The sequence below is a fragment of the Brienomyrus brachyistius genome, chromosome 22 (assembly GCF_023856365.1).
Source record: "Brienomyrus brachyistius isolate T26 chromosome 22, BBRACH_0.4, whole genome shotgun sequence".
Classification (NCBI taxonomy): domain Eukaryota; kingdom Metazoa; phylum Chordata; class Actinopteri; order Osteoglossiformes; family Mormyridae; genus Brienomyrus; species Brienomyrus brachyistius.
In genome coordinates this window covers 2,894,496-2,954,637 of record NC_064554.1, presented here as the reverse complement: position 1 = coordinate 2,954,637, position 60,142 = coordinate 2,894,496, and the positions used below count along the sequence as shown (strand labels likewise).

At 46.1% G+C, this 60,142-nt stretch overlaps 7 protein-coding genes across 21 annotated transcripts; 5 read left to right on the top strand and 2 right to left on the bottom strand.

Moving 5' to 3' along the window:
- The first annotated feature begins 1,961 nt into the window (after positions 1–1,961).
- Positions 1,962–6,546, top strand: LOC125718310 (ER lumen protein-retaining receptor 3-like). Its single transcript, XM_048992078.1, has 5 exons — positions 1,962–2,673; positions 3,274–3,374; positions 5,173–5,331; positions 5,485–5,737; positions 5,860–6,546. Exons 1-5 carry the CDS (start codon positions 2,583–2,585, stop codon positions 5,901–5,903), a joined length of 648 nt encoding a protein of 215 aa, XP_048848035.1. The 5' UTR covers positions 1,962–2,582; the 3' UTR covers positions 5,904–6,546.
- A 960-nt stretch (positions 6,547–7,506) lies between these two features.
- Positions 7,507–9,393, bottom strand: LOC125718305 (GTPase IMAP family member 7-like). The gene is made up of 2 exons (XM_048992067.1): positions 8,924–9,393; positions 7,507–8,752 (listed from the first exon to the last, which is right to left on the bottom strand). The coding sequence occupies exons 1-2, from the start codon at positions 8,955–8,957 to the stop codon at positions 7,776–7,778; spliced, it is 1,011 nt and encodes a 336-aa protein (XP_048848024.1). The 5' UTR covers positions 8,958–9,393; the 3' UTR covers positions 7,507–7,775.
- Positions 9,394–9,565: 172 nt separating this feature from the next.
- LOC125718281 (ankyrin repeat and fibronectin type-III domain-containing protein 1-like) lies at positions 9,566–21,297 on the bottom strand. 4 transcript variants are annotated; one of them, XM_048992006.1, is made up of 19 exons: positions 21,179–21,297; positions 20,666–20,838; positions 18,705–18,973; positions 18,092–18,344; positions 17,344–17,538; positions 16,509–16,622; positions 15,971–16,068; positions 15,789–15,879; positions 15,578–15,685; positions 15,081–15,180; positions 14,757–14,886; positions 14,470–14,589; positions 14,170–14,385; positions 13,685–13,851; positions 12,767–12,944; positions 12,235–12,397; positions 11,798–11,964; positions 11,215–11,401; positions 9,566–10,872 (listed from the first exon to the last, which is right to left on the bottom strand). In XM_048992006.1, the coding sequence occupies exons 3-19, from the start codon at positions 18,852–18,854 to the stop codon at positions 10,220–10,222; spliced, it is 3,090 nt and encodes a 1,029-aa protein (XP_048847963.1). In that variant the 5' UTR covers positions 18,855–18,973; positions 20,666–20,838; positions 21,179–21,297; the 3' UTR covers positions 9,566–10,219. The 4 variants fall into 4 exon arrangements, with proteins under 4 accessions (XP_048847963.1, XP_048847964.1, XP_048847962.1 ...); XM_048992007.1 differs by having other exon boundaries at positions 20,666–20,805; positions 21,179–21,289; XM_048992005.1 differs by lacking the exon at positions 21,179–21,297 and having other exon boundaries at positions 20,666–20,895.
- A 1,690-nt stretch (positions 21,298–22,987) lies between these two features.
- LOC125718278 (meiosis inhibitor protein 1) lies at positions 22,988–37,365 on the top strand. Of its 6 annotated transcripts, XM_048991997.1 has the most exons (31): positions 23,006–23,541; positions 23,761–23,884; positions 24,039–24,089; positions 24,274–24,347; positions 24,920–25,025; positions 25,681–25,884; positions 26,706–26,824; positions 26,940–27,054; positions 27,412–27,528; positions 27,717–27,816; positions 28,238–28,372; positions 28,583–28,697; positions 28,833–28,918; positions 29,013–29,157; positions 30,129–30,240; positions 30,427–30,487; positions 30,965–31,062; positions 31,248–31,398; positions 31,580–31,730; positions 31,932–32,204; positions 32,464–32,632; positions 32,772–32,876; positions 32,980–33,090; positions 33,281–33,420; positions 33,592–33,676; positions 34,228–34,406; positions 34,839–34,920; positions 35,007–35,113; positions 35,364–35,495; positions 36,593–36,705; positions 37,134–37,365. In XM_048991997.1, exons 1-31 carry the CDS (start codon positions 23,398–23,400, stop codon positions 37,192–37,194), a joined length of 3,765 nt encoding a protein of 1,254 aa, XP_048847954.1. In that variant the 5' UTR covers positions 23,006–23,397; the 3' UTR covers positions 37,195–37,365. The 6 variants fall into 6 exon arrangements, 4 of the variants coding, with proteins under 4 accessions (XP_048847955.1, XP_048847956.1, XP_048847957.1 ...); XM_048991998.1 differs by lacking the exons at positions 36,593–36,705; positions 37,134–37,365 and having other exon boundaries at positions 22,988–23,060; positions 23,350–23,541; positions 35,260–35,457; XM_048991999.1 differs by lacking the exons at positions 34,839–34,920; positions 36,593–36,705; positions 37,134–37,365 and having other exon boundaries at positions 22,988–23,060; positions 23,350–23,541; positions 35,364–35,500.
- Positions 35,525–43,551, top strand: LOC125718307 (coiled-coil domain-containing protein 134-like). 5 transcript variants are annotated; one of them, XM_048992069.1, is made up of 8 exons: positions 35,525–35,981; positions 36,048–36,157; positions 40,236–40,350; positions 40,512–40,633; positions 41,274–41,358; positions 41,803–41,984; positions 42,215–42,286; positions 42,395–43,551. In XM_048992069.1, the coding sequence occupies exons 2-8, from the start codon at positions 36,056–36,058 to the stop codon at positions 42,518–42,520; spliced, it is 804 nt and encodes a 267-aa protein (XP_048848026.1). In that variant the 5' UTR covers positions 35,525–35,981; positions 36,048–36,055; the 3' UTR covers positions 42,521–43,551. The 5 variants fall into 5 exon arrangements, with proteins under 5 accessions (XP_048848026.1, XP_048848029.1, XP_048848030.1 ...); XM_048992074.1 differs by lacking the exons at positions 35,525–35,981; positions 36,048–36,157 and adding exons at positions 37,620–37,666; positions 37,764–37,800; XM_048992072.1 differs by lacking the exons at positions 35,525–35,981; positions 36,048–36,157 and adding an exon at positions 37,567–37,666.
- Positions 43,552–44,397: 846 nt separating this feature from the next.
- LOC125718292 (uncharacterized) lies at positions 44,398–47,940 on the top strand. Its single transcript, XM_048992049.1, has 2 exons — positions 44,398–44,529; positions 45,693–47,940. Exons 1-2 carry the CDS (start codon positions 44,466–44,468, stop codon positions 47,399–47,401), a joined length of 1,773 nt encoding a protein of 590 aa, XP_048848006.1. The 5' UTR covers positions 44,398–44,465; the 3' UTR covers positions 47,402–47,940.
- Positions 47,941–48,058: 118 nt separating this feature from the next.
- srebf2 (sterol regulatory element binding transcription factor 2) lies at positions 48,059–59,498 on the top strand. 3 transcript variants are annotated; one of them, XM_048992004.1, is made up of 19 exons: positions 48,059–48,589; positions 50,587–51,111; positions 51,578–51,729; positions 52,177–52,323; positions 52,825–53,100; positions 53,331–53,445; positions 53,580–53,731; positions 53,855–54,068; positions 54,226–54,401; positions 54,518–54,767; positions 54,908–55,077; positions 55,199–55,370; positions 55,580–55,697; positions 56,020–56,129; positions 56,288–56,423; positions 56,564–56,735; positions 57,371–57,547; positions 57,778–57,892; positions 57,961–59,498. In XM_048992004.1, the coding sequence occupies exons 1-19, from the start codon at positions 48,499–48,501 to the stop codon at positions 58,176–58,178; spliced, it is 3,486 nt and encodes a 1,161-aa protein (XP_048847961.1). In that variant the 5' UTR covers positions 48,059–48,498; the 3' UTR covers positions 58,179–59,498. The 3 variants fall into 3 exon arrangements, with proteins under 3 accessions (XP_048847961.1, XP_048847960.1, XP_048847958.1); XM_048992003.1 differs by having other exon boundaries at positions 52,177–52,329; positions 56,291–56,423; XM_048992001.1 differs by having other exon boundaries at positions 52,177–52,329.
- Positions 59,499–60,142: the final 644 nt, after the last annotated feature.

The following is a 60,142-nucleotide window of genomic DNA, read 5'->3' as shown; positions in this document are numbered from 1 at the left end:
ATGGATACGGCTTTGCTATGTTGAACGGGAAACGTAGGCCTATTGAAAAATATTTCAAAATACAGTTTAAAAGAGTCACTTTGAATTATTGAAGCATTACTGAAAGGTTAATATATAGTTTTGGATATTTTCATACTACTTATTGTGCTCATGCAGTTCGCGCTTGAATGTTCATATTTGCCTCGTCATTGGAAAGTCACGCTCGTTACTCATTATATAGTCGGATTCATTATTAGTTCAACTTGTTCAATAGTAGTTTTGAATCTTAAATATAACATGGAAGATATAGTATTAAAATGAATGACTTGGACAGTAGAATACTCAGTTTGGCATTTTGCTTGAAAGTTGAACAATCCACAATTCAAAATAATTATTTTAAAAAATGTACCCAAAGATTTACCCAAAATAATAATATCTGAAATGCTTTCACAAAACAAAAATAGGCCTCATGAATAGGCCCAAATGAAATTGATATAGTAAATGAGTTTAATGATTATTTTACACGGGTGTTCACAGTAGAGAACACAAGTAACACCACCATTTAGTGTAAATACAGTGCCGTCTATGAGCAGTATATGTATAACTGAGGCTGATGTGGTTCAAAGTTTAAAATAAATAAATCGCAGGGCCCTGATGACATCTTACCTATAACTTTAAAAGAGATGAGGGATATTATTAGCCAACCTTTAACTTTACTATTTCAGAAATCGTTATCTGCTGGTGTGGTACCTTCTGATTGGAAGCGTGCTAATATAACACCCATATTCAAAAAAGGGGATCAAAGTAATTCCGCAAACTATAGGCCAATCAGTTTAAATTGCATAACTGGAAAAGTCATGGAAGCTATAATCCAAGTGAAAATGGTAGATTACCTGAATTCAAATAACATTCTGAGGGAAAGCCAACGTGGATTTAGGAGAGGTAGGTCCTGTTTAACTAATTAATCTACTTGAGTTCTTTGAGGAAGCTACAAGAGAAATTGATCACAAAAAGGCCTACGATGTGATCTACTTAGTTATGTTGTCCCCCACAAATGGCTCAAAGCTGCAGGGGTATTAGGAACTGTAGCAGCTTAGACCGAAAACTGGTTAACAGACAGGAAGCAATTAGAGGCACAATGTCACAGTGGGCCTGCGTTCATAGTGGGGTACCGCAGGGTGCAATTTTAGGACCAGTGCTGTTCCTAATTTACATTAAATATACAGTAATCCCCCGTGACCCAATAGGATAAGCGGTTTGGAAAATGGATGGATATACAGTAAACTAAATAAAAAATTTAAACAGTTAAATTTGCAGATGGCACCAAGGTGGGTGGTGTAGCAGATACTAAATTAGCAGCACAGAAGCTACAATGGGATTTGGATTTAATTAGCGATACCTGGCAGACGAAATTTAACATAGATAAATGTAAGGTCATCCATGAAGGGAACAGAAATATAAAGTACAGATATTTTATGGGGTCCGCTGAAATAAAGGTAGCTGTTTACAAGAAAGATGCTTCCATGTCCCACTCTGGCCAGTTTGAGGAAGCAATAAAAAAGGCCATTAGGATGTTGGGTTATATCTGTAGGTGTGTGGAGATTAAGTCAAGGGAGGTCATGCTATGATTATATAATTCCTTGGTAAGACCCCACCTAGAATATTGTGTGCATGTTTGGTCACCATTCCTTGAAAAGGACATTGCCGCCTTGGAAAAGGTGCAGCGTAGGGCTACAAGAATGATTCCTGGTCTTAGAGGAATGTCTTATGAGGAGAGGTTAGCTGAGCTGAATCTGTTCAGCCTTGAGCAAAAGAGACTAAGGGGGGACATGATCCAGGTATATAAGATTCTAACAGGTCTGGATGCTGTTCAGCCAAATGGCTACTTTAGTATTAGTTTAAATACTAGAATTCGTGACCAAAGGTGGAAATTAGCCGGAGAACATTTTAAACTGAATTTGAGAAAATACTTTTTTACACAGCATGTAGTTAGAGTATGGAATAGTCTTCCTGTTCAAGTAGTGCAAACTAAACCCCCCCCCTGGGTTCCTTTTAATCAGAGCTAGATAAGATTTTAACAACTCTGAGCTATTAGTTAAGTTCTCCCCAAATGAGCGTGATGGGCCGAATGGCCTCCTGTCGTTCGTGAATTTCTTATTTTCTTATTACTGCCCTCGCAGCACAATAGGTGGCGCTGTGCACCTTTTCGCCTCACGAAAGTTACTAGTCAATCCGTAGAAGAAGACAAAATGCAGAGCTCGCTGTAGCTGTAAGGTATCCTTGTGGAGCTGGGCATCTAAAGAACTCGTAGACGCGAGATCAACATCTCATAGCAAGAAATAACAACTGCCTTTAAAAAGGACTCCTGAATTTGAAGGCAACCATTGTGCTCACAGAATCAGAAGGTGGAGTTAGTTCAGTTTTGCGAAGCAGGCCTTTTGATTCGGTACAGAACTTACGGACAATGCAAATTATTATTTCAGTTATTTAAACTTCATAGCAGTTTAGAAATCCGTGTGTCAGCCTGCGGTTTGTTTTTTGCTGCCGAAAACAATACGATTACGTGTTTTTCGCTCTCATTTTGTTGAACAGAGATAGTCGAAATGAACATTTTTCGCATTTTGGGTGATGTGTCACATCTTGTGGCCATGGTAATTTTGTTTGTCAAGATCTGGAGGTCAAAATCCTGCGCTGGTATGTACAATAGTGCTTATAGTTGCATTCTAATAAGATAAAAGTCTGTTTAGAAGTAAAACATAACAAATGACATTCATAAATAATATCCGGTGAGCATTGCCATTTGATAAGGAGTTTTGAAATGAATTAAAAATCCTATTAATTATTGTGATTTTGCCTAGTATAAAATAAATGCATTTCAGTTGGCCTGTATATTTCTTTGGGTGATTGGGTCTGTACAGGAATCAAATAGTAGAATTCAATTTGTGAATGTAGGTAATGTAACATAGTGGTATTACATAATAATAAAATAAGCTTTCTCTCCGTCTCCTGGGAACCGAGGTGTGACGTGGCAGCTGCAGCGTGGCTGAACCGCCCGTTACTCCATGCGCTTAACATCCTTGTCTTTCTTGTCGCTGCCTGTATGTTATTGTACTTTTGAGGTTGTTTTTCATAACGAGTTTGCCGGTCCCTACTGTTTAAATTAAAAAAGAAATCAGTCTGGTGTTTCTCTTTTGACCGGAAGCGGAATAACTTCAACACTGTTTTAAGGAACCGCAGATTTGCAATTAATACATGCACATTAATAAAAAACGAATAACAATCTTCTCTCGACAGGTATCTCTGGGAAGAGCCAAGTCCTGTTTGCCCTAGTTTTCACCACCAGATACCTGGACCTGTTCACTTCTTTTATCTCAATCTACAACACTGTCATGAAGGTGCTTTCTTTCAAAGTTTTGGAGTCTGCTCTTTGAAATCTCCTCCTGTTTCGTTTGTTAGGCCACTTAAAAAAAAAAATTGGTTCTCGTCCCCTCCCGACCCGCCGAAATGCCTCCGACCCGATTTTTTTTTTTTTTTAATTTCGTAAAAATCGCATGGAAAACGCCCAAGAATGACGAAATTTGATTTCCCATTCCAATACGTGGGTCAAAGGGCTTGAATCAGACGTGAATCGTTGTAGTGTGTATATGTTCAGACTTTCTCAAAGACTTTTGAAGGAATAGTTTATGGACAGTGTGTTTGAATAGAACAGGGTTTCGTGATGTGATTTGGGCCAGTGCAGTTAAATTCCTATAGTCTTGAAAATACTAGCTTCAATCTAGTTTTCTCAAAATTGTGTAATCCTAGTCTTGGAATGGTTTCATGAACCTAAATTTGTCTCTACCTGAGATGGGCTGGTGCAAAGATTTAAATCTGGGGAAGTGATGTGGTACATGTACTTGTTTGTAGAGTTGCATTTCCTTGTTCAACCATTCAGGTTCCTGTATTTTGTAAATTCCTCGTGTTTTAACATGTTTTAATACACTTTCTTTCTAGATATATATTTTAAAATCTTGGTTGTTCATTTAGAATGGGAATGACAAACAGAATATTGGTTTCAAATAGTATCATTTTTATATTCACGAATGAAACATCAGCATAAAGTATCCAAATCCATAGTTGGGAAGGCATTTATGAGATACACATGGATCAAGGAATTTACATTCTTGTATTTTCTTACATTTAATATATTTGAAACGCAACAAACTGGAAGAACTGAGGAGGCGTACTAAGTAGGTCTGCTCTCTTCGGTAGGTATTTTCAAATATGTATTTTCTTACATATTTGAAAGTCCAAACAGTCAATCAAAATTTGTAAAAAAAAAAAAAAAAAAAAATTAAAAAAACCCTCCCCCCCTACCCACCCCCTCCAAAAAAAAAGGACGAGAACCAATTTTTTTTTAAGTGGCCTTATGGACGTTGAACTAATTTTTAAAAAGCCAGGGAATTGTTTGAGAATCCTGTTTATTTTTGGTTTGTCATATTGACATAGCTCTTTATAAGGAAGCCTGAGTTTGTTCACACAGCCAAACCAGTTTTTGCTTAGCAGACACATTTATTTCAGGCTACATTCCTTAGTATAAATTTATACAGCTCAATATTTACTATAGTAATTCAGATTAAGTTCAAGAAACTAAAGCAGGGTCCTTGCTGATAGTCAAAATGGCAATCTTGTTGCTGTTGTGACTTTTTCAATGATCATTACACGTCATCAGAGGTAATTCTAGCAACTCTGGGGGCCCTAGACAAGAAAACACCTTTTGGGCTCCCCCAGCATGTATTACCATTATTTTAACATGACATCTAAATTAATAAAATCAACAAATACAATTTAATAAACACAAGTCCGTCATTTTCACAGTCCAGAAAGTAAAAATCCAGACTAATATTTTGTTTCAGCCACCCAGTTGAGTATAAAGAGTCACAGAGTTCTCAGCTGGTTGGTTAAAACAAAATCTGTATTTTAACTTTCTGGACCAGAACTACCCACCTCTGCAGTTTTGTGAAAAACATAAAACACAAATAAAGCAAATTTGTCGTTGCAATGTGCCGTGCAATCGACCGCCTTCGGGAGCCCCCTACCAGCTCAGGACCCCCAGGCATTGCTTGCCCCGTCTGCCCTGTCACTACGACTCTGAGCCTCATGTAGCATATTGTTGCACTATGTAAATCGTATGTCTCCCTTCCACTAATTCAGGTTGTGTTCCTGGTTCTGGCCTATGCCACAGTCGAGCTGATCTACCATCGCTTTCGAAACACTTACAGCTCTGAGAGCGACACCTTCCGGGTGGAGTTTGTCCTTGTTCCCGTCGCTGGGTTAGCCTTCATCGAGAACTATGACTTCACCCCGCTGGAGGTGAGTGACCCGCTTGAGTTCGGATCTGGGCTACAACAGTGTGGCTTCTGTTCCGACACCATGTTCAGAATACGGATGGTTGGGTGTATCTGTGTGAATGTCGTGCTTGGCTTCCTCTGGTCTTCTATACCCATTTACATGTTTCTTGGTCAGGTTCTCTGGGCATTCTCCATCTACCTGGAGTCTGTGGCTATTTTGCCGCAGCTCTTCATGATTATCAAGACAGGTGAGGCGGAGTCCATCACCACACACTATCTGTTCTTCCTGGGCCTTTATCGAGCCCTCTACCTGGCCAACTGGGTGTGGCGTTACCAAACGGAGGAGTTCTTCGACCAGATCTCCGTCGTCTCCGGTGTGGTGCAGACCATATTCTACTGTGACTTCTTCTACCTTTACGTCACTAGAGGTTAGTTGCAGCATTAGTGTCTATTCTGTGAAATATCAATTAGCTGAATGTCCCTAAAATGCTAATGGAATGCATGTGAGCATATGTATCTAATGGATTTGTTCATCTCTGTCTTGCTACAGTACTGATGGGCAGTGGAAAGATGGCCTTGCCGATACATGTATGAGCAACCACTACGTCCTCCTTTAAACAGGACTCTCCTATTCAGATCCTTCCCATACTCCTGACTCTCTACATGGATTCAAATCGCAGCTCATCCACTCTTTCATTTGTTTGTGTTCGTTTGTAAACAAGAATTCTGTTTAAATATATACTGAATAAAAAAGGTTTCCGTATCCCGCATATACATTTCGGCACAGTTGAGTTAAATATTCAGTTGCTTTAACCACTGCTTTAAAAATTTTACACAGATAACAGTAAAATAATTTAAACTGATATAATCTCCTTTATTATTGTTGAAATGGTTTGATCCACTGGAGAAGAGTTTATATATTTGGGTGTTCATACATCTGTTGTGTATGCATGTGTGTTTTTATACTGGTGTAATTCTGTGTACAATATGTATAAACATAAGTATCAGAATATTTTAGCATATAAAACTGTATTCTGATCTTTTTTTATCTGAGCATTTGTTGTATTATAACTAACATTTTGGGAACATTTAGGGTCTTTTCCAAGACACTAAGCTTTGATAATTTTGGATATATGGCTGACTGGTAGGGATTGATTGTGTATCAACCATGTTACTATGTAGCACTCTGAATGAGCAAGTTGTTTATGCAAATTAATAAATTACAGACTGAAAATAACTGTTTTATATGGTAAATTCTTACTGTAAGATGTGATGGTTTTTGGTAGCTTGTTATACTTGTAAATTACTTAGTCCATTGTGAGCTAGTGAAAATTTATTTGGGCTAGTACGTTTTATTACAGAAACCGCCGCTAGCAAAAATGTTCACGTTCCACCCCAATACCCACATAAACATTTCACGCAATGTTTGGCTCATCAAACACGAATGACTTGCGCACTTTCTGTGTGTTGCCAACATCAACTGATCTCAATTTTTGTTTCTTGTGCTGGAAATAGTTCTGGCATGTTAGATCAGCATCTTCATGTTGACGTGGAATTTGCACATTTTTGTTTGGTGACGCTGAAGTTGATATCAGATGCGTAGTCATTCAAAGCCATCATACCGAATATGTCGTTTACAGTAGATGTACAAAGCAGTACCAGTCAGCCCATTGTGGGAAATATGAGGCAGCCTAGAGTGCCATCTTATCGGGGGGTACTGACTTTTTTGTTTGGGGTGGGGGGAAGCTGTGGCCACTGTCTTTCAAAATTGAAGTATGATTTCATGCACTAACATTACGTGTACATGTTCAGCCTACATACTAAACACAAAGAAACACTTGTCTAAATGTAGCCTTTTGATTTTAGAAAAAAAATTAATCCCGAAACAACATATTTTTATGTTCTTTTTCTACCCGTTAGTAAAAACATTTGCACGTTGGACTGTCAAAGTTAACGCATTAGCATTAATTTTAAAGTCATTACACATTATAATTCTTTGTGTTACCGCATGTTTTAATTTTGATGCCCCAATGGGAGAATAGTATGACCAAAGACCTGTGGTATCAGCAAGACGGATCATGTTTCGGTAGGTCCCCATTAGGATGAAATGTGTTCAGTAGGTTTTCAACTGGCTTGTGAGACACTGTTTTGGTTGCAATCTTTTCCTACGTTTAAAAATGAAATATCACTAATGCAGTGATTTTGGTAGGACTTTTATTATGAAACATAGGGAATATTCTTTTGACCATGTCTTCCTGTACAGAAGCCCAGCAATGGTGTGTGAAAATTTCAGTCTTTCTACCTCCTCAAACCTTATAATCCTGCATATTTCTATCGGCCAAAAACCATCACCTCTTACCCTCTCCCCTTTGCTGAGGATTCCCACCACCTCTTACCCATAGTATCACTCAATTAGCAAAATGCAGACCACATGGACCCCACTACCGACGTGAGCGTCCCGGTTAATCAGTGCAAGAAAGTCTTGCGGTGCTTGTACAGCACCTTGCTGCCTTCCCTCACGGCGCCCCCTAGTGCCTTGGCTGCTGATGTCAGGGACAGTGGGCTGGAGGCCAGTTGCACCGCCTTTTTCGCCACCTTCCCTCTCTTTGGACTCTCCCCTTTGCTGAGGATTCCCACCCCCTCAGCCGCCCCCTTGCCAACGGCAGTGATCATTTCGCACCAGAAGAGCCTCTCCGCTTGCTTCCTGGCTTTCTCCTCCATCCTCTCGTCCAGCTCCCCCTTACTCTCTGGTCCTTCCCCATCCACCTCTGACCTTCTATCCACCATTAATTGCTCCTGCACCTCCCTTATTGCCCTCTCTGCCTCCTGAAATATCTCGTTGGTGTAAAAGCTGCCCCCATTTGCTTCCACCATCTTTTCTATCTTCTCCAGCAGCGTGGAGACTTGGTCCCGGTTTCCTGGTGCAGTGTTGTTGAAGACATGACACCCTCCCCGGCAACGCTGGACGAACTCCTGAAGCTCCTCGCTCTCCGCCATGTACTTCTCAATGGGCTTGTCCCTCAGCTGGTCCCCCCAGGTGAAGAGGACCATGGTGAATTCCAAAGCCCTCTCCCCGTAGGTCACCTCAATCCACTGCAGGGCATCTTTCTCCTCCTGAGTGAGCCTCCCCACCTGGAGCACTACCAGAAAGGCATGGGGGCCTGGCAAAGACAGGAGGATGCATCGGGCCATCTCCCCTGCCACCTGCTGATTGGATCGCCGGGTGTCAAAAAAGCCCGGCGTGTCAATGACCGTGACGCACCTCCCGGACACACAGCTGCTCCTCCGTTCGCATTGGCTTGTTACGGACCTGGGAGACACCTCAGCCTTGAACAATTCACTTCCCAGGATGGAATTTCCAGAAGAACTTTTCCCAGCGCCGGTTTTTCCCAGCAGCACCATCCTGAGCTCCGGGTCGCTTGGTGCTGCTTGCGCATCAGATTCTGTGAAAGGAGAGTCCGGTTCGTTATTACTGTTAATTATCACCGAACACATGCACACATAAACAGCAATACTATTTTGAGCATTGTTAATTATGTAAACGTTCTTATCTCCCGAGAATCTTAGAGCTGAAAACGATGATAAATATCGCATTTAAGAGTCAAATCGCTCACCCGGACCCGTTGCCGCGCCTCCAGATGACGCCATAAATTTCTTTTCAGCCGCACGACTGCAGCTTTGTGTCGATGTCGTTCATTTAAACCGCTGTGTATTTACAGTAGCTTCGGTCTCCCAAATATCTCATTTCAGTGGTCGCCGTGAAACCGAAGGCGATCCGCAGCCCGCATGGGGCTCGGACTGAGCATGCCCACTGCGGACCGACTGCGCCACTGCGCTGTAGCTGCTCTGCCGGACCTTGTTTCCAGCACATTCCGTATACTCAAGTGCCGCAAGTCAGTCAAAAGAAGATGATTGATTTAAAGAATTCATCATACTACATTATAGATACCTTCATAATGCATTCATAAAGTATTATAAACACGGCTATGACTTTTTACAAAAAGCATAACATATTATAGCCATGCTTATTATGCATTATGAATGCTCTAAGAAGCTCTCATCTATAATGCATTATAGAAATATTATTACCAAAGAGCTTTTTGGAGCTTTTTGGCATAGCCTGTCTCTTTATATATAATTTTCTTGAGGACAGCAGACTTAAATTAGAAGTTGTGGTAAACTCTGCCAATCAATAATTTTTATTCCCAAAAGGTTGCTTAAAATAAATTTTAAGAAACAAAGCAAGGAAGCTGAGGGAAATTGTCCGACAGATTTGTCTGGAAATGCATTAATAGCACTTTTATTATTTGGAATATTTTCTTATTTCGGTCTTTGTGAATGGAATATTTTTGCCACGCGTGTGATTCTTGTCAAACAGTGGAATATTTACCATCCAGTCATGGAAATTTAATATGAATAATACAAAATGTATTTATTATGGAATACTTGGATGTTACCTAACCTGCGATATAACATTTTATATTGTTAAACCGAGAAAAGGAGAATACAATACACAGATTCTGTTTTCATATCCTTATCACCCAGTCACGAGATGCCTTATAGTGGTTAAACTATCAAACTTAGAATTTCTGTTTATTTTAATAAACTAAATGGATTAGATTTATATACACTAACATTTTTACAAGGCATCCAGCATTTCTGTGAATTCAGAAAAAAAATGTACAGCAGGAAATAACTTGTTTTCCAAGCATGCTATATGATTAAGATATGTCATTAAATGATAAAGATATGTCGTTAAAATTAGACTTGAATAGCTGTGCTTAGAATGTGCATCTCTTCACATTGTATGAAGTTCCTCTTGTAACAGGGAGACACGGACTGACAGAATAAGGGACCGTTGTAATGCATTTGCATTCATGTTGGCGCGCTCCTCTGTCAGAAACTTGCCGTCAGGATTGCGGTGTGCTAGTGCTGACCCACTCTACCAGACTCCGTGCCGGGGGCTTCTTCCTCGGGGCCACTTCGTCCAACAGAAAATCCCCAGGAATGCTGCTTGAGGCCAGGTCACCGAAGCAATCCCACATCCCACCATCCTCACCGAACTCCGGAATCTCTCTAGGGTTCGGCTCATCACCCAGAGCCTGGTGCTCAGACATTTTGTTCACGGGCTGATGGTGATAACCAATGTACCTGCACGGATCTTTATTATGTCCTGATTTTGGCTGACAACTGTGTTCCTGAAGTCCAGATTCTCCAAGACGGTATGAGACGTCACCCATGTTATTATCCAGACCGAGTCCATCGTAAGTGTCGGTCATCCCGCAGTTTTTATTTGCCTCTAGCTGCAAGGCGGCATCAGACTGTGCTGCGAACGGGCTACTGCAACCGTCAGTGGAAAGATGGCGTTGACATCCACCATTGTGGACTGCTGACTGAGTCCTGCCCTGAGCTTGGAGCGCACGATAAGGTTGTCGACCTCCGTCTGCCAAGTACACCTCTTCAGGCTTCTCCGTAATGCCATCCTCTCTGGAGGCGGCGTCCTGTACTGCTTCAGCGCCCTCTACTGGCACAGGTCCAGATCCTTGACGTTCCCTCTTCGATTCTGAAGGGTCGATAGTGGAAAAGGATCAATCGATGGTCACTAATACACACAAGCGCATAGAAGGGGCAGAATGTGTGTTTGAGAGGCCTGATCTGCCATGCAGATATTGGGTCCTCTGAACAGCGAAAAAGGAACTGAATAGAGAGAAATGTGGAGGGAGGCGCTTCAGAGTTCAGAGATTTTAATTTACATTCACATTTACATCTATTTAGCAAATGCTTTTTTCCCCCCAAAGTGAGGATCCATGCCGATTAGGAAACCATGTATGAAGATATAAATACCAGCAAAGAGAAGCAGTGAGGTAGCAGAATGATTAATGCTTTGCTCAGTCTCAGTGCCAACCTGGTGTTGCTAGCCTTGGGTGGCATGTGCCCTCCTTATTATGGGCCTCGCGCTGAACGGCTGGCTGGACGTGCAGCTTGCCCCCCATGACCGAGGCCAGGGGCACCATGCCCAGGCTATGCTTAGAGCGGACGCACTGCAAGGCGTCTGTGATCCAGCGCATCTCACGCCACGCCATGTCCAGGCTCTGAAGAAGAAGTGGGAGGTAGGAGATTTAGCAGGGTGATCCGGTCATGTGCGTCATGGCCCTGGCTAGTGGCATATTCCTGTGTTCTGTGATCCTGGCAGAGATGTATCTTTCTCTGTATGTTCATGCGGTCGCACAGATATGCCAGCCGACTCTGACTCACACACATACAGCGGTGGGTAGTTCAGGCCCTGAGAGTTTAAGTCCAGACCAAGATTTTGTTCCAACCATCCAGCCGAGTATAAAGAGTCATAATCACACAGTACTCAGCTGGTTGGTTGAAACAAAATCATGGACTGGACTTTTCCTCTCTTGCCCCGAACTACACATCTGCATACATATATAACCTCAATGGGGGAATGCATCATAGATTGTTCGTGGGCAGCAGTGTCTCACCTGTGAGAGGCGAGTGATGTGGCTGAGGCGATCCTTAGCCTCCTGTATCTCCTTGCTGTCCAACGCCTCTCGCAAGGCCTGCTGGGAAAGATGGGCGTCCAGTTCCAGTCTCACCCAAGCCTGGCAGTACTCAGACAAGAATTCCTTTTCATAAGTCCAGAAATGCACTGAAAGGAAAGCGAGTGTGTGTGGGGGGTGTGAAAGAGAGAGAGAGAGGGAGAAATAGGTAGACATTAATATTTTTGCTGCCTTTATAATACAAATAAATAGAGGCTTATTCAGAACACTAGTGCTTGTAAAATACAACCCTGCATAGTAATGGCCATAAATAAGATAAATAACCCAGCTATTAGAGCACTGGTACTACACTATTACTATAACATTACTCAAATTAATACTCAGCTGATGTTTTTGTTACTAGCCGGCACAGTTTTTACCCAGCTCAAAGATCTGCAGGGGCAAAGTGAGGCCCGGTTTCTGCGAGTCCTCTGGCAGCCTGGGGGTGGCGCTGAACTCCTCACTGGGTGGTAGCAGTAGCAGCATGGAAATACCCTCCCCAAATTGCAGCAGCTCCTGAGTGTATATGCGGTACTCGCGTGCCTGTGGAGCACGGAGGGGAGGGAGAGGACAGGAAGGTGAGAGGAGGGGTCAGGGTGGGCCCAGATGGACGTCGCGGAGATGCCCACATCCCTACACTTTTCTGTTATTGGTAGATGTACAATACTGTGCAAAAGTCTTAGGCAGTCAAATTCATGTTCATTTTTTATTGTGTTACTATTAATGTGTATGTTGTAATGTTTTATTTCCTTTTTTCAGAGCAAATATACACTTATTACATAGATGAATAAACTTAAACACTTTCTTTGACTGCCTAAGACTTTTACACAGTACTGTGGCTGAAATCTGTAATAGTGCACCATTTTACAGCTTGCCAGTGACGCCCCCTGCAGGCCAGGCCAGCGATCGTACCCTGTGGAGCGGGACGCACAGCTTGTTTAGCAGTTGGGTGACGGCGGCCCTCAGCGATTTCGCAAAGTCCCTGGGCACAGTGCTCTCGAGTCTGTCCAGCTCCTGATTCGCTGAGATGGACTGACCTCTTCCGTCATCACCAATCACCGGCAGGCTCTGCAGCCACGCCCACTCTTCCCTTTCCAAGTACAAAACCAGAAACTTATTATTATTATTATTATTACAGACAAATCAGTTAAAATAAGGGTAGCATTATCCCGCTGTGGCGATGAATCCCACACAGCACAAATCAGTTCACACTCCATCAACTGTGTTAAAACACCCCCCCCCCCACCCCCGCAGCAGTAGCCCCTCCAAGCCTGATATGTTATTAGAGGAAACCCATTTGGGCAATGTGTGCCTGACAGGCGCGTGATGCTATTCTAAGACTGTGGGCTGTGACGAGGACGAGCTATTCAGCCTGAAACCCTCCAGCTGAAAAAAGCGGAGGGGGGGGGTTAGGATGCAAGACAGAATATGCTCATAGATCACAATGCTCTGAGCCACTGCATAGCCCATAATAATATCCAACCATCCATCCATCCTTCTACCAGCTGCTCATGTACAGAGCTTCAGGGGGATGTGGAGCCTTTCCAAAAGCTGCGTATAGCGCAACGTGAGCCCCCCCCCCCCCCCAGTGGGGTGCCAGCCCATCAGAGGGCACACAGTCACACACCCACAATGACACACTGTGGGCAATGAGAAGGTACCACCATGTACTGGCGAGGCAGGAGTTGAACCCACAAGCCTGACGACTGTGGCTCCCACTGAGCCACGCTGATAGTATTTCATTACAGTATCACACATAACAGCATGAGACAGTCCAACAAAAGGCGCCTCTCTAGGGATGTGGGATTTAAGTCCATGTCGCTGCGATACCGTGAGACGTGGGCGTTGTGCCGGACCCTGGCGTGGCACAGGAGGTTGGGCAGCTTCTGAGGAACCAGGACTCGGATCTGCTCCACTAGGCTGCGCAGCTTGAGCACGCCCACGTAGAGGCCTGGGCTGGCCCTCTGAAAGCTCTGCCTGTGGTAGACAAGTTTCTCCTGGGGCAGGGGGGTAAAGATGGGGTGGGGGTGTCAGAAAGGTATCTCGGACCTCAGAGGAAGTACCGGCACACTGAGGCAAGAAAATACGAGAGACCTGTTTGGAGCTAAAACTCACATCAGAAGGAGAAGGCAACACCGAGGATAAGGTGCTGGGAGGTTACTGTTTCAAACCAACAGCCAGGAGCTGTTGTTGGACTCTTGAACCAGTAGGTTTGAGTGCTATAGTGGTCGGTAAAAGCTATTCAGTTGCTTGCAGCTAAAAATAATGGCATCCAACACGCCGCGATAACGCCGTCTGTGGGGTCATGTGATCACCTTCAGGCGCTCGGTCAGCGCGTCCATGGCGGTGGGGGTGGGCGTCAGCATGGGCCTGCTCCTGTCCAGGCAGGAGAGGGAGGCCCAGTGGAGCAGGTGCTCAGGACATTGGGCCTCCGGAAAGCATTCCTTGAAGGTCACCAGCAAGACGTTGCCATGGTTATCCTTCAGAGGCTCGTAGTATACCTGACCCAAATCCTCGGTGCCGAGGGAGGACTAAGAAGAGGGAGAGAGGGATCAGGGACAGGGGTGGATGGGCAGAGGGACCTGCCCTTTGTCCTATCTTTTGTTTTTTTTTACCTGCAGCTGTGCGACAGCTTGTAGGATGTTGCGCCTGCTCTGAAGGAGGGATGAGGAGGAAGACAATGATGAAGAGAGGGCTTGTTGCAGGCAAGGAACCTGCTGCCAAGCACAAGAAAGCTGAGGCAGAGGGAGAGAATTAAATTAAGTAGAGTAAATAGAGCTCCTGTAGCAATTAAGGCAGTTCAGTCAGTGTTTGAAAGTCACATTACAGGTGGAGAATTGCATGTCACCATGAAGCTGCACGTTGAGCATAAAACGATCATGTATGTTGAGAGAATGAGCACCTTGGCAAACCACAGGAAGTCCTGAGTTACAGAGGTGGGGCAGCTTTGGATCTCCAACAATGGGAGCTGGTTGTTTGAGGTCAGCAGGATCTTCTCCTTGTGGTAGAAGACAGCGGCCAGATACACACCCCTAGGGAGGAGAAAAGGTGAAATGAAAAATCGAAAGAAATAAGCAATAATGAGCCTGATTCTACTCAATGTTGTAGTTACAAGTGTAAGTCTGACCTGCCAGGCTGTTGGTATTGACAATTCCCCTGTTTCTGCAAAAACACAACCTTAATCTCTGGTGCTGGAACAGTAAAGAAAGAGGGCCAAGGCTCGTACCTCTGCAGGAGGCTGACGAACTTCGTGGCAGAGTGGAAGAGCTGCTTGAGGCCACGGGAAAGGGACTGACGCATACTGGTCCCCGGCCGCCTGGAGGCTTCTGTGGAGAACAGGGCGAAGGTGAGCAAAACAGGCAAGGGGAAGATGGCTGGGCGAGCAGTGAAGATGGACGAAGGAACTAGTGGGAACCAAAAGTAGACAATCAGATTTAAATAGGGTCTGGAAGCTTTTTCCTTAAATATTGGTATATCTTATTCTAAAGCATTATATCAAGAAGTGCATACAAAATGGACAGTTCCTGGAACCTACTATACTATATTTTATACAATGCTGTCATTCACTATACCATACTATGGTATTCTATGCTAAGCTTTGCTATACTACACTATACTTTACTATACTATACTATGTTGTGCTGTGTTATGCTATGCTATACTACACTGTCCTTATACTATATGAATGTGCCCCATTCTCCACACTGTGCTCTCTGTGTATACCTGTGCAGTACCCTCCATACTCCGGATCTCTGATCTGCTCTAATAGCCTCTTCACCTCGTCAGCCTGACTCCTGACCCGCTGCTTGACACCACTGCACTCCCGCCAGCCTGCAGGGGGAGACGTGGCTCAAGAAAAGAGACTTTGCAGAATCCATTGAAGCGTTCAGAGGATAAAAGGCTGCGGAGATGAGCCGCAGTCACACGCACTCACTGGAGGGGGCGGCGCTGGCCGGCTTGGAGCCCTGGGCTGAGCCCCATCCCTTTATGTTGCAGGCACTTACTCTCACGAAGTAGCGCATTCCCTGCGGAGAAATGCACGCGACGCAGGACTCTTAGCACTGGTGCATGTACACGTGTGGTGGGTGTGTGATCATGACTCTTGAGGTGTCTTACAGGCTCCAGTCCGGTGATGGTGTAAGCCAGGCTGCTGGTGGCCATGACCAGGTCGGATCCGCAGATGGACTGGAAAGTGGCAGAGGTACTCCACTCCACTGTTGCAGGGACGACATTGGTTTCTCATCCCTCACTGTTATACTTCCATGGTTGCTGACTAGACTTCTGTTCACATGCACTTGCCAAAATTTGATGTCAATCTTTTAATTCAATCTATTGACCTTGCAAATACCCCATTGGGCACAGATTAGATCAGCAGAAGCTGACTGAGCAGCTCTAATATCTTGGTTTACTTTCTATAGCTTGTCACCGAAGCTTCCTCCAAATTATCATACTTTTCTGAAGCTCAGCATTTTACGGAATTAATGCACGTTAGGTAGCCTGCACAATCGCACAGCATTTAAGCATGGTCGACCCTTACACTGTTTGCTTCCACAAACACTTGATTACAGGTTTAGCTATAACTGGAACTCTGCTTTGAACAGGCTATGGTCAGTGTCACTTTAAGACACGGAGCTCCTCCTATTGCCCCACCCACCTTTAAAGCAAGAGACCAATCCCGTAGCATTCCCGACTGCCTCCTTGAAGGACACGGCCAATGAACCAGCTCCAGTCACCTGCAGTGAGACCGAGCTGGGCGGGCCTGGGAGAACTGGGAGCAGGACACACACACACACACACACAGACCGTAAAAAAGGGTCACAGAGATTCCTTGCTTGTGTGCTTTTCATGGAACGTAAGCTGAGAATCCAGCTCAGATTGCTACTTTCAATAAAACTGATTACTGTTCAATCCAAGCCACCAAACTTTTATGTCAGTATTGGTGGAGGTGGCATTGCTACTTTAGCCCTGCACCCCACATGAAATAGAATAGAACAGAATAGAATTATCTTATTGACCCCCATTGGGATACTGTCATTTTACCTATCCCATCTAGCTCCCTTAAGATACATTTACAAGTGACAGCAAGCTTGGGGGCCACAGCACAGGGTCAGCCGGCATGCAGCCCCCTTGGAGCTGGAGGTGAACTGTTTTGCTTGGAATTTGAACCGAAGCCCAGCTGTTCATGGGCAGTGAGTCCTAACTCATCTATGAATACTGAAGAGGACACACTTTCCCCCTACAGCTCTCTGCGATCAATAAATCGGACAGATGCACTGCCAAATGCCTGAAATAAAAACTAATTATTACTCAGCAGAACGATTAAATGGGCCGTAATAAATATAAAGACGAAAATGCAGACACCACAGAGGTACAGATGTTTGTTCCTGATGGCCTCCTCAAGGAGCATGTCAACACAGCCGCAGCCGGAAAAGGAAGCGACTCGGCACGCCAGTGCCGGTACCAGACCCGACCGTAGTAGCAGGCCGTACCCGTGCGGTGGAAGCTGTCCCGCATCCTGAGGTAGAGCTGCCGGCGGAGCGTCCAGATCCGCAGCTGCTGCTGAGCGCTGGTCTGCTCTTGCACGTCAGGTCTCTCCAGCATCAGCCCCTTCCATTCCCCCAGCTTGGTTCCCGCCAGCTCCACCAGGGTGTTCAGCTTGGCTGCCCACTCCGGGGGGGAATACGCTGTGAAAGACAGCATTTAAATATGAATCACACCACAATCTATTTAACAAGCCATGATATTGTCAGGGGATCTTATTTTAGAAAGCACCTGGGGCACTTTAATGCATGGGCTTATCCAGGCCTCTGCTAAAAGGGGCCTCAGCTAACCTTATTTAATTAAATTTAAAATCCCTTTTAAACTTTTACCATTGCCAGCAACTACACTATTACATAAAATAGTTGAGGGGTCTCTAACAACTCCAATAGCCCAGGGGCCTCTGACCGTAGTAATGTGCCTCTGGAAACATCCTACTTGGATGAGAGCTTTTATTCAGAAGTATAGCCTCTTTTTCTCAGAGTAACCTCACATGAGCTTTTACTGGAGCTTGAATTCATATTGTGTCATTCAGCACTCTGTCCTTCCTAACCCCTCTGCTATGTTACAATACCTTTAAGTTCACAACATTACATCATCAGATTCACAGCGTTACATCATCAGGAGCTGAAGTGACATCATAATTAAGTCCCAGCCAAGTCTGCAGTATATCGGAGTGAAACTGTGGACCAGACTCACAGTGGGGGTTGTGTCTGGCGCCAGCCTTGATGAGCATGTGCAGCAACAGGGAATTCTGGGTGAGTATGGCCACATCGAGGGGGACCAGCCCCTCTTCGTTTACATCGTTCACCCCCCACTCTTCCAACTTGCCCTCCCTCTTCTGTCCCTTTCCCTCCTTTTTCCTGTCTCTGCCCTCCACTTTGACCTTGGATAACATGCTCTTCACAGCTGAGGTGTCCTCATTTTCCACTGCCTCCCATAGACTCTTGTACTGAAAAAGAGAAGTACATTTTTGTAAGAGAGCATTAAGGAAATGCATGTTAACAATATGACTACAGCTGGAATGCCTGCAAAGAAAGCGCCTACCACCATTCAATTATTACATTCATTATTATGTTCATTTTTGTATTGGCAGAGGTGTAGAATGTGTACAGCAAACACAGAAATAAAAAAAAGTTCCAGTGAGGGGATTTGAAAACATATTCTAACTGAAAGTGAGGACCAGAGTAATAATTTGACCATTTAAAAGCAGGTGCAGAGAATATTCACAGATGATAATTCACTTTCACGAAACCTAATGACAACATATAGTCCCCTATGTCGAAGGTCAGAGAGGCCAGTGGGCTCTTACAGATGGCAGGGGCTTGTGGTGGTGTTTGGAGTGCTGACGCTCAGCGGGGGTCTCGCTGCCGCGCAGTCTGACTGACAGGTTCCTGTACAGACGCTTGGGGGAGACGGACCCCAAGGAACGCCTCCTCAGCGGCGGCTTTCTCACTGACATTGGACAAGGGGAGCGGGAGGTATGGCTACGCTACGGGGAATGCGGTTGTCGGGGAGCAGGGGATTGTGGGATATCGAGGCCTCAGAAGGTGAATCCCCACACCTGTGATCCGTGTCACCCTACAGACGAATGAAAGGGAAAGACGTGAGAAATGGAGTGAGCTGGCTGAAGACGACAGGAGAACAAATGAAGAGGGTACAGATTAGACAAAAGCATTTATTACAGCACTTTGGAATTATTTCAGGTATGTTTTTTTGCTGCAAATAGACAGCAAGTTGCATGCCTGTAGGGTGTAACTTTGAAATTCCAATTGAATATTCTTTCTACAAGGGACATTAAATACTGCTCTGATTCGTGGGATGAAACAGTTAACTGGTGCATTTAAAGTTAAAGGACAGCCGAGAATTTGACTCTGCCATCACCACACAACTAATCAATGGGATGTCAGTCACATACTCTTTCCATGTTATATAGGAAACATTTTATTTGATGTATATTTTCATTTGTAGTTGTTCACTCAGCGTACCAATGTTTAACAAGAATAAAAAACCTGCAGTTTATAAAATAAATGGAAATGTGGCAAAAACCTGTGGTGTGAAAAACCTTTTGACTGGTGGTGTGTATCTACAGATTAGGTATTAGAATTTAGTGACTGTAAGTAGTGTGAGAGAGAACATTCCTATTCGTCATGGGTCCTCGTCAAATCCGAAAATAAATCAATGAATGGAGGTGTATGGAAAATGTTTGCTGGCTATCCCTCTACCTCTGTTGTTAATTTGCTGGTCTTCTCAAATATATTGTTTGGCTTAGTCGCTCCATACCAAAGAACAGCGAACACTCTATTATTCCATGGATGAATTATGCATTATTTCAGCTAATGTCAAAACACCCTCTGAAAATATTTTATACATTATTTATGTGCTTTGAGTATTTCTTTGTTCTGTATATAACTGATCTCATTTTCATTTCCTGTACCCCCCCCCCCAAAGCCTCTGTCTCCCACCTGTCTTTTTTCTCTGTCTTCTTCCTCTGTTGTTTTTTTCTTTAAATGTGAACGTGTCAAAATACACACTGAATGCCGTCCATTACGAAGAGTTCAGAGAATTACATTTGTCCTGCATTTCTTCATTAAAAATGCTGTGTTTCCCGGAACAAAAATAAACATGATGTTGTTCTTCAGAGTCGAAAAGCAAGACGTGTCCCCCGTCTGCGTGTCGTCTACATGTTTTTGCTGTATGTCCCACACAATTTGATTAGACTGATTATGGACCTTCCTGTGAACTGCTTCTATGGTTCCCCCGTAAAGTGGAAGGCAATGTACCAATCTAAATGGATACCACACACCAAATTATCCTATTCTAAAGCATTCGCTTTACTGCCAGGAGCAGAGGACGAGCACAAATCTTTCCTGTTCTATTATGAACCCTTTCATAGATGAGGATCATGGATCTATTCTCATGGATAAACTTTTCACCAGTTTTTTTTTTTTTTTACATTGACTTTTCTCAAGATATAGGCATTCCTTTCAACAACAAGGGTGACTTGCAGAGAAGTAAAATGTCAAAGAGCATATAAGCTCTCAATATCATTGTTCTTCAGTGTCCAAATAATAACATGTACATAAGGACAAAACCCACAGCCAAACATTTGCTCAGAAAGTGTTCCCCTTTCTTAAATATGCACTGACACCCTCAAGAAAACCACAAAATCCACAGAATAATACCAATCATTAGCTATTAAAACTACAGTCAAAGACATGCCAGCTTAGTTTCTGTATAAATATTTAAAAAGACAAAAAAAAACAGACAAACCTTAGAGGAGATTAATTTCAGCTCTGGCTTTACCAGTCATCTTGTGTCTCTTCATCGGGAATGGTACCCAACTTGATTACATGCTCCATCAGCACAATGGATTCTTGCCACAGCAGGATGGTCCCGTAGCTTGAGTCTTGCTGTGTGTTTCACATTCTGAGTGTTATGAGTGGCTATCAGCACCAAATGGGGACAGCTGTCAGGTTCTCTGCTGCTTTGGCAGCACGTCACATCTTCACATCACATTTTCTATGTCTCCCTCCCACCCGACCCCCCACCTGCACTTACAAAAGACCTCTCTTCCACAAACAAATGCAATCCCTTGCTTTCTTCTGTCCACTATATATTTTTTAAAAAACAAAAAAAATAAACCTGACCACTAGTTTTAGAAGTCAAGATGACAGAGGTTGTGCAGTGAGGAAGTCCTGTTAGCAGTAGCTGTCCGAATTGCTGTCAAAGAGAAATTTAATATTTCAAGCAAACACATGAAATATTGGGTTGAACTGCGCATACCTTTATCTGGCTTCTCACATGAAAAAGAAAGAAAAATTATCCCCTGATCGGAGGGAGCTGGTTATGTAGTGCAGCACAGCCGTGTCGTGTTTAATGTGCCCCAAACATCGTTACTTCCTACCAATAGCTCAGTTGTGAAAATGACTCACTCCTTGGTTAACAATTTTGAAACCATTTGACTTGACACTATATCTTGAGTGAACCGTGTCAGCTTTTGATGTTATGTGGCTAGTGCATCCTACTTTAGATTAAAACCCAGTGCTACCCTTGGCAAGCAGTCAAAGAAACATCCCAACATCCTTTCCCCAGATTTTGGCTAAAAAAATAGTTGACATGGCCTTTCTAACGATGTTTATTAGAATATAATTGTTATTATCGGTACTGGGAGCCTCACAAACCACCCTGAATTGCCCTTAGTGAAATTAGTGTTTTCTCTGTGTTCGTGATTGCCCAGTATGTAGTTTGACCCTTATCCTTATTTATGATTATTTACCATAACAGGGGCATTTTTCATATGAGAACTAGTGAATGTACATTTTTTAATTATCACGATAGGACTGATTAACACAACAGTAGACATCATCAAATCTGGAAATACCATCCTGCAGTCTAGCTCTCAGTTTCATGTGAAATGACAGCAATGTTATGGAAAACCCCACAAAAGAATTAAATATAGAACCGCACATGCAAATGTCAGACGGCTGACATAAACGATTGAACATGAAACCGGATGTGGCTTAATTGTATTATTAAACAGAATCAATACAATGGAAGATTGGAAGTACATGTATTGTTATGTGACAGAGCATATCTCATGCAATTTCAGTATGATCTTCGTTGTGTGCACTTTTATTTTAAAATACTGCTTTAAAGCCTTTTAGATGATTCCAGCATTTCCATGTAGTAGGTGTTTGTGAGATGATGACATACAGTACAAATAACACCATCGACAAGCCCACCAGAAAATGAGGGCAAACTGTCTGCTTGTGCACAGTCGTGTTCGTTACTGTGAAGCCTGCACGTAAATGGTCTGCTTGCGGCAAAAATCCGCCCCCTCCTCCCTCTCATTTCAGAGATACGCAACAGTTGTACAAAACTGTCGTCGCCATGGATACAAACAGGTTCTGAGGGTGCGCTGTCAGCACTTCAGGCAGCTCTAGGCGGGCTCAGGACTGGCTGCTACGCTCATTGGTTCACGTAGCATGCATCCAGAAAACATCGCCTTGACAAACTTAATTGGTTTGACCAGAAATAATAAAACAATTTACCAAACAAAAGACACAAAACAGAAATGTCTTAATCCCAGACAAGTATTTAATCAAAACTCCATAAAATACTCAATCACGCAAAAAATCTTACGGCAAAACTATATTATCCCATAATAAACCAAAATTATCTACATCAAATCATTGTGATAGTTTGTAAAACATACAGATTATTTCCAAGGTAATAAAACTCACATACATGTAAATGAGTGTGCATGTGTGTGCAGACTTGTCTCGAATTGAAAATCTCACGCCAGCCAGCTGATCAAAGTCGGCAATCCATGAGAAACCCTTTCACCATCAGATCAGATTTAGGACCAAATGAGACACATACAGTCGGGTTGTTTGTTTGCGGCAGGACATTCAAATATCACGGAGTGAAATATTATTGAATTATATTGTATTAATTATTATTCATTTATAATTATATTGAATTATAAACACAAGACGAATCCAGACGAATCGCAGCAAACCACCGCGGATGAGCGTCTCTCTCTAAGTGCCGCTCTGAGCTCTGATTGGTCGGTGTTAATCCCGCCAAAAACGTCGTTCTGCTCTAACCTTTTAGCCGGCGGTGAATGTTTTCGGTGGCTGTGTTTATCATTGTGCATAAACACGTAAGTTTGTATAGTTAAACACATTCCGTTATATAAATGAAATTTAGATTAGCTATATATGAATTAAAATGCGTTCATTTAAAGGCGTGGGGTAACGTATGTGTTACTAGTCCGTGTTTATTGTCTAGTTTTAAATTGTCGGATTTATGGTCGCTCAGTTTAAATGGGCTTTATCTTAGTTCACTTATATCTAGGTCAGACTACCATAAATCCGACAAGATATCCGGCTAAGCTGGAAAATACTGTTTCGTGATACAGCCCCCTGGTCTTTATTTCTTTTGGTACGCAGGAACATTTTTTTTCAAACAAGAATAACACTGAAATTGCAACGCTAAAAATGTCGTGCATAGACATTTTATATGAGAAGGTTCACCAGGGCCACGACCCGCGGTGGTCTGGGCGCGCGGCCTTCCCTGGGGGCAGGGTGACCACGTTCTGCGTCGCGTGTGTCATGGAAGTGATGGAGAACGAAGACGCGTCGGTAAGAATGACGTCAGAGCCTAGTGTCAGGACAGCTTCATATTGATAAAAAAATATATATATATATATATATTCGATATAATTGAATACTTTGTACACAAATGAAAGTATAATAATAGTAAGCCACTTTCTTTTCTAAATTCATCAGTGAAGTAATGGTATATAGCAACATAATTAATACATATATAATACCCCATATCTTTGTCATGCATATTCTTAGTCAGTGCGCAAGTCTGTGGCTTTGGTTAGTGTCAGTGAGGTGCTGAGAGGATGTCCTGAGGCCCTAAAGCAGGTGCTTCTGCAGGATCACAGGGTCAGCCTGCACTTTGTCAGCAGTCTTCTGGGTAAGTGAGTAAAGAGCTGCTCTCTGTGGGTGAGGAAATGGAGAAACATGATGTTTGAAAGTAACAGGTTCTGACCTTGGAATTTATCCCTGCCTTACAAGCAAAGGACAATTAGGAGAGAAAAAAAACCTGTTAATACCTGTCTTGTACTTAGGTATGCTTCAAACCACGAAGGAGCCGTTCACCCTGGAGCAAGTGATCCAGGGTGAGCTTGCTAGACCATACTCACCCCTAGATGATTGCATTCTCTGTGAACATCCCTACTGTGATTCTTTTTGATTGTGTGACGTAGTTTAGGCCGATGTCCAACCCGTTATGGGAAATGGCTCAAGTCTGATGCTTCTTGTTTGTTCAATGCTTAAACGAGTGAGCTCATGTTTACGTTTCAGTGCTTGTTCATCTGCTCCTGGAGCTACAGAGCGAGCAGTGCGTGCAGTATGTTCTGGAGGAGGTACAGGCCCAGGTGAGTGAGAGAGAAGGGACATGAATGACTGTAGGTACACTCTGATGTACTTACATTGCTGTGACCTCCGTTCCGCTCAGTGTTTCCTTTTTATTTTAATTTACATTCATTGCTCGCTTTCATATCTCATTCTTTTCCCCCCCCCGACCTCAGCAGTCACACATTCTGGGCCACACAAACGCAGAGAAGAGCCAGCCCCAGGTTTAGTAGGGTTTGTGTCTAGACTTGTGGGGGAGATAAGCCTGCCTGGAAAGTTTAGAGGGGCAGGAAACCGGAAGTAGGCAGCAGTGTGGTTAGAGGGTGGTTTGTCTACTAAACTCTGGGTGCAGTGAACTTCAGTCCTCTCTTCTATCATCAGCTTTGAATGCCACAGGCTTTATAGGCCACCGGGGTAATAGGCAGTGGACGGTTTTAGGAAAGCTACAGCTGGAATATCACAGCAGTTCAATGTACACCAAGCCGTTTGAAAGAAATATGGCGTTGTGCTGCCTTTTGACTGGTAGACACTGTTTGGTCATTTCTGTTTCGCTTGCTTCGTTCTATGCAATTGGCCTGACTTGCGATCGGACCAGCTGTGTGATCAGGCCAGCTTGCGAGAATCACTGCCCACCTTCAACTTCTTGGGAAAATTGCTGGACGTCATGCCCGCTCTGTCCCAAGCCCTTGTCGCACATCATGGTAAGGCCTTGATACTTCAATGTGCACATTTTCCTTATTGCTTGAATAATTTTTATGCATTTAAAACATTCTAGGGTCCTTTAAATTTTTACTTGGTACTGTAGTCTTGTCACAGAAAATCCAGCATGCAACAAAGAGTTAGGGTTAGGGTTCAACATGACTGACTGTCCACTCAAATATCAGAAGCTATAGGTGTTTTGTACCAGTGTATGTCTGCACACTCCTATGGTCATCAGAGTTGTTTGTTTCCCACTGTGGTTTGTGAACAGAAGTAAATATGCAGGTCTGTGCCACAGCCAATATGGACAGGAAATTACACATTCGATGCCCCTTGCTACTGTCATATTTACTAGTTTGTATTTCAGTCTGGGATATTAAATGGTTTATATGTGTTGCTTCCTCTTTTTCTGTATGTCATACACACACAGAGGTGCGCACTGGTCTCCTTTTTACAGGGTTGTGTCTTTTTTGTTTAATTTGTCTCTAACACACAGGTGGTTTGTGACCTACCCATACAGTCCCATCTTACCACCATCTGTCTCGACAGTGTACTTTTCACCTGCTGTGTTACACTCCTGCTGCAGACGTCTGGGCCTCGTGTGTCCCTTTGTTTTTAGGGTCATCGCGGTGCTGATCTGTGTCCTTCCCCCTACAGTGTCCCTGGTGGAGCAGCTGAGCATGGCATTGCTGCCCCAAGATGAAGCACTCAAGGCGTCTGTGTGCTACGTGTTCCACAGGGTGTGGGCGTGTGTTGGGGCTGCCCAAGCCCTACTCCCAGCCCTCAAGGACAGGGTCTGCATCCAGGTTTTGCACACACTGCACCATGCCTGCTCTCCACAGCTCACCATCAACTGCCTAGGTAAGGAAGCAGGTGAACCATAAGATGGGTCCCAATTCATCGGCTGCTTCCTTCAAAGGACGCAGTCAACATGGCCTTTGTACACCACGTCCTTCTAAAAATCCACACAAGGAACCTTGGGATAGGTTGGGTTGCGAATGATCCATCAGCTGGATCCTTCATGGCCCAGGAAAACAAGAATACGTTTGTAGGCTGCATTTGAAGAAGCCTTCGAAATGGGACAGCCATGTGGTGCCACTGTGTTGCATTCGGTGTACGAATGCAGCCTTGGAAGAGTGGCGCCTGAAATGGGACACAGTTGTAGTCTATCTAATTGTGGCAGGGGTGGGGACTAGTAAAGGGGGGTAGGGCTCAATGTAAGAGGTGAGGCAAGATAATGGGAGGGGGCAGCTAACGTGGAGGGGCCAAGGAGAGGTTCATTAACTGTTTGCTGTATTTTCTGACCCCACTGGATGGTGCTCTTGGTTTGCTTTGGGGCATGCTTTGAGCACTTTTTTAACCAGAGATCACCATCTAGTGGTGTCAGAAAATACAGCAAATGGTTCATGTAGGTACATTTGGCCATCACTAGAGAGAGAGTGGGACTGAGCATGAAAGGTGAGGGAACCACTGTCCCATGTTGTGTGATTGAATGTGTTCCCTGTGATGACCAGTGCTCCATGTATGTGCAGGGACAGGCCCAAGCGCCCACCCCCGGTTACTCTTTATTGAATAAATGGTTGGGAGGTATATAGATGCACTGTGACTATTATCAGAGCTGAGTACATATCACACTCAATCTGCTTGGTGATTCACATGTAATCCTCTTGTGTGCGTGTCAGGCTTCCTGAAGGAGGCGCTAAAGATGGGTGATATCGTGTCCCTGCTGATGAACCTTCCCACGGAGCGGGAGCCCCAGCTGAGCGTGGAGACCTGCTGCCTTCCGCTGGTCCTCAAGAAGGTCAGAATGGGCCTGATGTCAGGAGCTGTGCAGACGCGAACGTGATCGCTGCCACTGGCTCGGGCCATCTGTGTTTCATACATGTACACAGTGGCTGTCTGCTCATGTGCTGCAGCTGTTGCTGAGTGGAGATGAAAGTCTGCAGGTGGCCAGTGCCCAGTGCATAGCTGCTGTACTGGTGCACTCCCCCAGCCAGTACTGTCCTGCCTTCATCCAGGCCGACATTCCCGGTGGGTCCCCCTCTGATCCCTCCCCACCCCTCCGCCACACATATACACACACACACACACACACACACAGCATGCCTCCAGTCATCTTTGTCTGCCCTTCTTCCTTTTGCATCTCGCGAAATATCTCAGACCCTTACAGCCGGACAACCCCCAGCCATCAGTCATTTACTCACACCTTCTCCCTTTCCTCCTGCATCTGCGCTAACATCTGTATTAACATCTGCACTAGCTGCGCTAGTATTTGCACCTAGTCTTCACGCTCCATCTGTGATCGGCGCGCTTGGGCAGCCGGGACGTGTCGGCTGCTTAGTCTGCCTCGCATGTCTGCCTGCACGCACACGCGTGTGTTTTTCGCAGAGTTCCTGTGCGAGCGCCTTTGCAGCCGTAGCGAGGTTCTGCTGTGGTCAGTGTATAGCTGCCTGCTGCTGATGACGGAGGACCCGCTGTTTTTCTCCCAGTGTCATTCTGTTTACGGTAAGCTTGGGGGGTGGTGGGTGGGGGTTGTGGTTGCCTTTCGCGCTCAGGCGACAGTAAAATACTCCAGTGCACTGTAATGCAGAGCCCAGCCCGGTACTGATTGAGAGGGATGGCAGTTTCTGTGGTCATCCACCTTCACTACAGCAAGGTGATTATATCAAGTGCGTAACCTGGGGCTCCTGCAGGTATCGAGCCCCTCGTGCGCAGCCTGAAGGAGGCGCTGACCCTGACCAGCGCGGAGGTGCAGAAACAGGGCCTGATGCTGCTTACCGAGATCTTGGACCGGTAGGCCCATCGATGCAGGAATGGCAGCAGGGTCCCCAGTGCTGGAGGGCGAGCCAGTCTGCAACACAGTTTGCGGATTTCCCTGCTGAAACACACCTGATAAAGCTGACAGTTAGCTGATTAAGATTTGTTTGAGGAGGAGAATCTGCAAATCGTACTGCAGACTGGTCCTCCAAAGCTGGAATCGGGAAACCCTGAATTAGAGCAAGTTTCTGCTAGACGACACGAAAGACCTACCTCATGATATCTGGAACGAACTGAAGTGCAATAAAGGACCTATTTTGTATTTATGTGTTACCACTTTATTTTTCTGATGCACCAATTTATGTTTTATACAAGAAACACTTCTGCTCTTTCTCTTGCTTCTTCTGCTTCTCTGTATCTTTCTTTTTTTTTTCCTTCTTTCCATCCTCCCGTACAGGCAGCCGATCAGACTGGGTCTGTTCCCCAGTGCTCTGGTGTTTGCCGGTGCAGTAGAGGTGGTGCTAGAGGGCATCTCCTCACCCTGCCTGCAGGTGGCGACACAGGCTGCCTCAGCTGCCACGGCCCTGCTCAGGTGCCAGACACAGGGGGCGCTCTGTTTCTCAAAAAGGGGCACTGCTTTCCATCGCCATAAATGCGTACCAGAGCAGAAGTGTGACCACCTTGACTGAAAAGGACACAGACAATAATACGGAAGAATGAATTCAGAATGAGAACAGGAAGAGGAGCCTCAGACTTGCTTTCTGCATATGTGAGTCTTTCTATGACCTGTGACCAACCCCAGGTTAAACCACCAGTCCAGCCCTGTGCAGTACAGAGAGCTGAAGAAGGTGGTGGAGGCTGTGATGGACAGATGTAAGGAGCTGCCGTTGCCCACCGCTGAAAATCGCAGGGCCTCAGTGAGTTTCAGCATGTTAGTGACCAGCATAGTCAATGCGTCACATTAGGCTCTAGGTCTGGCTGCCTGTGAACAAGCCGCATTGAAGTGCACGTGTTTCCTGAACCCGCTCTCCTCCCCTCCGTCTCACTGGAAGCAGATGGGGGCAGGAGCCAGGGGTCAGTCCTCTACTGCGGGGGCCTTTCTGCTGCAGGCCCTGACCTGCTTCCAGGCAGCCTGCAGGTCAGCCGCCCGATACTGCAGCACCATTTCAGACACCGAAAGCTGAGGTGAAGGAGAGAGGGAGGATCTCAGCGCATCTCACCTGCCTTCCTAGATTGGCAGAGCAGTGTGCCGGGGTACCGGGCATGGAGGAAAATGCATTCACCGCCCCAGACCGGCCTACTGAGGACAACACTCTGGGCTCCTTCTGCCAACACCTACTGCGCTATTGTGACACAGCCTGTATCCCTGTTGTCACTGTGAGTCTTCATTAGCTCCCACTAGTTACCATTACCACTGTCACTATACTCACAGTTTCTGGGAGTCTTTATTAGCTCCCACTAGCTACCATTAGCACTGTCTATACTCACCATTGCTGAGAGTCTTTATTAGTTATCATTAGCACTGCCATTGCATACCCACTGTTGCTGGGAGTCTTTAATAGCTCCCGCTAGTTACTATTAGCACTGTTATTATACTCATCATTGCAGGGATTCATTATTAGCTCTTGCTAGCTACCATTAGCGCTGTGTCTGTTTATCCATTGTCATTCTTGAGTCCTTGGACACTGCCCTATTTAGGCAGGGGCACCGAAAAGGGGGGAAAAGTTAGGACGATTCCAGGGGTCCTGAAAAATTTGGAACATGACTGGATTGGTCTAGATTGGGAGGGGGTGCAATATCTCTAGCAAAATCCCAGTTTGTAGGTAGCAGTGATTAGTAGCAGGAGGTTTCTCTCCTTAAGGGTCTTTTAACCGAAATGAAATATCCCAGCATCCCAGCTCTCCTGGAAGTTTCCAGGAGTCTCTCGCAAACTGACAGCAGCTCCCTTTTACCGCCACCCTCTAGTCCTGCCAGTCTCCCCCCCCAACCCCAGCCATTATCCTACCCCCTCAACCAGCAGTAGGATTGGGCAGTATCAAATTTTTAATACCATCCAGATTTTACTGCGGTATGGGGTATTTTGATGGTATTTTCAAAAGCAATGCAATTCTGGTCTTTTGAAATCTTGGTGATATAATTTGCCGGAAGGGGGTGGGGGTTATTACCGTAATACCACGCAAACCTAGCCTGCACCCCCTAAAGGCCTCCCTCATCTACTTCCCTGAAATCAATATGTAGGATGTCTGACTACTGCTAGGATGCAGCTTGTGCCCCATCAGTCACCGATAGCCCGATTTAAGCACCATTTTACTTTTTTTGCATGTCCTGGTTGTGCCTTCTACCCTCAGCGGCACTGTGAGAGGGCCCCCAGCCCCTCAGTGCTGCAGTCTCTCTTCATCATCCTCTGCTGCCAGTTCTCCCTCCTGCCTGCCATGATGCCCCTTTTCTGTGCAAAGCTGGGTAAGTACATAATGAAGGCAGGATTTGGGGGTGTGGAGCTGTCAGAGAAAAAGCTCTATGTTTTATGGAGTTCTTATAGGAAATGAAAAACAAGAAATAGCTTGCCTTTTATCACACCTTTTTTCCCCCATTGTAGCTGGAGGGATTTCAGTTTATTTGTGCTGATATTTTTCTCATCTTTCAAAGCATCCTCTGGTTTCTTTGGATTCGCTCTGAAGCACAAAGCTGCCTTCTGTGCAGGAAACAGGTACCGTCTGATAAGCCATCAGGCAGCCTTGGAGCCAGTGGGAAGACCCATTTAAATGGCACCCCTAGTGGTAATCAGGGCATACTGTAAATAAGTCAAAATGTCATACACTCCAGTGTAATTTAGAATATGTAAAAAGTACAGGGTGAACTTTACTTTGGGTTGTTCTGTACCTTAAGTGACTTCTTGCACATACTGAACTCACAGACAGTCTTGGGATGCTTGTTTAATTCTGTAAAAATGTTGCAAATTTATTGGTTTCATAACAAAAGTCCATCGCCAAGCAGTGTTTATCATATCCGCACATATCTTTTTATCGTTCTATTTTTTTGACTGACTCATTCAGTCCTGTTGTTGCCATTTTGCTGTTAATTGCAATTGTAGTCACTGGCTCCCAAAGGGATACTAAATACAAATGTTTGGTGTTTTTTCTCGGGCTGCTCTGCACTGTCTCCCCGCTCTCTGTGTGTCCTTCAGGAACCCAGCACTGAACACCGCCTGTGCCGAATTCCTGCAGAGGCTCAGCATGTGCCTGCTGGCCCAGCTGGAGGGAGCCGACAGCGTCCCCCCACCAGGTAGAGCCTTGCAGCGATGCGCGATCCTCAGCATGTGTACAGACGTTAACGTCTCTCTCCGTGTGTCCCTTCCAGTCAGCAGTGTGACTTCCCATGTCTTTCTGTCCTCTAACTTTTACATCCATCCGTCCTGAACCCCCCCATCCCCCCACCCCCCGCCATCCTCCCTCCCTTGCTCTCCCCAGACAGTGAGGATGTCTTACGGCGCTGTCTCCCATCCCTGTGCTGCCGGCCAGCCGATTGGTCCTCGCTGCTGCGGGAGGCGTCCGCAGGGCTGAGGACGACGCAGTACGGCCTGCTGATGCTGCTCTACCTGGCCATGCAACACGGAGACAGGTGTGGCAGCATTTAACCTCATCAGAAGCAAATAGCCATGTACGAGCATACGCAAAAGTCATCTTTAGATTGAGCTAAGCAGGTCTGCAGCTACCTTGTATGGAATGGAACATGTAGTTAAACAAGTGAAAGCTAGCGTATGCCGTTTATTTGTTGTGTGCGTGTGTCTGCGTGCACCCAGGCTGCTGCCAGACCCTGCAGTCTTCTCCGGCACCCTGTCAGTGCTCTGCTTGGTACAGGTGCAGGGGGATGAACCCACTCCCTTGTGTATCCTGCGAGCTGCCCTCTATCTGCTGTCCGTCACGCAGGACGGGAGCCCCGAGCTTGCCTCGGTGAGACGCGCTGGTAATGAGCACAGACTGGTGCGGCATCCGGACTGGCTGGGGGGAAGGGCGACTGTATCCTGAAGAATGTGTCACATTGAGACGTGTGGTTTAAGAAGAAGCTGTTGAGCAAGCGTATGAGTGATGGATCAGTCAGTCTGGTGTTGGCCCGTCATCCTGACTGCCTCTCTCTGCACCCCGGTATCTCAGGCTCCCCTTCTCTGCCTCCGGAAGGCGCTGTCCCGCGCCCCAGGCCTCCAGCCCCTGTACACCCACAACCCCGCCCTGCTGCACTTCATCTTCCGCTACCCCGAGCTGGCAGAGCCGTTCGGTGCCGGCGTCCTGGAGCTGTGGTTCACGCACAGCAGCCGTGACCCTGCTGCGGAGGGGGCGGAGCCCATGGGGCCGGACCGGGACTGCGATGATGTCACTGTGCTGCTGCGCCTGATGGGGGAAAAGCCGACGGCTGTTCTGACACTGCTGGTGACAGATAGGGACACCAGATTGACAGAGGGCACCAAATAATACCATACTACACCATAGTATATTGTGTTACTGCTTTTATTCCACATCATACTGCACTATACTACACCATACTACACTGTAAACGCTATACTAAAGTACTACTTCATGCTGTTTTATACTATACAGGTCAGTATTGTATTGTAAATGCAGCATTTTGTGCAGCTCCAGTTCTGTGTCATACTCTAGTCTGACTGTACGCGTGTCCTGTGGTGACCAGGGCCTGGTCTGCAGGGGGGAGTCCCCGCTGGCCCACCGAGCTCTGCGAGTGCTGAGCAGGTTCTTACAAGGCCAGCCCCAGTGCGACACGGCCATCCTGGACCTGCGTCCCCGACTGCTGCAGGTCCTCCAGAGACTGGCAGTGGAGCATAGCCAAGCCGAGCTGGGAGGTAGGGAGGTGGTGGAGAGGCCATTTATGCAGCTAACTGCTTAGCCTCAGTCGAGGTGTGGGGGGTTAGTGCTCATGCACTCTGTGTGTCATGATTTTTACATGTGTTGCTTTCCTGTCAACCTCGACGCGACCTGCAGCGCAGACCTCGCTGACACTGGTCCTGCAGCTGCTGTGTCTGGCGCTGACCTCTGACGGTGTGGCCGCAGACGTGGACAGCACAGACTTTAAGCTTCTCTTCCACGGTGAGCCCGGGGCATCGCGGGGAATCTGCCTGACATAACCGAGGGCGGGCACTGGGCCATCCGTAAACTGACGCCGCCTCTCTTTTCGTGTCCTGTCGTCCAGTGAGTAACCTGACGGCCAAACTGAAGCCCTCCGACACACAGCCTCTGCTACTGGCCATCAACTACCTGTACTGCTGCCTGTCGCTGTCGCCTGCACATTGTGCAGACAGAGGTAACAGCCAATCAAATGGGTCACTCGGGGTGGGAGGCACATAGCCACAATCGTCTGGTGCAAGCTGGCTTGTCCCCTTCACATACGCATGCGCAGCACGTGTAGCCTGTGTACATGCATGCGCAGTCAGACTCCCACGGTGTTCTCTGCTCCTCCATCTGCTGCCTCTCTCTCTCTCTGGCTCCCGCAGTGGTGTCCATACTGCTGTGTAATGCTGCACTGCTGGAGCAGCTGCAGAGGGCATTGTCCTCCTCCTCTGTCTCCCTGCTCTGCGGGGCTCGTCTGCTCCTGTCCTCACTCCTCACTCGGCACGACGCTCAATCCACACAGGTTTGCCGTTCCATGCCTTTACCAAGTGGCCTATATATCTACAAAACGTTTCCTTCACACTGTCATCGGGTTAACCCCTTAATGACCCAGGTGGTGACGAGGGCCACAGCTTGAACAAGGAGCAGAGGAGAGCTCAGTAGTCATAATCAGGATCAACATATTTTTTCCCAGGTCCAAAAAAGGATTTCTTTGAACCTGGATGAAATCGTGCAGCTGCTCACCTTAAGGAAGAGCCAGACTGACAGCCTTTTACTCGGTACTGTGTTGAACCCTGAATGGCTGTCAGCCTGCACACCTTCACACAGTGAGGTTCTGGTTTGAGTAGTCGACTTTGTAGGGGCCGGTCTACTGCCGTAGGCACTGATCTTGGAAGCGCAAATACTCTTAGAATACTCAAAAAGTATTTGACAGATCTTTTTCCAGATTTGGGAATGCATTGCATGGGTACTGATCTGGGGTTGTGTTTCATTTTGGGACAGATTGTGCCAAAATTGAAGCAGTGTCACTTAGCAGCAATTCAAGGAGAGCCACTGATGCATATCTGGTGAACCTGATTACAGTCATACAAAGTTGGAAGATTGTGTGTTGGGGGGACAGAGATTGTAGATGTTGGGGGGCGGTTTGGAGGAGTTAGGGTTAGGTGTGGGTGACCGGGCCATCCGGGCAATACATTTCTGTCGGTCCGACAGCATCTAGTTAAACTTCCATTTCTTAGATTACATGAGAATGTCCAAGAGCCCTGGATCCTGCCCAGTGTTTCTCTGTCTACCTCATTCCTCCCACCTTTATCCCCCTTCCCCCCCACAGCCTGTTCCATCCAACTGCTTCAGACACTCTTGGACCTGGACCTTCAGTCTCCTCTGCTCCTTCTAACAGCTGAAACTTTCGACTGCCGCCCCCTGCTGGAGACGGAGGCCACCCTGCAGCCGCTGGGCTCCCACCGGGCACGCTGCCTGCTTACCGCACTGCAAGGGCTGCTGCTGCAGGTAAGCTTGGTGGAGGGGCTGGATTGTGGGGGCCAGGAACTGAAAAATACAAATGGCAGCTCCATGTACCCCCCATCCTCCACGTGGCGCCAGCTTGCCCTGTGGCCTCAGGGTGGCCTCTCTCTCTCCCATTCCTCCCCATGATGTAACCATCCCCCTTGCAGGATTATATTCCTAGTCATTCTCTCTTCAGCCATCTGACCTACTTAAAAAATATTTAACTGTGGTTCTGAAAGCCAATCGGTCTGTGTTTTTGCTCCCTCCCAGCTCCCAGACAGTCCATAGTTTTGCTCCCTCCCGAGGAAATTAAAACCTGGACTGACTGTGGGACCGGATTGGGAAACTGCTGTAAGCAGAATGTTATTTAGCCCTGCCCTCCCAGTCTGAAGCACACATGCTCCTCCTACCTGTCTTCACTCCTCTCCCTATCAGAAGCAGGAGTTCCTGTTGAGCGTCTCAGCAAGCTGCTTGACATCTCTGTTGGGGTTCCTACACAGGAGGAGCCCCACCGTAGGTAGGGGGCAGCATCCATCAGGTGGCGGCCTTTGCAGCAACTGCAAATTCCTGCTACCACCTTGACCCCTCTCCCCGTGTCCATAGCCCTGCACGCAGTGTACCAACCATGGAGCCGCTTTCTGCTCTTCTCTGTGCTCGCCTCCGGGGGGAGCTACCTCTTTCACCCAGCCATCTTGGCCCTGCTGTCCCTGGTGAGACATCCCCTTCTTGCCCTTGCTTTCTTTGAACTGTTTTGCCAGATAGGGGCGTGTGATGCATTATTGATACATCGATTCACCCCTCTACTTTGGTGGGGAGGGGCTGTGGTTCACCCTGCTTCTTGTGTATGGATACGGAGGCTGACGCCGCCCTGGCACAGTCACCGAAGGCCAAGCCACCTCCCTGGAGAGGATGGTAAAGCAGTCCAGGGTGCCGCCATGACGCTGAGGCTGCTGCTCACAGATGGTGCACCTGGGCGGAGAGAGTGCGCTTGGAGAGATGGGGCTGGCTCAACTGGTCAGCGTGGCAGAAAGGGAAGGAGTGAAGGAGCTGGAAGGCAGGGCAGCAGAGGCCCTGAAACGGCTTCTCACACAGGTACATCGGCGAAAAATACAAGTATGACCCCTGACAGACATACACACACACACAGGTAGACCTGCCTCCACCCTTAGGTTTTCCAGGGGCTCTGAGAGCAAAGCTTCCCCCTTGACCACATCCAGGCAGAGCTGCAGCTGCCTGGTCTCGCATGGCTGAACTTCAGTGCTCCTGTTCTGGCAGAAACAACAAATCGCCTCCTAGCTGAGAACTTTGATCATTGATCCCTTGATCAGCGGGCAAGAATTAGCAACCGCGCAAGCCCTGGCAAGACGGAGAACACAGCACATTTATTTTTAATTAGGCACAGCTGTGCTGCGTCAGGGTCGACATGCACCCAATTTAGAAAACTGCAGGAACAGAGCTGGCGGAGAAAGCGGGTGATTTGTGGGGAGAATGCCAAACCCGCAGGAGCTCGCTTTCCAGTGAGGTGACATTTCATGGCCCTCGTGGTGGGAATAGTTATTGCGGGGTGGTGATTGGCAGGTGAGTGACAGGTGACTTTTCCATGCCTACGATGAAAGGAAAATCGAATCCTTTTTCACATCTCAGTCAAGAAGATGCATCTTGGAAGCACTCAGAGACAGCCGCACTGGCATGGAGTCACTGAGGGGCTGCACACGGACATCATAAATGCTTCTAACAAAATTGCTTTAATAATAGTAAGTGGGGAGATAAATGGTGGGTGTGTGTAATATGTCTGAGCTCCTAACTGGAGCTGGCTGCACCTTCAGCATTGGCTGGCCTACTAGATGAAGAACTTGTTTTTGTCAGTTAGAGGTTGCACATCCAAATGTGTGAGTTCCCTCTATCCTAGATCACCACGTTTTTGCTTCTCCCCAGAAGCAAAAATTAGGCACAGCTAATTAGGCATTAGGCAGAGCAAAAATGTGGATTGTCTGGTAGGAAGCTGGGAGGGAGCAAAAACATGGACCGACTCTGGGTCCCTGAGGACTGGACTGGGAAACACTGCCCTAGATCCCTGACCTGAAATATTCTGGTCAGAAATCTTGCTCTACGGGTAAAGTCAATAGCTGTAATCCAAGCAAATACACAACCTCATCTGCCAGGCTGTCTCCACCTGTCTCCATATTTAGCTGCAGGTGGGCCCCTCCTGCTGTCTGTCCGGGGAGTATGCACAGAGGGTGCAGACCCTGCTGGACTTGCTGAGCTCAGCCCCTCCACCTGAGCTCCAGCCGGACCGGATCCTGTATCCTTTCACTACTCAGTTGCACCCTGTATGCAATGCGACATTCTGTAACATACCATGGTTTGGCTTGTCCGTTTAACCACCTTGGATAAAAGCTGTTAAAAAAGCTTGCAGCATTTTCTGCTGGGTGTATATAGCATTTCATTAATTTTTGTATCACTGCCAGGATTTTAATTGGTAATCCTACATGTGTCATATTACCTACAAGCTTTTTGCTTTTCTGTGCTGTAGTAAAGTTTAATGCCATCTTACATTCTGTACCTAGATGGCCGCAACCCTTTGCTTTGTAAGGATACCACATTTCAGCTTGTTTCTCTATACTTCATGTCTATCCCTTCACCCCAAGCACATTCATCTCATTGGTAGGCTGAGACAGCCTCACGGTGCTGCTTAAATATCCGCCTTCTCCTTGACCTTCTGCCTGGTAGACGTGCCGGACCGCTTTCTCTCCGCTGGTGCGACTTCGCCGTGGGAACATATGCACACTAATTCATGTGGCTAATGCGTGGTCACGTACTGTTTCTGACACGACTGATGCGCTGTATTATTCTTGGCAGTTAAAGGTTGTGATTGCCATCACTCGATGCCTGAAAATGTTCTGTTACAGTATTCTACGAGGTTTCAAAATACTGCCTATCGATTAAATTACTTTAAAATGCATTTCTGGTAGTTCGAGTATTTATCCATTAAATTGTGAGTGCGTGGATTCAATTAACACATTTTGTAATGCGAAGATAAGTTTCTGATATTCCAAAAGTACCAGTTTGACAAAGACAGCACACCAACGGAACGGGGAACCGATTACGCTGGGAGGGCTCAGTGCGCACCAATACTTTGCTTATTGTGTGTCGCTCAAAATCTTCCGTCTGGAAACTACATCATTTCAAAAAATCGGTATCTGTCATTCGCCGAAAGCAGCCGGTGCGATCGTGGCGCTGGCTGAGTGGAGGAAGAAATCCCTGTACGTAAATGATCGTTTGAAGTATGGATAAAAATTGACCTACAGATGCATGTTTATTTTTAAGAAAGGCGTTGGAGTTAACTGGCTTTATTTACAGATTTAATTTATTATTCCGGTCGTTTGTATTTTTAAAGGTGAGTAAACTGTACAGCTGGCCGGTTTGTCTTGGCTACAGATTCTGAGATGTTGCTTGACTCCGTCGATTCAACTTGAAGCTGACTAGTTAGCCAGATTATATATAGTTCAATACTGTGCCTACGCTTAAATGATATGTGGCTGTATTTTCAGTTCTGATACCAGAAGCCGAGTGGTTGTAAAGTAATAATCATGGCAAGTGTGAAATTGAATGGCATCATTTCGAAATGGAGATGTTTTGGAAAAGACTAACAAGGGGTTAGAGATGCACTGAATTTACGAAGAGAAGGATGGCTGGTTGCCCTGATTTGTCTATGCAAATCTATGCAACGAGATCATGAAGCCATTGCTTTTGAGCAAAAGTAGAATTACTTGTCCTGTCGGTTGAACAACACGTACTGGACTTCAACTGTAAATATATCATTTAAATGAAGCCCACGTCCTCCAGCATTGGAGCGCTCGTTTTTAGGGTTGCACAGCTAGCTACTTTCCTTAAGAGTACAGATGTTTCTCTCCCACATCACAAAAGAGAGGAACCACATGCGGTTCCTCAACAGTGTGCTCCACGTTGGCGTCCTACGGAGTGTTAAAATACTCAGCATCGTGCGGATTTGGGGTTTAACGAGCCAGTAAACGTACGTAGTGTTTAGAGGGTCTGTGGTAGCTAACGCTGAAAAATTATCCAGTGCACTTACTGATTACCAGGAGATGTGACACAGTGAAAGCTGATTGTAATCGCGCTGCTTCGGCAGTATCGGCACTGATAGACAGCCTGTTACTGCCGTAATAACTTAACAATTGCTTCCGTTTGTGAACTGGAAATATTTCTTAAGTGTGGAGTGTACATCTACTCACTGAATTACAGTCTTGTGCATTTCATAAACTGGGTTAGTAATGAAGGATTCGATTAAGTTTGTCCAACCCTTGTAATTTGTGTTTTTTATTTTAAGTGTTAGCTTCTTAATTTTTTTTCTCCAGCCACGATTCACTAATATTCATTCATTCATTCATTCATTCATTCATTCATTTTCTGTAGCTAGGTATTCAGTCTTGGGCGTAGTGAGCCAAGGGCTGTCAAAAACAGTATTGGATGTCCAAGGTGGAAGTCCTTCCCAGAGTACTTGCAAGCAAACATGCACATAAGCTTAGCTGGACTGCATGTTCTTAGAATGTAGGTGGAAACCTCCACATGCATAGAAAGGAACGGAGAGGCGGCAGGGCTGCTGTGATGCAGTGCCAACCCCATTTTCACCAACATGAGTGTGGTGGCCTAGACGTTTATGATAAGGATGGTAATTGTGCTTGTGAGGCGACACAACATCCAGATCAGAGACCCCCTTGTCAATCGTGGATCCCGTCAGAAACTCAATATAAATTGCACCTGGTGGTGCCATTGCTCATGAAAATGACGCTAGTAGAACTGGTGTAGCTCTTTGTTTTGTCTGTGCTTCACGTTAAAAGATGAATCTCTCTTGGCACCTGTTAAACTATGACCCAGTTCTCTCTCTTTCGTATATTGATATCGAGTTGGCGTCTCTCATCTACAGGACGATTAAATATTAAGCAGGAAGTCTGTCAATCCTTCCCAGGGCCTCTCCCTGTCTGCCACCCCCCATGCTCCCTGTCTTGTCCCTGTCCCTCGAGTGTCTCCTAAATAATAGATCCGCTGAGGGTTCTTGGCAGTGGCTTTTATGCTCTTTGGCACACCTTTTTATAATAGGTACTAAAAAGATAGTCTATTACGTATTTCTTAATGGTAAAATCGTTTATGTTGTTGCCGTGGCTTTTGTCATTATTCATTTAATTATGCAGTCATTTCTCTGAGATGAGACGTTAAATGCAACCAGAGGCAGTAGGAATGGCCGGGCAGACAGCCTGGCACCCAATTCAGGCTAGGAGGCGTGTGTGACAGGGAGACTTTAGGGGCTGGGGGGGGAGTGGAAGCACTCTGCTAGAAGGGCTAAGCCTTCAGGGGAAAAGGTTAATGTTTCACTGTGTTCTAGTGACAGAGTAATAGGCAGGGAGGGGCGGAGTGGTTTAATTCATCAATATGTTATTCCAGGATGTAATGGTAAAATGTTCGGAAATGTGCATTCAAATAACTCAGAACTTCAGCACTTCAAGTAAATTACTTTGCCAATGTAGTACGTTCTCTTTAACCTGTCCTGTAGGTGCATAACTGCTACCAGTCTTTCTTTTATGCGTTGTAAGGCAGTGTATCTAAATCCGGTCGTCAGGGACCGGTAGACAGTCCATGTTTTTGCTTCCTCCAAATTCCCGACCAGACAATGCAGAGGACTGTCTGACGGTCCCCGAGAACGAGATTGGGACACACTGTTGTAAGGGATTTAAGGGGGATTAATGAGAATGTAGATGCTCCCCAATAAGAAACACAGGGGAGCCTACTCTCTGACCTCTCCGCCATGTATCCCAGCAGGCCATGCTGTTCCTGTGTGTTGCCTTATTGGTCCTGGCTGGGCCAGCCCTCCCCTCTTTTGGAGCAGACCCTGAAGCACCAAGGCACAGACACGATGCCAACCTGGAGATCTGTATCCGACAGCTGCCTTATTCCCAAGATGAGAGTGTGTGTGTGTGTGTGTGTGTGTGTGTGTGCGCGCATGCGTGTTGGTGTCTGTCGGGTTTTTGCCGATGTGCGTGTGGCTGGTCCTTGGGCTCACGGCGACGCTTGTGACCTTAGCTACTTCTCTAGACAAGCGTTTGTTTGAGACGAAGAGGAAGGACCAGCTAAACGCTCTGAAGAACCTGGTGGAGCTCAACGACATCAACCAGCAATACAAGATCATCGACATCATGCTGAAAGGGCTGTTCAAGGTACGGTGTTGGATGCCGCAGTGTCTGGGTGTGTGGACAGACATTAATTAGGCTTAATTGGGCCACTGACAGCCTTCCTGAGATTTCTGACCTTTTGAAGCTTTTGAGGAGGGCATTGTTGCAAAGAAGAGACTCAGAAATGTTTTTGTTAAAAAAAAAAAAGAGGAATTGTATATGCATGCATGTTATTGTTTATTGTTAGTTTTTGTTTGGTAAAATGACATCATCATGAGCCTCACTGGGCTATTTTCAAGTGATCTATGGAAACGGTAATAAAAATGAGTTAAACTCACTCAAGAACCCAAATGGTACTCAAAACAGTATTAATTGTTAGTTGTGCAGGACAAATGAATTTGATCAAGTTAAAGCGACAAATTTAGTTTCTTTGCCTTCCTGTAACGTGCTGGAGCTTGTAAGTGGTTCATAAACCAAAATCATTATGTCATAGCAATGCTCAATAAGCACAGCATAATGACAATGACAATGCAGCATTCATGTGGTGAGGCTGGGTTTTTTCCTGGGCTTGGAGTATTTTTCTCTTGTCCAAAAAAAAATATTATGACCTCCAGGTGAGTGAAGGGCAGCAGGTGATGGGATGGGTATCAGAGTGTCTGACATACGGCTGTGTGTCTTTCTCAAGGTGCTGGAAGATTCCAGGGCGATACTCACTGCTGCTAACATGCAGCCCGATGACCCCTTTCCACTGGATGACAAGATCAAGGAAGGTCAGCCTCCTGGTGCTCTGCGTCGCAGGCCCCTCCTCACTTAGTTTCTTCTCCTCCCTCAGTCTGTTTCTCTCTCCTCGTCCCCCCATCCCTCTCTCTCTCTCCTCTGATTTCATATTAAAGTATATTAAAGTATCTTTTGTTGCCTGTGACTCACTTGCATTATTTACTTTACGTTTTAGCTGCTCATTTAATGTTTATACCTGAAGTTATTTACAGGTTTTGCCTGTGTATACTTGATGTCTTATTACAGCAACTGATCTTAATTATTCCTAGGGTACAACAGCAATGCCTCCTCCCCTGGGCTTTAGTCTTTGTCTGCTTGCTATATAAAGATATAATCTCTCTCCCTCTCTCTCTCTCTCCTCTCTCTATGTGATTTTCGATTGACACTGATCTTTGGCATGAACGTGTGTGTGTGTATACACGCACACACTTCCTCAGCATACTCCCACGTGCTGGAGAACACGGCCTTCTTCGGCGATGTGGCTCTGCGCTTTCCTCGCATCGTTCATCACTATTACGACCGCAATGCCGACTGGGGGGGCCTGGTGCGCTGGGGCCTGCATTTCTGCAACCTCACGGGCGTCTTCGCTGGGGGAGCACACCAGCACGTCCTCACACTAGTAAGAGTGAAAGAGCGGCGAGTGCTTAAGACGAGAAAACTGTGTTTTTTCCGTTTGTTAATTATTTTAAAATGCGGAAGAAAATAAGAAAAATGAAATAAAACTCAGCTCTTTGTACAGGCTGTTTTACAGGTTCTCCTCCCAGCGTTGGTCCTTTGTGATTCAGTACGTAGTTTTTTTCTGACGTTCGTCTTTTTTTTTTTTTATGTTGTTCCACATCCCCCCCTTAGATGTCACAGGAGCTGGGAATCACAGAGAAGTCGCTGGACTTCATCAACCCTTACCGTACTGAGAGAGATGATGTGAGTTACAGCACATGGAAAATCCCAGCATGCCCTTAGTCAAACCCCCTACCCCACCATGTCTGTCACATAAACCTTCTGTTCTTCGACCGGCTTTCTGCTGCTAAGATGCTGCACACCGCTGAAGCCTTCCAGAAGATCCTACGAGAGGAGGAGAAGCGGCGGCGCAAAGAGGAGAAGAGGAAAGAAATCAGGAAGGGGCCCCGCATCTCCCGCTCTCGTACTGAGTTATAGCGCCCCCTGGCCCTGGGGAAGAATATGTGACCAGAGGGCAACTTTAGAGTGACTGGGGCCAGAGGGGTACAGGTGTGTGTGTGTGTGTGTGTGTGTGTGTGTGTGTGTGTGTGAGAGAGAGAGAGAGAGAGGAACAGAATAAACAGTAATTTTATGAAAATAAATGGGAAATTAGGCTATTTTCAATTTTTGGTAGCAAAAATGGAGGGGGTTACGTACAATTAGGGAGAGTATTTAAAACTTATTTGTTTTTGGTAACAAAGAAATTTTGTAGTGTAATTAATTTCCTTAAAACAATTCACAGTAAAGGAAACTGTGAGATTGAGATTAAATAGCATCCCCTCAGGAGTTATGTGTTAAATTTTTAGTCTTAAGTAACCGTTATATACATGTGACTAAGTTGTTTTTCCCTTTAGGTTAGTTGTTTGAATATAAAGCTGAACAATTGCTGGATATATTTCTGGTATTTTTTTATTCTGTCCCCAACAATGGCTGCTTCAAAATAGCATAATGAGTATTAAGATTATATCTTTAATCATCTGCAGTTATATGTATGAACAAACATCACCAACGGTTCAGCCTGTGCCTGGGGAGAAATAATCATCATGCTGCATACCGATAAAAAAAAATAGCGTTTGAACCGAGTAGGGCTGCCACGAAGAATCGGCTTGTGGTATAACTATACAACACTGCCCCCTACTGGTCATCTGCGCGAAGAGGCAAAGGCAGGTGATTTACGCTCCCTTTTAGCCTCGGTCCTTTCATTTAGTACTTAACCTGTAGCCTTTTGCTTCCTCCTTTCGCAGGTGATCACTTACCTAAGGAGTCCGTGACTGAGCTTAATTCCCTCCCATTTCGTTATAATTTCGCTACAGTGGTTTCATGCTGTTTTTGTCGAAACATACAGCTGTTACGTTGAGCTCATGTCTTTTTGTGAATTTTTATTTTGGATTTTTTTTTACTCCATTTCAAAATTCAAAAAAGATATTTGGGATTGTATTTATAGAATAATAAACTACCGTCGTACAATTTACTCTAGTCTGTGTACTTATTTCCGATTTACAATAGTATTTTTTTTTCAGGCATTAAAATTATTGAATGAATCTGCTATATACTGAAATTCCCTCGGAAGCGTGATGCTGGTCATGTTCGGGCTGTTGGCTGGGCGGAGTTTAAGGACGCTGATTATGAATCTGCTTGTCATCCCTTCTTAAACTGCAGTCTGTGACGGTTGCTGAATTCAAAGCATTTATCCAAAAAGGCCAAACTGTAAAAATCAGGACAAATTTATGGTGAGCTGCATTACCATCTCATGTCCTGTCGTTGTTTTGACTCCTGTATTGGATTCATTCTGTACAGTCATTTTAATAACCAGAATGTTTCTTGCCATGCTTGAGCATGCATTCCACTTTAGTTCAACAAATTACTGAAAGTGTTTCTGATTGAATTTAGTATGAGAATTACACCTACCTTCATAAATGTCTTTGTGAATTAAAAAAAAAAAATCTTTTGCAACATCACCTTTCATAGTGGGTTGCAAAAACGATAACAGGGCAGTGTTTAAATAGTACATTAGTTCTCTTCACAAGTTTAGTAGTATTTAGTATAGTAAATGCAATTTGCGACTTTTTTTTACAAACCTTGGTGAAGAGATTTTTTAAATAAATATTCCTGAGGTCTGGAAAGTTGGTGCAATTCATATGCGAAATATAATCAACATCAAAAATGGTAATGCAAAGGCCATTTGTTGAATTAAAATGGAATGATCCCAGGTTATGTAAAATGAATTTAATAGACTTGTGGAGGTTTTAAAATGACAAAATCAACCACTAGGTGGTGCCCAAGATTCTTATGTACGAATTTAAGTTTCGGTTTCGTTGCGGGTTATCCGGTACACCCCTTTGTACAGGGACAGGTCGCCATTAATATTTCGCCGGAAGAAAAAATGGATATTCAGGCTTTACTTTCGGGGGAAGATGACACATTAGAAGTAATGTGTGACAGAGACGGTGAGTCAGGGCTGCGAGTATAATTTTGACTCTTAGGATGACTGCTTAGCTGGCTAGCTAGTGCGGTTTGATAAGCGACATCAAAACGTAAACAAAAATGAATGCTGCAAGATAATATACTAATTATTAATATAGCCAGTTATCCAGCCTGCATTCTGACCGCCGTTTATGCAGATTCGCTGAATTCTTTTACAATAGTCTGGAGTCGAACAGTACAGTATGTCTAATTGGAGCACAGTAAAAACTTTCTGTTTTGACGTAGCTGAACAAAAGTACCCATTTGTTTGCAGAAATTTCTGGTGAACAATTGCTCTCGATGTTTGACCTTCATCTGTATGTTTAGAGGACTATAAAGATACCAGCTAACTTCGTCCGTATACGTGGCTATCAAATGCTATAACAACCATCTTCTGTTACTATACAAGTGACACAATGCCAACTTTGAGTCATCGACAGCAAGAGTAACCAAAGCCGTATTATCGATGTGTTCTTTAATCTGTTTACGTTTATTCTAAGTGGCTTATAACGAAATATTATATAACACAAAGAACTATATTTCTTGGAAAGAGAATATAGTTGGGGACTGATCCCCCTCAGCCGCTGCTAGCGTGTTAACTCAAAAAGTATCTGACGGATCCTTTACAACCTTTGCAGACACATTGTATAGGTGGCGATTTGCAACATATAAAGTTGAAACAAATCACACCAAAATTGAAGCAAAATCCCGTAGTAACAGCAAAATAAAGGGTGATAACTAAAGACATTTGACATTGTGAATGTGATAAGTAGTTGATGGATCTTATTACCACTAGACAAAAACATAATATGGATGAAGATCTAAACCTGATTTTATTTCAAGACAAATTGCACCAGAATTGAAGCAGCGGCGCTAGGTGGCAGCAAAGGAAGGAAATGGCAGCTATAGAAGACGCTTGATCTTGTGGAGACAGTAACCCTAAATGTATTGCACCAAATTTGAAGCAGTATCCTTTAGTGGCAGCACATGACAGAACAGTCACAAACGCAGAATAGTTGAACCTGATCACATTGAGACTAAAGATTGTAGAGGTTGGGGGCAAAGGGATCAAATGGGGAGGGGAATGGGGCTGTTATTTATTATGTCTAGTTTTTTTATGACTCTCATTTATTTGCTATTCTTACAGGTGAACGGAGAAAAGAAAGAGAACCAAGTCAGGAAGAAAACAAAACAGGATCTGACACTGAGGATAAGGATGAGCCCACAATGACAGAGCTCAGATTAGTTTTGATTGGCAAAACTGGGTCAGGGAAGAGTTCTTCTGGCAACACCATCCTCGGTCAAAAGCACTTCCTGTCAAAACTCAGTGCCAGCTCCGTGACCCAGACTTGTGAGCAAGGCATCCTAGAATATGGTGAAGGAGAAGAGAAGGAAAGCGGAGGTGTGAGGCAGCGGAGGAAGAGGGTTGTAGTGGTGGACATGCCAGGGTTTGGAGACACCCGTTTTGATGCGGAGCATATCCGGACTGAAATTGCCAAGTGTGTGGTGCAGATGGCTCCAGGACCCCATGCATTCCTCGTAGTGATCCAGCTGGGCCGATACACAGAAGATGAGGCAAGGGCAGTGAAAGAGGTGGAGCAGACTTTTGGGGAGCAGGCAATACTCAATCACAGCGTGATTGTGTTCACAAGGGGAGATGACCTGGAGGAGATGGACATTGAGGAATACCTGAGAGATACTGCCCCAGAGGATCTCAAGTCACTTCTAGAGAGATGTGGGCGCAGATACCATGTCCTCAACAACAGGAAACCTGAAGACAGAGAGCAAGTGTGGGGCTTGTTGGAGAAGGTGAAGCGGATGGTGGAGGTTAACGGAGGAGGGTGCTACACTAAAAACATCTTTCGGGAAGCCGAAACAGTTATCAGGGAGGAGCAGGAAAGGCTAATGAATGAGCAAGAGGCAGCAAAGTCTATGGAGGGGCTGTTCATGGATGGGGCCAAGAGGAGGAAGTATGACCTTAAAGCCGTGACTCCAGATAGTGAAGAGGAAAGGCAGGGGCAGTGGAAGAGGAGGAAAGGGGTTAAAAGCCAGATGGTATCTCCAGACTCTTCTGTATGGAGGTTCAGGAAGGAGGCCATCCATTCAGCTAAGGTCCTGGATAAAATCAAGATCTTGGTGGCAGCTGCTGCCACAGGAGTGCTCGTGGGCGCTGTGTGCGGGGCCGCAGTTCCCCTAGCCGTGGCTACGGGTGCCGCTTTGGTCGGGCAGGTGGTGGGCATGGGGGGTGCAGTTGGAACAGTGGTAGCTGCTACATCAGGCACTGCTGTCATGGCTGTGGGGTCAGCGATGGGGGTGGTTTTCGGGGGGTCGGTGGGTGCTCTGGTGGGAGCTGATGCTGAAACTCCACTGGATGCCTCCGTAGAGGCACTGAGGCAGGTCGGAGTGATGGGAGCTACGGCGGTGGGAGTAGCGGCTGGTGTGGGTGTGGTTCTAGGAGCAGGGGCAGCCCTGGGGGCATGTGGCACAGCTGTAAGCTCCACAGCACCTGTGGCGGCAGAGGGCGTGCATGCTGTGGGACTGGCTAACTCCGCTGTTGCGCAGGCTGTTGGCTCAGTAGAAATGACAGGACCACTAATGGTGGCAGAAGAGGCTCAGGCAGTAGCAGTGGTGGGGCCGATGGGAGCCAACATGGCGGAGGCTGGTGGGAGGGTGGCAACTGGCTTCGATCGAATCATATCTGCAGCTACAGAGATCGGAAAGGTGGCTGCAGGGATCGCTATGGCCGGGGGGCTGGTGGTGAAGGTTGTTAAGGAGAAGGTCAGGCAGAGGACTGGTCCCTCAGAATCTAGTACCGTTGAGAAGACGTCTTGGGAGTTCTCCTGGGACAAAAAATAAAGATTCTGGACCAGAAACTTACTATTGGTTTGGGTGTCATCATTAGTTGTATGATTCAGAGTTTCTTTTATAAAGACTTATGAATGCTGCATTTTATGAGATATCTAAAATGGTGCAGTTCAAGCATGATAGCCACGTCATTAATATATAATTATCATAAGAATCATAATTTGTGTGATTGCAAATTTTAGCCACTTTTCTTGATTGAACCACAAGAATACGGTTTTAAATTAAATATATGAAGATTTTTTTACTATATTATATTGGAGTCTAATTTTGGGAAATGCTTTGTTGTGTTTTATGCAATAAACAATTTATGCTTTTCTGATTACATCTTTAGTAAAACAATTTTTTGAGTACAACTTGAGCTTTTTAAAAGAAACTGAGCAAAACAATTTTTCTGATAATAAAACAATCTATTCTGATAATATTCACTATTTTATGAAGCTATCGTGCTGTAAATATGGTTTTATGTATGCATAAATTAATGTGTGGTAATTTGTGTATTATGAACAAACAAATAAACATTTGTTAATATATTTTTTGCAAGGTTCCGTATTAAAATTCACTGTCATTGTTAGAGTGATTATGATATTAAAATTATAACAATAAAAAAAACGTTAAATGTCAACTATCACACATATCCGCACATTTTCACAAACTGTGGTTAAAGTTTGACCGCGAACATGAAGCGTTTCTTCTGTGTTTGGGCGGGGATCTCCTTGGTTGGGCGTGGCAAAGTAAAATTAAACGGAAGCTTCTGATCAGTGACGTACTATCAGACCATGGCATAAAGTGCGCTTTGATTGGTTGGTGGTCCCTGGTCTTAGAGCAACAACAGTCAACAGTTCACCAATCAGAAATTCGGCTGAATTTGGTGTGTTTGTAAATGACGTAGCAGCTGGAAAGCAAAATGGCTTCCATTAATTTGTAAATGGAACTACTAAGAGAGATTCTCGCCTTCTCCCGGCACGGGATCTTTTATTTTTTTATACATTTCGACAAATCATAGAAAATTGTTAATTTCTCGTCAGACTTCCACGGTTTTCCTTTAAAAAAATCTCTGGTGGCAACCGGGGAAGTGAAAGAAAACGAGGATGGACGGTGGGGAGTATATTTCGGCAATGGAAAATATGGACCCCACGTTGTCAGAACTCGGGGACGAATTTACCCTCGGTGACATTGATGGTGGGTGATGACTATTATTAAAGAAATCGTAATATTTGTTTTGAAAATGGAAATGATCAAAGTAGCCCATATCCGGGATCCGATAGCTGGAATGTCCTCTGACTCGATCGTCACCTGCCAGTTTAGTCGAGAAGCGTATATTTGTCAACTGCAATATTATAGCTTCCTTATGTTACAGTTGATCGTATAACGATGACCTGAGGTGGATGCAGTATTATAGATTGTTACCTTCCGCGATTATTCCGTGAATATGTCCTATTTTAAGGCACTCAGGCAGCTTTATTAGATTTATATAGGTGCTATTTTGATACGAGGTATTTGTAGTGCACGGTATGTTATTACACGGTTTCAATTTGTTTACAAACTGCAGCGGAGAACATTGACAAAATAGATGTCCTGCACACATCAAGCATCCTGTCAGATGGTGTCTGTCAAACCGGTTGGTTAAGTGGCAGATATTTATGTTAAACTGGCACAACCAACATGGAAACTATAAAATCCGTAATACAAATCCAGGCATTATTTCGATATTTGACATCATCTAGTATATTTGCCCCTTATATTTTTTATATTTTCGCGCACTCGGAGGTTACATTTGAAAACATGACATTTGACGTGTTCTTTGCTAATTACTTTCCATAGTAGTAATACGTTTCGTACAGTAATTTGTAACTCTGGGCAGCCCCCGTATGTATGTATGTTTGTGTGTGCAGATTTGTTTCACCATGCTTTTATTGAATACTGAAGGTGAATAATAGTTTCCACCACTGACACACCTCTCAGTAACTCCCCCCTATTTTTAACCGAAAGGGTCCCGCTGTGTTAGGGGCGTCGCGTTATATAATTTTCTTTTGTTGCCAAAGTCAACAAAAGATGTGATTTTCTTTAAAATTAGTACCCTGTATCGGTTTAGTTTTTTTTTTTTTTAACTTTGAATTTCGCATCTGTTTTTTAAACCATGACCTGGAAAGTGACTTTTTTGCCACTTAAGTGACCTTCCCCTCTGGAAATATGAGGTAGCCGATTAATAACGGAGTGGTAATTCAGTCACTCTCCATTCAAGGTTATGACCTGGAGTTCAAGGATACCCTTTCTTTCTTGTGAAAGCTGTCATCTCATCACGCCGGCAGTGATTCTGGGTATCTTGAATTAATAATTCCCAGCTTCCCAGCTTGAGACTGAACATGACCCAGAGTCAGATGTGATTAAGCAGCTCCACTAATCACTATGGCTGTAACTGCATTTTGTGTCTTTTTATCTTTAGATTGGGGGGGAAAAAAATATGACAAGCAGTTTTGCCTTGCACAGCTGGTGCGCCCATAGTGACCCCTTATTTTTCATATTTTTCATCGCCACATGTTAGGTATCCTGAAAATTCTCAGTCAGTGCCAGTACTGCTGTGGAGGGTACGTCACGTGACGGCATCAGTCTTAATGTGAAGGGGCAATTTGATGGTTTTGTCATGTAGGGTGTATTGCAGTGTTCCAGTACTGTGTTGCCATAGAGACCGTATTGTTACACTTTAGAGTGTTATCATTGAGAGGCCAATTGAATTGTTTGAGTGTCAGTGTTACCCTGCCCTGTTGCTATGATGAGGTTTTTTTCTAAATCGGAATGCCCTGACCCTGTTGGCTGTAAATAGCATCATCTCTTTGCTACTTGTGCAGTGCATGGTTTTTTCTCCCTTACTTAATGCTTATTTGGTGGCAGATGTTAGTTAACTTACAAAAACAAAGTTTGAGTTTGCATTACCTTTGAGTTCATGTTAATTATTTTGTGAGTTTTAATCTTAGTGAATAGGTAGAATTGTATCGATATTGAATTGATTTATATCAAGAGTTTCTAAAAAGCACTACTGAGAATTCCATGTGTAAGGCACATTTCATATTTTGAACTAAGCACATTTTCAGTGACATTTTCAGGGATTAAGTCTTCTGTAAGTACCTACGGGTGGCACAGTCAGATTACAGCCGGTGCTCCTGTGTTTCCCCCCACAGAGATGCTACAGTTTGTTAGCAACCAGGTGGGCGATTTTCCCGACCTCTTCGAGGATCAGATACCACCTGGCTCCCTCCAACATGGCCCCGCCTCTCAGGCTCCACTGGAAGCCCCCCCAACATCCCAAACACCGGGGAATATGGGGTTTCAGAGCCCTGCTCCCCTCACACCTATGGCTGCCCCCCCTTCTGTGACTCTGACGCCTCCCCAGACGCCTGTGCAGCCCCAGGCCCAGGCCCGTGCTCCTCCCCTGCTTCAGCCACGGCCCCAGCCTATCCAGCAGGTGGCGCCACAGCCTCAGCAGCAGACACAGCCCATCCAGGTGCAGAGCACGACCGTCTCTGCAGTTCAGACTTTGGGAGTACAGGCCCCAGGCTTTTCAGTGCAGGCCCAAAGCCATGTGCTGCCGGTGCAGACACAGGCCCCGGCCGTGATGTTTGCCCCAGCCCTGACCAGCGCCTCACCCTCACGCTTTATTCAGAGCCCTGTCATCTGCCACCAGGGCCCCACGCCTGGTTTCCAAGGTGAATCCCTGCTTTTTCTCATTTAGAAATTTTTTACTATCATCAATGATATTCTAATTCCAATCGTAGTTCATATTTTATTTTAATATTTGCATGTATAGCACTCATAGAAAGTCTTGGGATGCTTGCTTAATTCACTAAAAATGTTGCAAATTCATTGGATCCATAACAAAAAATATTAGTTTATTCATTAATTTACAAAATATATATGTTACATTAGAAACAACCAGTAGTTTTTAAGTAAAACATTCATGTAAAGAATTAATGAAATAGTAAGAATTTGAAACCCAAATGATAGAATCAAGCAAGCATTCCTTTACGTGAGCATCGCACATACATTGGAAGTTTTATTTTGAGAAATAAATTTCTTTCTGTAATTAGAGTTAGCATGTAGTAAATTGCTGCACAGTTACCTGTATAATTCCCAGTACGAAATGCTTAACTTTGTCCCTCCCTTTGACCACAGTCCTCCAACCACAGATGCAGAGCATCATGACGTCACCACAGGTTCAGCCAATGGCGATCCAGCACCAGCGTGTCCTGACGTCAGCCGGCCAGACCATACAGACGCTTTCGACGGCACCCGCTACTGTACATACAGTGTCGCAGCAAGTTCCAGTGAGTATAGCCGCACCATGTGCTTGTTTGAAAAAGTGTGATATTTGGATAAAAATACTCAATTTGTGCTTCCCTGGATCAGATTGCAAAAAATAAAGCCATTTCTTGATCTGACGCCGAAGTTATTGAGATACTTTATTACCATTTGTTCAGGTACGTACGAATTCTTCAGTTTTTCTCTCCTGTGAGACGGGTGTGTGGAGGTGAGTGTAGGTCAGCACAGTGTCAGTCATTTGTCCCACACCCGTGGAGCTCTATTTGGGATTAAAGGCCTCGCTCAAGGGCCCCACAGTGAAATGATCACTCTTCCAACCAAAGGATTCAGGCCTGGGACCTCGTGATCCCTGGAATAGATCCCTAACCTCAGAGCCAAACACCACTTCCTGTGAAGTTTTCCTTTCTATCATTCTCTGCTGCAGTTTTATATTCCCTCTGTCTTTCCTTGAGGTTCTGGTCCACCAGCCCCAGATTTTAAAGACGGACTCCCTGGTTCTGACCACCCTGAAGCCCGATGGCACCCAGGTTCTGTCCACAGTGCAGAATCCAGCTGGGATCACAACCCTGACTGCCCCCATCCAGACCACGGCCCTGCAGGTCCCAGTACGCTGCTCTACTTGTCATTCCTTCCCCCTGTACTCATGCTCAGTTCTTCCACCTGTCTTAATTGTGTCGTGTCTGATTAATCTACCGGGGGCGGCATGGTGGTGCAGTGGTTAGCACTGCTGCCTCACACCTCTGGGACTCGGGTTTGAGTCTCCGCCTGGGTTACATGTGTGCGGAGTTTGCATGTTCTCCCCATGTCGTCGTGGGGTTTCCTCCGGGTACTCCGGTTTCCCCCCACAGTCCAAAAACATGCTGAGGCTAATTGGAGTTGCTAAAATTGCTCGTAGGTGTGCATGTGAGAGTGTATGGTGTGTGAGTGTGTCCTGCGATGGGCTGGCCCCCCATCCTGGGTTGTTCCCTGCCTCGTGCCCATTGCTTCCGGAATAGGCTCCGGACCCCCCGCGACCCAGTAGGATAAGCGGTTTGGAAAATGGATTGATGGATGATTAATCTACTTTTTGATAAAGTATTTACTAGTATTTTTCTACCTAGACTCTGATGGGTGGCAACATTCTGACCACACTTCCCGTTATGATGGGGAGTGGAGACAAGCTGCCAATCAAGCAGCTGTCGCCTGGGCCATCCGTTGGCGGAACCAATGGCAGGGTCGGACAAGACCAAGGGGCGGTGCCAGGGATGGGGCCGGGAGTTGGGATGAAGGAGGGCGAGAAGAGGACCACCCACAACATTATTGAGAAGAGATACCGTTCCTCCATCAATGACAAGATCCTAGAGCTCAGAGACCTAGTGATGGGCAACGATGCCAAGGTGGGTCACTGGGGAAGATATTTATGATACAGGCTTTGAACTTTGTTTTAAAACATGTCAGAAGTTCTGCAGTAGGGGTTTTGTATGTGTGTAAGGAGACATCTATGGAACTGGGAATTTAAGTAGCGTGAATGCTAAAGAAATAAGCTTCAAATTTGTCTCGTCTTGTATTTCTCTGACTGAAGTGGTTGTTGTATTTCTCCGATTTAACGTGCACCTTTTCTTTGTAGATGCACAAATCAGGAGTGCTGAGGAAGGCCATTGATTATATAAAGTACCTTCAGCAGACCAATCATAAGCTCCGACAAGAGAATCTGACCCTCAAGATGGCCAATCAGAAAAACAGTAAGTTCTGGTGTTTCACTGTGTCTTGTAATGTACTTGGCCCACTTGTGGGTCCCATATAACTGTGTTTTTAAAGTGAAATTAGATACTTTTGAGTGTCGAATGATGAGATGCTCTCCTCTCTCCTGCTCCAGAGTCTGTGTGTCTGACGGACGACACCGAGATGAAACCGGAGATGGTAATGATGTCGCCACCTGCCTCGGATTCGGGCTCAGGGTCTCCCCACCAGTTCTCCCCCTACTGCGTCGACTCGGAGCCTGGGAGTCCTCTGCTGGACCATGAACAGGTACATGCCGGGGCTGCTGGTGGAGCTGAGAGGGACATGGAGCTGGTGCTGTGAGGAAGCCGCCGGCGGGTGTGTGTTTGGGTGCTGGAATGTGCGGCTGAGCGTTGTCATTTTTGCCTGCAGATGAAGAGTGAGCCCAACTCCCCTGCCTCGGTGGGGGTCATGGACCGCTCCCGCATCCTCCTCTGTGCTCTCACCTTCCTCTGCCTGTCTCTCAACCCGCTGCCTTCGCTTCTGGGCCCCGAGGCCCGGAGTGGACCCCAGTGGACCCCTGCTGGTGTGGGACACGGGCCCTCCAGAACCATGCTGAGCCTCTCTGGCCAGACTCAGAGCTTTGGTGAGCGCCTCGTTGACGGGTTCTGTCATCATGCCATAGAAACTGGCGACGGTAAAAGCTAGGGTCAGTTTTTGCTGCTGGACTGTTGAAGTCCCTGGAACCGACAGAGCGGGATGATGGGTTTTGTGACGCCTTTCTGTCCCTAAACTACCTGCAGCGGTGTGGCTGTGGTGGCTGCTGCCCTGGATCAGCATGTGGCTGCTGAGCGGCGTGGGGGCCGTCTGGGGCTGCGTGAGAGTCCTGTACCTGTGGGAGCCGGTGACGCCGCTCCACTCGCCCAAGTCCGTCTGCTTCTGGAGGCACCGCAAGCAGGCCGACCTCCAGCTGCTAAGGGTGAGCGGGGGGGCTGCCTCTTTATGCAGAGTCTTTTGATATCCGCTTTTATATTGATCTTCTGAAGCTCTGTTTCATCAGTTTAATAGTGATTGTCTCCCCCCCCAACTGCTTAGGGTGACTACACAGCCGCAGCCACCAGCCTGCAGACTTGCCTCTCTGTACTGTCCAGGGCCCCTCCGGCGACCAGCCTCGACTTGGCCTGCTCCCTCTCCTGGAATCTGATTCGCTACTGCCTGCACCGGCCCACCCCCCTGGGCTGGCTGGTGCGTCAGATTGGTGGGAAGCACAAAGGGGAGGAGTCACAAACGAGCTCACGGGATGCTGCCCTGGTGTACCAGAGACTCAGCCAGCTGCAGCTGACAGGTGAGTCCTGTCCTGTTACTCGGCAAACACACTCTGCATGCTGCAGACGGATCAGGGTGAGAGCCGGGAAATCTACCTTCAAAGGAGTAAACGGCAATTAATGGTCGGCTCACGGCAGGTGTCCCCCCTCCCCCGCACAGGGAAGCTGCCGCAGCGCAGTGGCCTTTGGGGCTTGTCCCTGTCCCTCAGCGCGGTGAACCTGAGTGAGAGCGCCCAGGGAAAGGTGCCTCCCTCCCAGCAGGCCGAGATCTACGTCACAGCGGCCATCGCGCTCCGTAATGTGCTGGGCCACCACCTCTCCTGCCTGCCTGTAAGCGAGTCCTTTCCACCATCCATTTCCTCTCCCTCTTTCTCGTTTTCTTTCCATCAACACTTTTTCCATGCTTGTCTTCTTTGTCTGTCTCTCTCCTCTTCTCCCATCCCCTTTTCAGGGTTACCTGTTGAGCTGTGCTGAGAGCCTGGCCTGGCAGTCAGACTCCAGGCAGGCCCCTGATTGGCTGCGCTGGCTCTTCACCCCATTGGGCAGGCAGTTCTTCTTGAGCTGCGATTGGTCCGTGAAGTCTGGCAGCCAAGAGGGTGTCTATACTTCCCAGAGAGACCCAGGTGCATTATGGTTAATCATCCTTATTATGTTTCTGTAACGTTTCCCAGTAAATTGCATCATTTGCTGAACATGCTGCACTTACAGCTGTTACACTATAATCTGATCTTGTGGGCTCTGGACCTTCTGAGCTGATAGTCGCTCAGAGAAGCGGAGCGTTGGACCACACGCCATGCTGACGCCCCCGCCCCGATCCCTCTGTCCCACGCAGCCGACCCCATCGCCCAGCTGCACCGCTGCTTCTGCGAGAAGCTGCTGGAGAGAGCCGTGCACTCACTGATCCAGCCACACACCAAGGCCGAGACGCAGAAGCCTCAAGAGGGCACAGGGTAACGCCTTCGTCAGCTCGGGGGGGCGGGGCAGCTTTGAAGCTCGGCTGAGAGGCGGAGCATGATCGTGGGGAGGAGGGGCAGCTAGGTTGGGAGGCGGAGCATGATCGTGGGGAGGCGGGGCAGCTAGGTTGGGAGGCGGAGCATGATCGTGGGGAGGAGGGGCAGCTAGGTTGGGAGGCGGAGCATGATCGTGGGGAGGAGGGGCAGCTAGGTTGGGAGGCAGGGCCTGTGGGTGTGTCTCTGAGAGAGTGTGATGCCCGTGTGTGACGCTTTTAATGACTTTAATCATTTAAATGGTGAAGCTCCTCTCCTCCCACAGCGAGTTCACCAGCGCCTTGGAGTTTCTTCATCTACTGAACAGCTGCACAGAGGAGTCTCCCTCACCCTCCCCTCCCTTCCCTCCCCCTGCAAGCCACGGCAGGGCATCAGGTTTGTACCCACAGGCACACAGACGCACACTCATCCTATCCCGTCCCAGGATCATGTTGCATTGAAGGGATATTAAATATTAACCCTTGATTTTGGTAAATATGATTCTGGGTGTATCTCTCCATGACTGGTGTGCTCACCCTGGCCCCTGCCACAAGCAGTGGGAGACCCCGTGTGTCGCTGGTGGGCGCTGGTCCTAGAGGCTGTGGCGTGCTGGCTGCAGGGTGACGACGAGGCCGTCAGGTCCCTGCTGGCCGAGGCGGAGCGTATGCCGAGAGCCCTGCATACACTGGAGTGAGTAGCACACGTCGTGCTCGCATGTGTATATACACACGTATAACTAAATACATGCGGTGTTAGAAACGGCGACCCATACACATGCATGTGCACCGTCGTACCATGGACCGTAACCATGGCGACATGCCGCCTCGCAGCCACCCGCTCCCTAAAGCCGTGCAGCACCTGTGTCGGGCCGTGCAGATGAGCCTGAACGCCCAGAAGGGAGAGGCGTGGCCGGGCTCCCTGGCGGCCTGTGAGCGGTCCAGCGGACACCTGCAGGCCAGCATCTCCCTGCCCCTGGGCGAGAGTGCCGGCTGGCTCAACAAGGTACGCACGGGGGGGCGTGTGTGTGGGGGCGGGAAAGTGAGCCTGGGTATATGCCAGTGGGACCTACAGTGAGCAAAATTGTGGAAACACTTCCAAATTTCAGAGACTGCAGAACTTTATTCAACTGTTGCTCCAGTTGTTTGTTTATTCATCCATTCTTTGATTGTTTATAAACGTTACCGCCAATAATGTGTAATTTTTGAAGTGTAATGCCAAAAATGCTGGGTGTTTCCACAATTTTGCCCGCTAGTGTGTACTGTCTGAGCGGTGAAGTGACTACTGTACAGTACTGATCCACTGCCCTGTTTGATTCGTTGTCTGAATTTCCTGTGAATTATCTACCTTTTTAAGTGACTGACCTGCACACACAGGGGCTCAGTGACCAGCTGACGGGGGGAATAAGGGTGGTGCAGGCTGGGGGGGGTGGCTGTGGTGCATTGTAGTTGCATTGCATGCTCCTCAGGCCTGTGCAATGTGTCTGCAGTGCAGTACAGAGGCCTCCTGAGATGCTGCGCTCCCCCCACACACTGTGCCCCCACCCCCCACCCCCGTACAGCATAGACTCTAATCACCATGCTTGGCTCATCGCTGCACGTTCACTTAATGTCTCTCTCGTGTCTCTTCATCCATGTAAGGGGGTGGAGCTCCTGGTATGTGACCTCTTGCTGACCCTGAGGACCAACCTATGGCAGAGAGGAGGCGGAGCTAATGGGGAGCCAGGCCCCGCCCCCAGCTCCCAGCTGGCAGGATTTCAGCATGATCTGAGCTCTCTGCGTAAATTGGGCCAGTGCTACAGACAGGCTCAGCACAAGGTATGTCGAGAACTGACACCTTCAGCTGTGAACTGTTAGCAGGAGCACAGCTGCTAAAGAATTTGGGAAATTGAGGTGATACTTCACTTCAGAAAACAGGGACTGTGGTTATTGTGTGGAAGGCCGTAAGAATGTTTCAGTAACTGCTGTCCTACCCATGAGCCAGGACACAGCCTGCCGCAGAGCAGCGATAATGATGATGAAGACGTTGAATTCATTTCATCCTGCAGCTCTTCCTCCATGAGACGACCATGCGGCTGATGGCGGGGGCCAGCCCCACCCGCACGCACCAGCTGTTGGAGCTCAGCCTGCGTAGACGCAGCCACAACCGTGGCTGTGGGGCAGGTGAGTGGAACACCCCCGGGGACTGCTTGCCTATCTGCTTTTGAATAATTCATGTTTTCCACCACCAGAGGGCGACTGCATGCTTGGGGAACGGGAGCGAGCCCACGCCATCCTGCTGGCCTGCCGCCACCTGCCCCTGCCACTGCTCACGCCGCCCGGCCACCGAGCGCGGCTGCTGGCCGAGGCCCGACGCACGCTGGAGCGTGTGGGAGACCGACGCTCGCTTCAGGACTGCCAACAGATCCTGCTACGGCTCGGCGGCGGCACAACCATCGCTGCCTCCTAATGGAGGAGACGTGTATATGCCCACATAAACAACACACACACCCGCCGAGACCTACGCGCCAACTACACACTGACGCTTACAGACATTCACATCGGAAAGCAGCACTGTTACGTCACCATAAGCCACGTTAAACACGTACGACATGCTCTATCCATGTGTACACTCTGTATATACGGTTTTCATTATTTTCAAGCACTGGGGGCCTAGATTTCAGACCCGAGTCTCAAAGGGCAAACACTGGCCATCCCTGCAGAGCCTTCAGTGTGCGGCGTTCCGCTCGCTGACCTGTGCGCTTTGTTCCACCGGCAGCAGAGCCCTTTCTCTGCATTGCTGATACTTACCCTGTTAAGTTATTGGCTTGTTCAGCCAGAATAAACCTGACAGAGATATTTGGTGGCCAGTAAAGGGTTCTGCCTTAAATAAGCTGTCAGTTCGTCTAAGGATCGGGACAGTGCCGTGTAAAATGTTTGTGTCGCAAAATGGATCTTTAATCAGTACTTGTGTATACCTACCTCATATAGTGATACAGGCAAACACAGGACCATGAGATCTGGCATAGGACAGGTAAAAAAAAAAAAATTCTAATTTATAGTGTCAATTTACTGTAGTTCTATGAGCTTAGGCCTATTGTACCAATATAAAAATGAAAATTTAAAAATAGCATAGGGAAGTTCCAGCTTCATTGATATGTCAAGCAGAAGCATAGTTACACAAGCGCCCCCAATCTGTAAATAGCTGTATATAGTTAGCTAGGGCTGGAGGTGTGACAACGAGCCTACGGTGATCCAGACGTCCGTGAAAGCCCTGAAGCGGTGGGGGCTGGTGCCCTCTTCTGGAAGGAGGAGACCAAGCTTTAAAATTTTCAGACGTTTTGCTTTTTGTCTTTTTTTTTTTTTATTCCCCCTCCACTAGGGTGTGGCTATTGCTTCAAGAACTTCCTTGAAACTTTTATTACATCAATTATATGTTATTTAATGCTATTATTATTATTATTATTTTCCATGTCATTCTTTCCATGTCGTCATAAATTTTCCTGTTTTTCTGAATGCCGTGGTTTAATGGTGATTTGTTTTCCAATGCAAAGTTGACTTTTTCGTGGTACAGTAGCAGTGCTGGATGTCTAGGGCTCGGTAGGTTTATCATGCAGATAAGAGTCGTGCTTTTGAAGGACATTAGGAAGGAAGTTTGTTTTTTTTAAATACAGTATAATTGTATTATTTTGCTCAAACGTGGACCTAGCACGAATCTTTCACCTTTCCATTTTTTCCCCCAAGGTGAAATCTTGAATAAACATTCACTTGGGCCTCAGTCTTAACTCAATCTTGACTTTTGAAGTTATTGGCAACCCAGCAGTCAGTATGTTCAGCTAAAAATATCACACTGTAAAGTTTTGCACTGTACCTCACCTGCTTAGTTTTATATTCTGATTAGTTCTGTGCCGGTAATATTTTCATTTCAGTGTTTTTATTCCTGCTATCTATTTTTCCAAGAGTTCATATTCCAGTGGATGTTTTTTTTTTTTGTTAAATAAAAGCTGATGAGAGTGGACAGTGCCTCAGAAGCTCGTTTTACTTTATAGTCCCGTTTGATGGCTCTTACGAAAAAGACGGATGGGAAGGTGCCTTCTCACCGGACATGCTGTTGGATGAAGTTTATCTAAATCTGCTCCTACACAGCCGTGGTGAACACTGTCTTATGCATCATCCTGAAGTGTATGAAGAAGTCAAGCTCCTCCCCCATTACCAGTGAATCGGCGCACGGCTTCATGGGAACTGTAGTAAAATAAAGTATCTCACATAATCGCACAATCCCTACAATCTGTTTCCATAGCTAAGTGTATGTTCAATATTACCAAATACACAAATATTTAATTGAGGAAAAAAACACGAAATTAGTAAATATGAAATATATTAATTATCAAATACAAATACATTAAATTGTGTTTAAAAGTTTCTGCTGTGGCT

Excerpts from the sequence above, each read along its gene's own strand:
- LOC125718305 (XM_048992067.1), bottom strand. The coding sequence starts at position 8,957 with ATGGCGTCATCTGGAGGCGCGGCAACGGGTCCGG. Across the intron at positions 8,753-8,923 it reads AGGCGCGGCAACGGGTCCGG|AATCTGATGCGCAAGCAGCA; the intron begins GTGAGCGATTTG and ends CTCCTTTCACAG.
- LOC125718281 (XM_048992006.1), bottom strand. The coding sequence starts at position 18,854 with ATGTCAGTGAGAAAGCCGCCGCTGAGGAGGCGTTCCTTGGGGTCCGTC. Across the intron at positions 17,539-18,091 it reads CGCCAGACACAACCCCCACT|CGTATTCCCCCCCGGAGTGG; the intron begins GTGAGTCTGGTC and ends TGTCTTTCACAG. Across the intron at positions 14,887-15,080 it reads TTCGTCAGCCTCCTGCAGAG|GGGTGTGTATCTGGCCGCTG; the intron begins GTACGAGCCTTG and ends TCTCCTCCCTAG.
- LOC125718310 (XM_048992078.1), top strand. The coding sequence starts at position 2,583 with ATGAACATTTTTCGCATTTTGGGTGATGTGTCACATCTTGTGGCCATG. Across the intron at positions 3,375-5,172 it reads TCTACAACACTGTCATGAAG|GTTGTGTTCCTGGTTCTGGC; the intron begins GTGCTTTCTTTC and ends CCACTAATTCAG. Across the intron at positions 5,332-5,484 it reads ATGACTTCACCCCGCTGGAG|GTTCTCTGGGCATTCTCCAT; the intron begins GTGAGTGACCCG and ends TTTCTTGGTCAG.
- LOC125718292 (XM_048992049.1), top strand. The coding sequence starts at position 44,466 with ATGGATATTCAGGCTTTACTTTCGGGGGAAGATGACACATTAGAAGTA. Across the intron at positions 44,530-45,692 it reads AGTAATGTGTGACAGAGACG|GTGAACGGAGAAAAGAAAGA; the intron begins GTGAGTCAGGGC and ends CTATTCTTACAG.
- LOC125718278 (XM_048991997.1), top strand. The coding sequence starts at position 23,398 with ATGTCGTGCATAGACATTTTATATGAGAAGGTTCACCAGGGCCACGAC. Across the intron at positions 34,921-35,006 it reads CAGGAGGAGCCCCACCGTAG|CCCTGCACGCAGTGTACCAA; the intron begins GTAGGGGGCAGC and ends CCGTGTCCATAG. Across the intron at positions 35,496-36,592 it reads TGAAACGGCTTCTCACACAG|CTGCAGGTGGGCCCCTCCTG; the intron begins GTACATCGGCGA and ends CTCCATATTTAG.
- LOC125718307 (XM_048992069.1), top strand. The coding sequence starts at position 36,056 with ATGCATCTTGGAAGCACTCAGAGACAGCCGCACTGGCATGGAGTCACT. Across the intron at positions 36,158-40,235 it reads ACAAAATTGCTTTAATAATA|CAGGCCATGCTGTTCCTGTG; the intron begins GTAAGTGGGGAG and ends CATGTATCCCAG. Across the intron at positions 41,359-41,802 it reads GGATGACAAGATCAAGGAAG|CATACTCCCACGTGCTGGAG; the intron begins GTCAGCCTCCTG and ends ACACTTCCTCAG.
- srebf2 (XM_048992001.1), top strand. The coding sequence starts at position 48,499 with ATGGACGGTGGGGAGTATATTTCGGCAATGGAAAATATGGACCCCACG. Across the intron at positions 48,590-50,586 it reads TACCCTCGGTGACATTGATG|AGATGCTACAGTTTGTTAGC; the intron begins GTGGGTGATGAC and ends TTCCCCCCACAG. Across the intron at positions 55,371-55,579 it reads TACTTCCCAGAGAGACCCAG|CCGACCCCATCGCCCAGCTG; the intron begins GTGCATTATGGT and ends TGTCCCACGCAG.